Genomic DNA, 62,210 nt, shown 5'->3' with positions numbered 1-62,210 from the left:
ACAATGTGTGTACACCTTCTGATATTATTCATAATATCCTGGGAGGATGTTACTGCTAATGTCATAAGGGTGTACACCCTGTCTTATGATTAGCAATATTCCTGGGGGATTTTAATTTTCAAATCACATGGGGTGTCAACCCTGTGATCTCATTCATAATATCCAAGGAAGATGTTACTCCTAATGTCACATGGGGTCTACACCCTGGGATATTATTTGCAATATCCTAAAGGGATGTCATCTTAATGTCATAGGGTGTGTACACCTATTGATACTATTTGTAATATCCTAAGGAGATATTACTTTAAAAATCATGGTGGGTGTACATCATGTGTGTACACCCTGTGATATGATTCACAATATCCCAGGGAGGTATAACTTTAATACCACAGCAGGTGTTCTCTATGTGTGTACACCCTGTGATACTATTCATAATATTTTAGGAAAAATGACTCTTAATATCACAGTGGGTGTACACACTGTGATATTATTCGTCATATCCTAGAAGTATATTACTCCTATTGGCACAGGGGTTTAACATCCTGTGACATTATTCATAGTAATCCAGGGGGATGATACTCCTAAAGTCGCAGGGTGTGTACACCCTGTGATATTATTCGTAATATTCTAGGGGAATGTTAATCCTAACGTCGCAAATGTGTACACCCTGTGATATTATTCACAACATACTAGCTGGATATTGTTACTAATGTCACAATGCACGTAAACCTTGTGATATTATTTGTAATATCCTAAAGGGATGTTACTCCTATTGTCACAGGGGGTGTTCTTTCTGTGCTATGATTGGTAGTATCCCAGGGGGGTGTTACTCCTACCATACAAATTGTGTACACTTTGTGATATTATGCGTTATATCCTAGAATGATGTTACTCCTCATGTCAAGGGGGTGTACATCCTGTGATGTTATTCTTCACATTCTAGGAAGATGTTGACTCCTCATATCACAGAGGGTGTACAATCTGTGAAGTTATTCGTAATAGTTTCAGGGGATGTTACTCCTAATGTCACACGTGGTGTAGAAAGAGTGATATTAGTTGTAAGGTTTTTTGGATGTGTTACTCCTAATATCACAGGGGCTGTACACTGTGTCATATTATTCGTGATATCCTAAAGAAATGTTACCACTAATGTCACAGGCGGTGTATACCGTGTGGTACTATTCCCAATATTGTAGCGTGATGTTACTCCTAATGTCACAGAAGGTGTTCACACTCTGATAATATTCGTAATATCCTAAAGGGATGTTACTACTGATGTCACAATGCGTGTACACAATCTGATATTATTTCTTATATCCTCGGGCGATGTTACTTCTTATGTCACAGGGGGCGTACTCCCTGTGATATTATTCATAACATCCTAGGTGGATGTTACTTCTAATGTCACAGGGGGTGTACCTTTTGCGATATTATTCGTAATATTTTAGAAAGATGTTACTCCTGACGTCACAGAGGGTGTACACCCTGTGAAGTTATTCCTAATAGTTTTGGGGGCTGTTACTCCTAATGTCACCCGTGGTGTACACACAGTGATATTATTGGTAATATTTTATGGAAATGTTACTCCTAATATCACAGGGGCTGTACATCTTGTAATATTATTCATAATATCCTAAAGAAATGTTACCTCTAATGTCACACGTAATGTACACCGTGTGATATTGTTCCCAATATTGTAGGGGGACGTTACTCCTAATATCACAGGGGGTGTTCACAATGTGATAATTTTCATAATACCCTAAATGGATGTTACTGCTAATGTCACAATACATGTACATCCTCTGTATTTGTTCCTTATATCCTTGGGGGAGGTTACTCCTACTGTCACACGGGGTAAACTTCCTGTGATATTATTCATAATATCCTAGGTGGATGTTACTCCTAATGTCACAGGGGCTGTACATTTTGTGATATTATTTGCATTATCCAAGAAAGATGTTACTCCTCAGGTCACAGGGGATGTGCACCCTGTGATATTATTCGTATTATCCAGGGGACATTACTCCAAATGTCACAGAAGATGTGGACTCTCTGATATTACTCGTAATGTGTCAGGGAAATGTACTCCTAACGTCACAGGGCATGTATGTTATGTATGCACACCCCCTGTGAAGTTATTTGTAATATTTTTGAGGCATGTTAATCCTGATATTACATATGCCGTTATCCATGTGTGAACAACTTTGTGGTATTATTCCTAACATACTAGAAGGATGTAACTCCTAACATCACATGGGGTATAAGCCATGTGTGTACACATACTGTGATACTATTGATAATATCTTAGGGAGATGCTACTCCTAATTTTACAATGTATGTACATTATGTGCGTACACCCCCTCTGATATTATTTGTAATATTCTAGGGGAATGTTGCTGCTAATGTCACAGGGGGAGTACACCATGTGTATTACATGTATATCACATTTTTACACTACTTTCCAGGAGTCAATCAATTTTGTCAATCAATTCACTATTCTTGTTGCCCAAAAGGGTAGAGATAATCACAGATCACAGATCTGTCTAGCATTAGCTAAGGACGTTTTGTTACAGAGACGGATGCATGTGTGTGCCTGCGCATGTGTGTGTGTGTGATTCAATCCTAAATCGAAGGTTTAAACGTTGTGTGGGTGGAAGATAATTCATTCTGACTCCTGGCTTCAGAGTCCCATGTTTATTGGGAGAAAAGAGAGTCAAGCTGGGAAGAAGAGTAGTCCTGTGCCCTCCAGAACTGCAGCATGCTTGGGAATTGTGAGGCTTCCTGCTTTCCAGGAGATTTTGGAACTAGGAGGATGTCACCAGTGACTAGCACAGTACCACCTTCCTTACATCTGCCTGTCATCCTTCCTCAGGGCATCCAAACGTGGCCCTCTCCTTAACTCCTTCCTCTGCTTCTCTTCTCACAACCCTGGGATCTGAGCACTCTCTTTACCTGTGCACAGTATCTACTTAGGGAAGCCCCAGCACCTGCTGCAGTCAGGGCTGCAGCCCTGAGCTGAGCCTAGTAGACATTTTGTGAACTAAAGATAGAGCAAGAAATGTAAATTAGTGCACCCACTATGGAAAACATTCTGTAGATTTCTCAAAGAACTTAACACGGAGCTACCTTTTGATACAATTATCTCATTCCTGAGTACATACTCAAAAGAAAATACATCGTTCTACCAAAAAGACACATACTCTCCTATGTTCATGGCTGCACTATTCAAAATAGCAAAGGCATAATCAACCCAGGAGTCCATCAATGGTAGACTGTATAAATAAAATATGGTACATATACACCATGGAATACTATACAGCCATAAAAAGAGTGAAATCACGTCCTTTACAACAATGTGGGTGGAGCTGGAGGCCTTAATCCTAAGCAAATTCTTGCAGGATAGAAAGCCAAATGCTGTATGTTCTCACTTACATGGGGGAGCTAAATACTGAACACACATAGACATCAATATGGGAAAAACAGACTCTGTGGACTACTTGAGGGTGGCGGGAGAGGGATGGGTTGAAAAATTGCCGACCGGGGGCGGTCTCTAAAGCCTGCCTTGCCTGTCTCTCTCTGGGATCCATCCTCCTCCTGCTCCTCTCCTGCTCCTGTTGGGCTTTGTGACCACCTGGTTACCTGTAGGTAGGCCTCCATTTAGAGTAGCATTGCCACAGGGATGGGTCCTGTCCCTCCGCACCCCACCCCCAACCCAGCTACCCTCCCCTGAGCCCTGGTTCCCGGTCGAGGCCACACAGCGCAAGACCTGGGACCTCGCGGCCCGCTCGCCCTACCCAGCGCCTCTGCCCTGGCGTGCAAGGCACTACACCCTCCTCTGCCCTGTGCCGGGCCTGAAGGGGCCCCTTCAGATCACAGCCACCACAGCAGCCGCTGCCTCACGCCGGAGGGCATGACACAGGGGTGGCTTTCCCAGCTGGCTGCCACATAGGAGCTCTAGATGCTTAGCCCGCCCCGTGGAGAGACCTAAAATCAAGGCATGACTTAACAGCTTATTTTGTAAGAGAAAAGCTCAACCCAAAGGCAGATTGTTAGTTTGGACTTTATTGCAAGGACAACTGCTATGATGTGCTTTTAGCACTGAAGTGAGTTCCAGGCTAAGAACAGAAAGTGGCTTCTCTGCTTTCCCTCCCAAGCACAAGTGTATTCACCTTGCAGACTTGAATCACTGAAGGTGTAAGCCAGCTGTTACTCTCATTTTGGGAGACACCCTGTGGACAGCATGAAGACTGTCCCTGATCAAAGTCTTTAGTAAGCAGGAAGGAGTCAAGGTTAAAGAATGTGTTTGCTTACCCTGGACTACAGTATTTTGGAAAATGAACCAAGGCTTAGGTTTTGCTCTGGAAGCCTGTCCTGCCTGCTTCTGTAATCTGGCCCTCTGCATCCAGATCTTGGACCTTTATGGACACCACCGTCTGTTACTCTTACGATTCTCTGCTCTGTTGGGAGTTCAGACGTGGCACCTTATTTCACTTCTGAGCTACCCTCTGCTGTCCAGAAACTTAGTGGACCTGTAGAATTATATTGTTGTGCTAAACCTGCGACCACTCACATCTCAAGGTCGCATAATGGAAAAAATAGAATAGAAACATGGAATATATTAAGATTCATTAGGGGACTTTGACAATTTTTTTCTCTTAACTCCTTCCTTTTGGGTTACTACCAATGCATTTTCAACAACAGGTCAATGTTGTTGTAAGTGGTCCTGTAACAGTATCCACAGCAGTTCTTGGTGATTTTGATTCATCCACAAAGCATTTTATTACAGCAAAATAATAAAGGTGCTTACTTCATTGGCTGCAGGGTACCAGAGAGTAACCCCAAAGCTGAGGTGTGCGCTAAAATCCAGGGACAGTGGATGAAGCCTTCCACGAAGAATTACTTAATCCCTCCATGAGAACATCTTTAGATTTTGAATGTACCCTTAGAGGATGAGGGATCACACAAATGTGCAGCTTATAATCCGGCCACACATGAATTAAAAGTTGAACCCATTGGCCAAAAACTCCTTGTGAGTCACCTTTCTTCAGATGATTTTGGCATTCTTCCCCTGCTCGTTCACAGGTATTAGCTGTTCATTCACATAGCCCTGTACCTTTGGAGTGTATGTTTAGTGGGGTCCTGGCTCCTCAAGTGTGTTGGCTAAAGAACAGGCAGGATATTGCCCCGGGAAGCAACTGGAGAAGGTTGTATTCTCATCTTGCCATAGATAGCATTGACCCAGTGGACTCTGGAAATGATTCCTGCATGGTGGGAAACAACTCTGGAGATGTAAAACGTGGCATACATGATTAATGTACTTGAACAGGCTCCTACTCTAAGGGACTACAGGATCAGATAGTGTCTCTATTTTCCACAGTATACTTTATCTCTGATGTTTGTAGGAACCCAGCTGCCAACCATAACTGGTTTCATAATGCACAGCCTAATCATCCTTCCTCAAGACATCGAACTGCAGGAAACTAACTGAAATTCAGTGGGGTTATTATGCAAGATACTAGGCTACATCAGTGTTTAGCAGATAATGAGGCTGGATGTATGCAGTCTACTGGAAGACTTGAAATAGAAAAAGGCCATGGATTCAAGCCAGTTATAATTTTGGCACCAGCAAGCATAAAAGTGGTAGATGGAGACTTTGTTTACTCTGTCCTGCAATGCTACCAGGCTGCTGGGTCCGGTCATTTGTTGGTATGACATCCACGGATTGATAACCAGCCATCTGTCTTAAGTCTTTAGATCTAAATCCCAAAAGTCACACTTCTCAAGACCTGGAATCTTGGACCTAGAGCCTGTCTATTTCATCATGTCCCAAGCTGGCTTGAGCTCTCTCCATACTCAGGCTGTGATGCAGGAGCATGTGGAGAAATACATCTGTGAAGCTACAAATGAACATGGTACCAGCCAGGCAGAACCACCTCTCATGGTTGTTCCTTTTGAAACAAACAAAAGCAGAAACAGTTGCACTTTTTGATGTTACTCAGAATAATGAAAAAAATAAAAGATGGTTCAGAAAGTGGATTCTTCAGCTCATTTCCAGAGAAAGTACATCCCAGTGCAGTGGAATCACCATCAGAGAAAAATGCTGGTGGCATCTCTGTTCCTGAGGTCCCCATCAAATTGAAACCCTACAGACCCCCATAGCAGATACATACAACCTGGTGTGGAGGGCAGGCAAGGAAAGTGGACTGCCCATCAATGCCTACTTTGTGAAGTATCAAAATCTGGAGTATGAAGTTGGTGTGGTGGGAAGTTGGCACAGGGTTTGGATCCCAGGAGGTGAAAGAGAGCTTCATTTAGCTGAAATGGAGCCATCTAGTCCTTATGAACTCTCGATGGTAGTAAGAAGTGCTGCAAGTGAAAACCCACCTGCCATGCTTACCTTCTGAACCAGCAAAGAAAAAACAGCATCATCCAAAAACACCCAGGCATCCTCTCAACCCACAGGCACCCCCGAGTATCGTGTTGTTTCAGAAGCTTCAAACAACAATTTTGGAGTGGTGCTTACAGATTCATCTAGGCACAGTGGCGCTCCAGAGGCACCAGATCACCTGATTATCTCCACTGCATCAGAGAGGTTGGTCTGTGTCACTTGAATTCCTTGGGCAAATGGGAATTCTTCAATCGCTGTCTTCAAGGTCAAATATAAATGGATGAGGACCAGTGACTGGCTGGTGGCAGCTGAAGATGTCCTTCCTTCCAAGATTTCTGTGGAAGTTTGTAGTATAGAACCAGGTTCAACATACAAATTTAGGGTCATGGCTATCAACCATTATGAAGAGAGTTTTCAGAGTTCAGCGTCTCATCCGTATCAGGTGACTGGGTTCCCCAAACTTTGTTCCAACTGTCCAATAATGGACCTCACATTGTATACACAGAGGCCGTCAGCGTTACTCAGATTGTGCTAAAGTGGACATACATTCCGTGAAATAACAATAACACTTCCGTTCTTTTATATCTATTACCGACCCACAGATAACAACAATGACAATGTTTATAAGAGGGATGTTACAGAAGGTTCGAAGGAGTGGGACATGATTGGCCATCTGCTGTCAGAAACTTCCTATGGCATTAGAATGCAGTGCTTCAGTGAAGGAGAAGAAAGTGAGTTTAGCAGTGTGATGATCTGCGAGGCTAAAGTCAAATGTGTTTCTGGAGCTTCTGAGTATCCGAAAGGCTTGAGTACCCTTCTGAATTCCTCAGGAAGTGAAGGAAATGCGAGGCCAGCAACCAGCCCTGACAGAAGCAGTGACCTGTTATATTTGATCCTTGGCTGGATGCTGGGTGTCTTGGGCCTCATTCTTATTGTTTTCATTGAAATGTGCCTGTGGAAGAATCGCCAGAAGAATATCATACAAAAATATGACCCTCCAGGATACCTCTATCAAGGATCAGATATTAATGGGCAGATGATGTAATACACCACTCTCTCAGGAGCAAATGAGATAAATGGAAGTGTTCATGGAGGCTTACTGAGCCATGGCGGTCTCAGCAGTGGCTGTTCCCACCTTCACCATAAGGTTCTCAATGGAGTCAGTGTAATTGTGAAAGGGAGCTTAAATGGAGGACTTTCCTCTGGGCACACCAACTCTCTTACAGCAATGGGAATGGAGCTGGAGGTTGCAATCCTAAGCAAATTAACGCAGGATCAGAAAATTAAATGCTGTTACGTTCTCACTTATTATTGGGAGCTAAGCATTGAACACACAGAGACATCAGTATGGGCAAAATAGACTCTGTGGTCTACTTGTGAGTGGAGGGAGAGGGATGGGTTTAAAAAACTACTTATTGGAGGCGGCCTCTACAGCCGGCCTCGCTTGTCTCTCACAGGATCCCTCCTCTTACTCCCGGCATGCTCCGGGCAGCCCTGAACCCGCCCGGTTACATGTCCACTCCCCTCCGCCTGGAGGAGCGCCGCCGCGGGGGCGCGCCCCAGGTCCCCTACCCTGAGTCGTGATGCCAGGCTCCAGAGTCAAGGTGCCAGAAGAACCAGGACCCAGCGGCCGCCTGACCTACCCAGCGCCTGCGTCCTGGCCTGCAAGACACCGCGTCCTCCTCTGCCCTGCGTGGTGCGTGGAGGGGCCCCTTGGGATCGCAGCCGCTGCCACCATAGCCACCTCCATAGTAGCCGCCGTGGCGTCGGAGGGAAGGACCTGAGGGTGGCTTTCCCAGCCGGCTGCCCCACAGGAACTCTGGATGCTTAGCCTGCCCGGCCGAGAGATCTAAAATCAAGGCATGACTTAACAGCTTATCTTGTAGGAGAACAGCTCAACCCAAAGGCAGATTGCTAGTCTGGACTTTATTACAAGCAGGCCTGCGGTGATGTTTATAGCACTGAAGTGAACTCCGTTGTAAGTACAGAAAGTGGCTTCTCTGCTTTCCCCCCGAAGCACAATCATATACACCTTGCAGACTTGAATCACTGAGGATGTAAGCCAACTGTTACTCTGAGTTTTGGAGACTCCCTGTGGACAGCATGAAGACTGATCAAAGTCTTTAGTAAGCAGGAAGGAGTCAAGGTTAAGGAATGCATCTGATTACCCTGAATTGTAGTACCTTGGAAAGTGAACCACGGCCTGGGTTTTGCTCTGGAAGCCTGCCTTGCCTGCTTCTGTAATCTGGCGCTCTGCAGGTGCATCTTGGACCCATATGAACACTGCTGTACGTTACCGTCGTGATTCTCTGCTCTTCCATGAGTTCAGACTTGGCACCTTATTTTACTTCTGAGCCACTCTCTACCATCCAGAAACGTGGTGGACCTGTAGAACTACATTGTTCTGCCAAACCTGTGACCACTCATAGCTCATGGTTGCATAATGGAAAAGAGTAGAATAGAAACATGGAACATATAAAGATTCATCAGGGGACTTTGACAAATCTTTCTCTTAACTCCTCTCTTTTTGGTTTCTATCAATCCCTTGCCGACAATAGCGTTGGTATTATTTTGAGTGGCCCCCTAACAGTATCCGCGGCAGTTTTTGGTAATTTTGGTTCATCTGCAAAGTGTGTTATTACAGAGGAGGAAAAAAGTGCTGTCAGGTTAATAGAAACGATGTCAGCTGTTATCGCACAGAAAATCCAGAAGAGTTCAGCAGAGGAGACAGCTGTGTCTATTCAGAAACAGACGGCAACAATTTACGTTGGAATCCTCTTATTTTGCCACCTATCTCAGAGGACGGTGCTGAAAAGACAACATGGCCTCCGCCTGGTGTTCCTTTGGACGGCCCCTCAGTGGTCCTCCAGCAGCCCCAGGAAACCAGAGGATGTGCAAACAACCAGTCATCTTCTGACTTCAAGCCTGTAACCAACCGCACAAAACAGGTCTGGGAGTGAACGGTGTGAAGGATCTTAATTCAAATCAGAGAAAATCATTCTTTATTTTTTTTGCAGTATAATGTCATGTGAATGTGTCTTAAAAATGTGTGCCCTTTTGTATAATATATGCCTTCAAAGTTTTCTTACCCATTGCTTCCTTGCTCTCAGTAAGAAACAACCTTGTTTTGCATAGCTTTCAATCACCTGGAGGGCAGAGAGATCATTCCATATTTTCTAACAACTGTAGTGGCAGTAAGAACTCCTCATGCAAACGATTCCATCTCTTGGATGCTTCAGCTTAGAGGAAATGCAGGGGCCAATTGAAGGTTGCCACCAGTCAGGTTTTCAGATGGAAAACCGTCTTTTAATAGTGTATTATCAGACTTTCTGAGAACATTTTGAAGTCAACCACGGTTTTGACCCAGTGTTTATAATAGCAGACCTGGCTGATGAATTTTAAAAGAGCGCCTTCCACTAAAGTGGTAGTGTGACCAGACAACATTCTCCCTATCTGCACGCGGGCACAAGTGATGTTCAGTCTTCTAGTCACCAGTCATAAGCAGTGTCGTGGACATGGTAGAGTGTAAGATGTAGTTGAATGATTGCAGTATGCGGAAAAGGAACCAAGGCCAGAGAGACAAATAATGCTTTACTGTCCCTCTGCTTTAAAATTACCTTGATTCATCAAATGGCCGGTATGGGGCGCTTTTTGACTGTTTCTAAGAGTAGGAACAAAATAAGACTTTAAGTCCTGGCTTGCAAAGAAAGATACACATTTTCAGCAGAAAAAAGGGGAGGGCTGCGGGGAGCCTGTCTTGGAGGGAGCTCTTCCGTCTGCTCCATTAGCCTAGGAGCATGCTCCTGGTGTCAACACTGCCAGAAACTAGTCATTCTCTCACTTCCAACAGGGGCAACAGCCTGAAGGTGTGAGTGTCAGAAAATACTTATTTTGGAAGAAAAGGTGTTAGTTGTTGTTGTTGTTGTTGTTTATTTTATGAAGTTTCCTGACTTTTTTTTCCAGAATGTCTTCCTTTTAAACAGGCACCAAAAGCATTGGTCAGCAGAGCTCCTGACCACTGCTGCCTCTGTGTGACAAGGACATTGGAGCTGTCTTTGGAAGGATCTTCTCCACGTTAATAAATGATCATGATATTTTTTAAAAACTACCTATTGGGTACTATGCTGACTACCAAGCTGACAGGATCCATATGCCAATGACAAGGGTAGTGGAATCATAACAATTCTATAGTCATTTATATTTTAATGGCATTATAGTCTTTTAACCATCCTCATCTTGTATATAATCTCATTGTATATTAGAATACAGCTATTAGAGCAATAAGGAAGAATGGATAAATACAGTCAGCTTTTTCTTTTTGTTTTGTTTAGTTTTGTTTTTGAGACAGGCACTCACTGTGTCGCCCAGGTTGGAGTGCAATGGTAAGATCCCGCCTCACTGCAGGGTCGACCTCCCCAGATCAAGCAGTCCTCCAACCTCAGCCTCCCAAATAGCTGGATACAGGCTGAACTGTCATGCCTGAGTAATTCTGTTGTTGCTGTTGTTGGAGAAACAGGGTCTCACCCTGTTGCCCAGGCTTCTCTCCAACTCCAGGCTCAAGTGATCCTCCCACCTCAGCCTCGAAAAGTGCTGGGACTATATATATACATGAAAAATAGTGCTTGGAAAATTAGCTTACTAATTGAAAAATATACATATGAGTGACTGCTTTATTATATATATATTATATATATGCACACACATATATATGTATATATTTATATATGCAACCTTCATCTGAGAGTAGGTATGCTTTTGGCTTCTGAGATGAGCATATTCATGATGATAAATGTTTACTATGAATTCAGCTAAACATGAAACTCAACAATCTTCTTATCTATTTATCTGTATTTCTACCTAAGTCTGTATTTCGAAAGTTGTGGCTAAGCCTTCCTAGTTAGTTAGATTTTTATCCTTTACCATTCAATGTGTGTGTGGCTCGGAGACTGTTTTCACAGATCAGGAAGTTGACAATTATGTCCCACATTCAGTGGACTAACAGCTCAGAGTTCCTTTCTCTGGTTACTGCGACGACAGTGCATGGTCAGTCTTCCAGATCACCGGAGATGATTGCGATTTTATTTTTAAGTCTAGCTTCTAGGAATCACTCCCTGGAACAGAATAATTTTTTGTTCATCCAGTGTTCACTCAGAATTTGTGTTTTAGCTCTTCAGCCAGTAGGGCTAAAGGCTCTTTATTGATGAATCAGTGGTTAGCTTGGGGAGTGCTTACAAATTTGTCCACATTCCACCTTGATTGCTCTTGAGCCGGTGCAGGCTAGCACAGATACACAGCCTTCCAGATCTCCAGAAATTAGAGATCCTAAGACACTTTTTCTTGGCTTTCTCTTTGCGTGGGTTTCTCTGGTAAACTTCTGGCTGGCTGTCAGAAGTTTATCTGTTGCTACAAAGCATGCTAAAGATTCCAAGCTCCTCTTTAATGTTCCTAACCAAGGTCTCCATTGTTTTTGACAATGCTCTTGGGAGTGTACCTTTTCATGACTGATTCAAAATCTGTCATTACTGTGAGGCATTGAGCAAAGCTCTCAGTTTTTCTGGCCTGTCAGTCCTCCTAGATGAATCTCTGCATCACTGTAAAGGAGTTGACAGTGGCTTCTCTAGCACTCACACACGCTCTAGAAGTCTGTGCTGGGGTAGGTAGGGGGATGGTGTCCCCCGGTGTTTTGCCTTATCCCTTGAGGGACGGAAGATACAGCCAGTGGGAAACTTGGGCATAGCAACCCTAGACCTGCTGTTCCGGGGTGGAGATTCTACCCTATCAGTGGAGGCTGTATGTGCATTATCTCATCCAGTCCTCACAATTATAAGAGAAGCATATTTCTCTCATAAACTTAGAAGAACAGCCAAGTAAACTGAAGTTTAACTTATTGGCCATATTTATGCCAGGCATGGTGGCTCATGCCTATAATTCCCAGTACTTTGAGAGGCTGAGGTGGGAGGCTCACGTTCTCTTGTAACTGTAGGACAGAATAAGATAATTCACTTAAAATTTGATTACCCACTGCCTGTATCTAGTATTCCTTCTATTAATTCTAGTCATTTTTTATGAAGGAATTTTCATATTTTTGTGAATTATTCTTAAACATTAAGAACTATTCTTATGAAGGGGCAATCACAAAGTAATTCATGTTCAAGAACACATTTTAAGACACAGATTATTCTTATAATGAAAGAGAGTGGAACACAAATAATTTAAACCTCAGTGGAATTGGCTCTATTTAGGCCTGGCATAGTGGCTTATGCCTATAGTCCCAGCACTGTTAGAGGCTGAGGTGGGAGGATGACTTGAGCTAGAAGCTTGAGAGAAGCCTGGGCAACAGGGTGAGACCCTCTCTCTCCAACAACAGCAACAACAAAATTACTCAGGCATGACAGTTCAGCCTGCAGTCTAGCTATTTGGTAGGCTGAGGTTGGAGGATTGCTTGATCTGGGGAGGTCGAGGCTGCAGTGAGCTGTCGTCTCACCAGTGCACTCTAACCTGGGTGACAGAGTGAGAGCCTGTCTCAAAAACAAAACAAAACAAAAGCAAAAAGCTGACCGTATTTATCCATTTTTCTTTATTGCTCTAGTAGTAGTATTCTAATATACAATGAGATTATATACACGATGAGGATGGTTAAAACAGTGTAATGCTATTAAAATATAAATGACTACAGAGTTGTATGTTTGCATTACCCCTATCATTGAAATAACCCATTATGCAAGCCATCTGTCATTAAACTTTTGGATCAGAGTTACTCCTTATAAACAGAGTCACCCTTTCTAAGACGTTGTTCTCAGCAATCCTGATTAAAGGAGGCTTTCCTGGATTGCTTTAAATAAGTTCAAAAAACACATATCAGAAACTTTTGATATGTTTGTTGTGTGCCATGTTGCCAGTAATTAAATTAAATACTAGAAAATACACCATTAAATATGATATTTGATATACAGTTGGACCTCCATATGAATGGGTTCTGCACCCATGGACTCAACTCATCATGGATTAAAAAATTTCCGGAAAAAAATGGAATGATTACCATTTCACTGAACAGGTGCAAACTTTTTTGCTCATCATTATTCCCTAAATAATACAGTGTAACAACTACTTACATAGCATTTACATTGCATTAAGTATTTTAAGTAATCTAGAGATAATTAAAGTACATTGGAGGATGTGCTTAGGTTACATGCAAATACTTCCCCATCTTATGTAAAGACATCTGAGGATTATTAGCATGTAAGGATTTTGGTATCTATGGGGAGTCCTGGAACCAATTTCCAGTCGATACTTAAGGAAAGCCTTCATACAAAATTAACATGATCAAAATATAGATATTTCTGATAATAAGGATATTTTACTGCACATGTATTTTAAAAACTTCAAAGACCTAAATAAATTTGGAGTTTGATTAAAACGTAATGAGGCTTCTGAGTATTCTGTATTTTCTGAAGCAAAAAGTGAGTCTTACTTTCTATTCTGGTAATGACATGTACCCAGGTAACTGTCTTTAGGATGCCATCAGTGAAATTAGTAAAATCTTACAGGTTTTCAGTCCTTTTATCTGTATCATTGTCACTCTCTTAAGATCTGTGTCCATCGATAGTTTATTCCTGAGCTAAAGAAAATTGACTGAGCCTATTAATTTGATAAGCATTCCAATTTATAACTTTATTAAATAATATTTCTCAGTATCCCTGTTGATTTTGGTTACATTCAGTAGCCAAAATAAATAGGAATACAGGGGTAAATTTGCTAGCCTTTTAAACAGTTGTATCATATGTTTTTATCAATTATTTTGTGCATTTATTCTTTTATTCAAACGGACAATTAATGAATATCAGTCATATTTTAAGCATTGTGTACTTTCTCGGAATATACCTGTGTGTAGTACAAACACAATCCTTTTCTTGTAATTTGAGAAGCAGAAAAGATGCCTGCTATTACACTGTGAGTTTTACAAAGAAAAGTATAAGGTTTTCTGAGTCTTTAAAACAAATAGCCTAATCTAGTCCTGGAGCTAAAGAAAGAATTCTCTGAAGAAATGTTGGAATTTACACTTGATGAAATGGGACTTAGCAGATGTGGAACAGAGCAAAGAAAATTCCAGTTCAGGGGGAAGAAACCTGTGCTCTTGCATTAACCCATCAGTTTGGATAAACACACTCAGGTATTCATTTACCTGGGCTGGCTTGGAAATCAAGGGGAAGAAAAGATATAGCATAAAAGAAAAGACATGCGCAGTATTCTAAGAGAGAGTAGTTTAATGAAAATCAAAACAAATGTATACCTCCCCACTTTTAAAAATGGTACAAAGTTTCATAGAAAAAGATAAAGAATATCAAGTAGTCTGTAGGTTAGCATTCTCAGAAGTTGGTGTTTCTAATACCTTTAGTCATGTTACTGACCTATCTCTGATTCTGTGAGTGCAAAGCAAAGCAAAGCAAAGCAAAGTTGTAAGAGGGTAAGGGAAAGAACCAGAGAGGCTACAGATGAGAAAAGTTTTGGCCACATTAACAAAGCTTACCATGCCACATTCATAATCTAGAAACACCTGCATCTGGCCTAGAGGCCTTTCTGTATACTGAGGTAATAGTGGGGAAGAGGTCTTGAGATGACACCAGTAGCCTTCTTGACACAAAAAAGTAGAAAAATTTTCTTGGAGTTAACCAGCATGTCATTTCTCATTGTCCAAGAATCACTGCAAAATCCAATAGCCCAATTCCAACACTGCCCAATATCCACCTCCCAGTAATATCTTCCAAAAGTGAATGGCAGGGCTCGCCATGAAGAAAACACTTAGATTTTGTTGGAGTTGGGGCAATGTTGAGATCATCAGAACCAAAGAGTAGCTGTCTCAGAACTTCAAACAAGGGGAATGTACCAAGTGGTTCTTTTATTATCCCAGGAAATACGCACTGCAGGAACAAGAAAACAGTCACATGAAAACATAGTGTTATAAACTTCTAATGGATGTAGGCTTTACATAGTGTCTATGTATGCCAGGTTATCCCTGGAAATATGGGTCAGGACAGCAGGCACATAAAATAAGAAATATGTCCTTAGATTTAACCATTGTGCTATTCTTCCTTATCGAGGAGTCCTTACAGACTCCCAGAGCCCAGTCCCGAGAGTTGTCCACATCCAGCTCCCAGTAGTGTTTGCCAGAGGAGAAGACCCAGGCTCCCCATGCAGCAAAATAGTCAAATCTGTGAGAATGCAAAGATTCAGGTCTAAACATCAAACTTCTCACATCCTCAAACAGCCTGATATTGTAATTGGTTACTTCCCAAGTGAAGGAAATTTCCACTGTAGAAAAAAGAGAATGTTCCAGTGAAAAGCAGTTTATAAATTCTTATGTTCAGATAAGAAAGAGATTCTCACTAGAAAACACAGGTCAAGATTAGAAACAAACTTCTGTTTGGAAAAAATGTTGGAATCAAAGGGTGTTAGGATATCTGCACAAGTAAATGGCTAAACTTCAATGATCACAATTTCTATAAATTCAAAAAGTATAAAGGGGAGGAAGGTCATGTCTCTGTCTAGTTAGCGACCCTTCATAACAACTGAAAAACTGGAAGCTCTTGCCCTGCAGCCAAGTCCACAGCAATAAAATTAACCTTCATTGTCTCTTCTCTGTCAGGCCAGAGCAGGAGGCTTGGGACAGGAGATGAGGTGGGGAGCCATCCTTAGACCCAAATAAAAACGCACATGTACCCTAAAATCTAAAGTATAATCATAAAAAAAGTTATCACTTTGCCAGAAATATTATAATCTGCCACTTAAACTAGTCAATTCATACTTAAAGAGAAAATCTGAATCTGCCTTCTGAAAAGTGCAGCTTCCTTGCAAGAATTATCTGACTTTCGTGCCAGATTCAGGCACAGACATCTTTTATCTGCTGGATTTATCATGATCTATCCTGGAGTTCTATCTAAGGCCTCATCAACGAACAAATCACGTTCCTACTGTTCACAGATTCTCAGTTTTTGCATTGTTATATAAGTTACTCGTGTATGCTTTAGTTGATTAAAATGCACATGATTAAAATTATAAATGCTATGAAATTTCACCTGAAATGTATTCAAAAAAACACTGTCACTCAAATCAGTCATTAACTGCACGGAATTTGAAATTGAAATGTCCTGAAATAATTGAGTTCTGTATACTTCATGTAATAATTGTATACATGAAATTGTATCACGGTTGAACCATACATGAATGGTTCTACATCTTAAAGAGCCCTTCTGCATGTTTTGCTTTTCTAAGAAATTTGTTATATGGCTGATTCCACCATCTTTTATTGAGTTTTGTCTGTTTGATGATAGTGAAACTATAAATATAAATACCTATTCACAGACTAATTTCTTCTAGATGAAAGATCATTACACTGGGAAAGCTGCCCATAGAAAACCAGAATTGAAGGCATTGCATGTGGATCCCACCAAGAGGGTGACACTAACCTAGAAAGTGGTTGGACCTATCCACCAGTCCAGTGATGCGCCCTGTAGTGAGCTCTGGAGTCACAGGCTGTGGCATGTGCTGCAGCACGGACTCACTCCTGCAAAGGAAGTAGGTTGAGTTGGTTAAGTTTCTGACGTCTGTGTTTAAGAAATAGATTCCAACAGAAAATGCTTCATTCAAACTCACTTCTGATATTGTAATGTACTTCCACAATCCTAGGATGGGTTTGTGGCTCTTTTTTTTTTTTATTTTCATCTAATTTGTTTTAAAATTTATTCTCTACTCACAAGAAGCATAAATAAAGGTTTCACTCTTATATAAAGACCTGACAATACATACAATGGTCCTCTGCTGATTTGGAAGCAAAGACAGTTTTCTACGACACTCTGTTCTTTATAACGTATAACTGTTGTGGGAAAAAAGAAAATCCATTTCTTAGTGTAATTATTTTTCTTATTTGAGGTTTCTTTTCCATGATGACCCAACCACAAGTTTGGGAACTTTGCTTCTGAGGCCCATTCTCTGATGAGAAAGTTCAGTCCCAACTGGGGAAAGTACCTGAGTCCCAGCCTTTTCAGCCTAACATTATACTTAATATCTGGAGTGAGAAATCAGGCTGAGCGCGGTGGTGCACACCTGCAATCCCAGCCACTCGGGGGGCTGAGGCAGGAGAATCGCCTGAACCCGGGTGGGAGAGACTGCGGTGAACAGAGATCACGGATCACTCCAGCCTGGGCAACAGAGAGAGACCCCGCCCCCCCCAAAAAATAAATAAATAAATAAAAATCTAACATCCAAGTATCCACCTTGGGTTGCAGGAAGAGTTAATCTTATACGTTTACAAAAAAATGTAACTATATAATGTGAAACACCATAAAGTCAGATGGCACTGCATGAGGCATTTTTGCTTCTTTTTCTCAAGGAAAAGAGTTACATGGAAAATTCTCTCATCCTCCCCACTCTGCCCCCAACTCCTCTATGTCCAAAGTTTTTTTATTTTTTATTTTTCTGAGAGGGAGTCTCACTCTGTCGCCCAGGCTGGAGTGCAGTGGTGCAATCTCGGTTCACTGCAACCTCTGCCCCCCGGGTTCAAGCAATTCTCCTGCCTCAGCCTCCCGAGTAGCCAGGATTACAGGCATGCACCACCATGCCCGGCTAATTTTCTATTTTTAGTAGAAATGGGGTTTCTCCATGTTGGTCAGGCTGGTCTCAAACTCCCAACCTCAGGTGATTCGCCTGCCTTGGCCTCCCAAAGTGCTGGGACTACAGGCGTGAACCACAGCACCCGGCCTAGGTTTTTGTTTAAAATTGGGCCTTTGTTCCTATTCAGTATATCTATGTCACAGGATGAGCCGGGATTTAAATATACAAATATAAATTTTTAGTATCTTTCACGTCAGATTAGAAAACATATTTGGAATTTACTGCTGCAGTCTCAACTGTGCTTACCATGGTAGTGGCTGAAACTGGAAGACATTTTTTTTAAACCCTGAAGTCATCCATACTTGCTACTTCTTTAGTCTTCTTGCTTGGAATGAAAAGTATTCACAAATACCACCACCTAAGCATCTGTTTCAAATGAAACTCAGCCTTCAGCTTGCAAAATGATGTCTCTATAATTAAGCAAACAACAGAAGACCCATGTGAGTTGCTTCTTTCTTCCTGGAGATGTTAGCAGGATAACCAGAATCCTAGGAGCTCCTCTGTGTTGAATTTGAGAGGCAGAACAAAAAGAAAAGTGGACTTTTCCATTCCAAATCATGGAGGTAATGTGTAGAGAAGTGACAGCCACATTTCAAGAATAGGGAAAGTAACTGGGTAAAAGAAGCAGGACTACCCGCTCTAGGAGACAACATAGAGACACTTGCCAAGTCCTGAGTTCAGAATTTTGTTTTTGAGGTGAATATAAAAGCACCTAAAGGTCAAGGAAAATTTTCTTCCTGTGATAAGGAACACAAAGCCTGTTTGGTGGTCTCTTCGCACAGACGCACGTGACACTTTGCTTTAGTATAGATGACCACTCCCCTCTGTAAGGTAAGGAGGAAGAATGTTCGGTTAGTTCCTTTCCTCTGGCCGATCTCTTTTTTTTCTTCTCCTCGCACGGTCCAACAGATGCACTCGGCTTCCCGGGGGCTGCCCGCCCCCGGCCCAGAGGCCAGTTTACAGCGGCACGCCTTACTCCGCCATCTTCGCAGCTTCGGGTCTGTGGCTCTTAGGGAATATTTCTAACTCTTCACTCCGTTTCTAACCTACTGCCACTGAAAGATAAATGCCTCTCTCCCTATCTGCCACCAAATAGTTGATCTCTAATTATGATTCTGAATCCTAAAAAGAGGCAATTGTATTCTAGCAACTTCTGCATTGAACTCTTCAAAACATAACCCCCTGAGTCACTTGGAAAAGTAAGAAAAGGTTAATGTCTGGTAGAAGGCATAGGTAACATTCAACATACAACACAAACACATGAGTACACACACAATCACACTGACACATTATGGTGTTAGTAAATTATGTTTTCACTTCGTTGGAAGCAGCTTGATGTTTTTCATAGCATGCCTTGTGCTCCAGCTTGCATTGATGGCCAGTAACATACCTTGCCACCGTGTCTCCCAAATCCTGTAGAGAGAGAGAGAGAGAGAGGAAAAATGACTTCTTTAGAAAGTTGTTATTCTTGTTGGGTGAGGTGGCTCACACCTGTAATCCCAGCACTTTGGGAGGCCAAGGTGGGTGGATCACCTGAGGTCAGGAGTTCCAGACTAGCCTGGACAACATGGCAAAAACCCATCTCTACTAAAACTCTACTAAAACTACAAAAAAATTAGCTGTGTGTGGTGGTGCATACCTTTATTCCCAGATACTAGGGAGGCTGAGGTAGGAGAATTGCTTCAACCAGGGAGATACAAGTTGCAGTGAGCTGAGATTGGGCCACTGGACTTCTGCCTGGATGACAGAAGAAGACTCCGTCTCAAAACAAACAAACAAACAAACAAAGTTGCTATTCTACCAATCTGCTCTTTAGGTTTTGAAAACTTTAGAATTACCAAATACTATCACTGCAACAGTTTTAAAATGTATTCTCATCTCTAACACTTACACCTGTAAGACCTATTGACATAATCTATTTGTGATAAATTCAGGACCCTAAATTTGGGTGAGAGAGAAAGGTGTGAGTAGTGACTGTGCATTGCGGCAGCTGTCTACAACGTGGTCTTTTTCATGCCTAGTCCCCAAAGGGTAATGTGGCTCAAATCAAGAGCATTTCAAACCTAGGACTTCCCAAAAGGAGGAAGAAGGAAATGTTAGTTTTTCCCTAATTTCTGTGTTTTATCCAATGGAAACAAAAATAGAATTTTCACATGAATTTTTTTCTTCCAGGGTTTGAATGAAATGTGCTGGAGGAGGAAGCTTGTGGTAGAAAATGTTCTATGGAATCTAGTTGCACAATTCCATAAAGATTTCTCTCCATGATTAGGTTAGGAGTTATAGTTTATCTCTATAGCCTGTGGGAATGACTCTCACCATCAATGCAGGAGATGAAGAAATAATATCTTTGATACCCAATGGAAGGCAAAGATGTAAAGGTCAGCTAATACAGTGTCTCAAGGGACACCCTCAGTTCTCACCTGGAGCAGCTCCACATCTGGTTTATGATACATGTCTTAGTCCCTGATACATGTCTTTCAAGTGTTTACCCTTTTGATCCATGTTGATCCAACTTCTGTGGAGTTGCTGAAAAATCTCTTGGTATTCCTTGTTCAGTCTCTCTAAATGTTGTTTTTCTTCTTTCTGGAAAACTGGATGCAGCTTCCTATACTCATTCCTGATCATCTGTGCCCGTAAAACCACATCACTCTGTAGGGACATGGATTTTGTAGGCTAAATACTCACGTCTACTTCCACGTGACAGAACCCACAAATTCATCCTCCTCTTTCCTTCTTTTATTTTCCATCCTTTACAAACAGGATGATGAGTTAAGCAAGACCTTCCTTCAAAATTTATGTAATTCATCAATTCCCGAACACCTGCAAAAAAGCCCTTTAGATTTAAATGTTTAAATATATGTCCTCTTAAATCTGAGATACCATTAGAAAACAACTAAAATTTATGATTGATTGTTAAATTGTCATCAATAATATATATAATCTTTGTTCCTCAATTAGTTTGTAGTCTCAAACATTTGTACTTCACAGCCTAAACAATCACTCTAAGTAGGGACGTTGTTAGTATATTATAATGAGGATCAGAAGCCACCACACAAAAAGGATCTTAGTAAAAAATTTAACCCCCATCTCTCAAACCGACTACCTCTTTTCTGTCTCCTATCTTTCTTCCCTCAAAAGCCACAGGCTCTGTATTGCCCTGCCATTCTAAGAACATGAATCTCCATTCCATTGTGTTTCTCCTCTCAATATTGACATATTTATTCTCTCACTCCCCCAGTCATTTGTTATCCCTTCTCCTCAGCTTTTCATGGTGTTACATTTTCTCCTACTTGAGCTGGCATCATCTGCGTCCTTTGCTATCAGATTTCACCGGCACAGGCACATTTCTTAAATTATTGTTTCCACCTGCATTTTTGCCCCTGGACAACATCATATTCACCATTAAATGCCTTTATTTCTCAATTATATACTATTTAATCAATATTACATAATTCATTTATACAGAAATCTCTGCCTGAAATACTTATTAATTTTAAGCACACACTTGTCCTTCAGAATTTAGATTTATTTTTTACTTATCTGAAAAGCATTTACAGAAAACCTGAACAATCATTATATTGAACAGTCTGGTTGTTTTCCAGCCTATGAATAAACACATGACAAAATCTGGCATATGAGAATTTCAACTCAAGTTGCTAATATAAATGTTGTCAGCATGCCTGTCTCAAGCTGGTCGTGAGGACCCACGGTCTCATACTTACCCTCCAGAGGAAGGCTGTTCTTCTCTCCTCATTTAGATTTCTCTGATTTTCTTGAATCGTTTTCCACAAAATCCTCATTTGCTTTAAGAGCTTCTCCTGCAAAAGAATTACGAGGTTGAACAACAGAAAGTCAAACACCATAGATTCCACACTCTGAGTGGTATAAGCAGGCGAGGGATATAATATATAAATACATTAGACAGGGGAAAAAAACACAATTTTTTTTTATGATGCTCTCTTGTGCATTTCTTTTTTATTTATTTATTTATTATTATTATACTTTAGGTTTTAGGGTACATGTGTGCAATGTGCAGGTTAGTTACGTATGTATACATGTGCCATGCTGGTGCACTGCACCCACTAACTCGTCATCTAGCATTAGGTATATCTCCCAATGCTATCCCTCCCCCCTCCCCCCACCCCACAACAGTCCCCAGAGTGTGATGTTCCCCTTCCTGTGTCCATGTGTTCTCATTGTTCAATTCCCACTTATGAGTGAGAATATGCGGTGTTTGGTTTTTTGTTCTTGCGATAGTTTGCTGAGAATGATGATTTCCAATTTCATCCATGTCCCTACAAAGGACGTGAACTCATCATTTTTTATGGCTGCGTAGTATTCCATGGTGTATATCATGCTGCTATAAAGACACATGCACACATATGTGTATTGCGGCATTATTCACAATAGCAAAGACTTGGAACCAACCCAAATGTCCAACAATGATAGACTGGATTAAGAAACACAAATTTTTGACTGCTCATCCTCAATTGATATTTTTCAGTTTGAGGTTTCAGAATGTAGAACAGTTTAGGGAACTGAAGAGTGAAGATTTCCTATAATCTGGCTAATGTTCAGTGAAACATCCTGCTTCAGAACCCACTATGCTAGCCCCCAGATTTTGTAGTGTGCTATTCCCGTACTCGTTTGTCCAGTAATATTAAATATATTTCCAAAATACGTTTCTTTGCACTTGTAGTTTTGGTGGCTTTTCAATGCCTTTAGCATTGAACAGTGGAGTCAATAATAATGACATTTAGTTAATCACCCTCTGTTTCGGTCCAAGCTCCAGGAAGGAAGGTAGAGTTGCATATTTTATTCAAAATTTCATCATTGGTACCTAGAACAGCAGCTGGCACTCAGTAAAGAATGGAGTAATCACCATGATGATTCTCATTGTCCTTTTAATCTCTTTATCACTGCCTCCCTCCAGCTTTCAGGTGATCGCAGAGCTATCTCTTACCCATTGTTCCCCAGCTGCCTCTTCAATGGGATACTGTTTGTGAGCCCCGTGCTCCTGAGAGTTAGAGCACAGCAAACAGAGCAGACTCTTGTCCATGTCACAGAACATCTTCTTTGTTTCCCTGTGGTCCCACATATTTGTTTCTCAGAGCTCAGGAATTGCCAGAGACTGACTTTTCTCGAGATGGTCACTAAATTCTTTAGAAGAATATTGGTTTTGAAGTCCTTGTTCTGTGATGGTTCCCTGCATTCAGGGCAGTTGGTAGGACTTCGGGCTTCTTCCCAGGAAAGGCAGAGACAGGGCCTACAGAAGCTGTGCCCACAGCAGATGGTGACAGGGTCTACCAGGTAGTTCAGGCAGATGACACAGGTGAGTTCCTTCTGGAAAGCAGGAGTCTGAGAAGTGCTTTCCACTTCTCAGAAGTCAGAAGTGAGAAGTCTGAGTCCATTTTCCTAAGGAAAGAACACCACAAGAATTTAATCTTCTACCTTGGAGAGACAAAGATCCGATCAAAGTTTGAATCAGGTTGTGATTGAATAATCGTTTTTTTCTAGAGAAGAATAGGTTTTAATTTGCAATGACAGAGATAGGAAAAATAGAAAACCAAGGCACTAAGAGATGTCGACCTCTGTAGGAAAATGTGACTGTTCTCCAATCAACACATGGACAGCTTTCCAAACTCTATTTTCTTGCATAGAAGAATGTCGGATTTTTGGAGGGTTTAGTGTCCACCAAATTGCTTGGGCTTCAAGGGTTTCATCAACCTGTAAACTCAAGGGTTGAGTCTTGAATGGTCTGAAAATCAGTAACACTCTTAATTACCAGTGATTGGTTTAGAGAAGGCAAGCTAACTAAGCTCTTCTACTCTCACTTTTTTATTTAACTGTAACAACCATCCATCCTGACTTTTCCAGAAGGACCCTGCTTGAAAATGTTATAGCAGAACTCATACTTAGACCCAAATCAGAAAAAACTAGCCTTACTCTCCAAGGTAAAACAGACAAATCGAGGTAAAGGCACTCCAAGGTAAAACAAACAATCGTTGTTTTTCTAGGCTGCTATGTTAATTCAATCAATAAAAACTTTCTGGCATGTTTACTATTCCTGGACTGTCTGTTAATTTGGGGATATACTGGTTAATATTACAACATCCTTAAAAGACAGGTAATTAAAATTACAAAAAGATTGATAAACTGTAGGGGATTACACAAAGGATAGAAATATTTTCTAAGCTCTTTGGAAGCATTAACATTACTCTTTCACACAGTCAGAAAAATAGTATTATGCAATAATAATAGGCACTATACAATAAGTCAGAGTTTCAAATGTATGATTTGAAAAAAAAAAAAAAAGAAGAAAGAAAACCTAGGCCAGGCAAGGTGGCTCAAGCCTGTAATGCCAGTGTTTTGGGAGGCCAAGTCAGGCAGGGTTTTTTGAGCTCAGGAGTTCTAGACTGGCGACATGGCAAAATGTCTAGGTCGGCTTATCTCTATTAATATATATGTATGTATAATAGCCGAACATCATGGCCCATGCCTGTAGTCCCAGCTACTTTGGGAGATGAGGCTGAAGGATTGCTTGAAGTGGGAAGCAGAGGCAATAGTGAGTCTTATTTCCACCGCTACACTCCAGCCTGGGTGGCCCTGTCTAAAGCAAACAAAAAAACAAAGAAATGAAAAACCTAAATCCTGGTTTCTACACTGTATAAATATATGATCCCTCTATTTCTGATATTTCTGCATGATTGCCAGTGAGATTTTTCTGCAGAAATACTCATTTTTTGCTTTCTTTGACAGACTGAGGTCTGTGAAGAGACTTTTACCATTTTTTAGAAAAAAATGCCCAAATCATTCAAGGCACTCTCTACCTATATATAGCCATACATTGTAACATAGGCACATTACCACTAGTACAGTAGAATGTAACATATTTATACACATAAATTACAATACCCTTAAGCCATTTATAGAATCTACAGAGATTAAAAAATTACTAGATATTTGAAAACTATTGCAAAATGCTTACAATATATACAAATAACTAAGAAATACGTTAAGTAAAAAATTAATCATAACCTTAATTTGAGGAGCATGTAGCAAAACAGATGACAGAAATGTTAATTTGCAAATAGGTTAAGTAAATGGACCTTGTAAACCTATGGATTAAGTTTAGAATAATTTTAAAAAAGAAATGGAGCTGTTTTTAAAACTCAGGAAATGAGATCATTTCATCTCAAAAAAATCCAAGTTTGCAGATAAATTAAAGCCCCCAAATTGTGTTTGTTTTGGTTTGTAACCTAATAGTAGCTCCTACTCTGGAAATTGTGTACTTACCTCAGAAAAATATCTATGTTCTCACCAAAGCCTGCCGTCAAATAAGATGAATTCAGTTCAGGGATGAGAGCCTCACGGTGCAGTGCTGGTAGCTTTTGGAAGTCTCCAAGGCCAGTTGCAAAGCCACTCTGTGGGTTCTGGAGAAGAATGAGCTTGGCTCTTGAAGTGTCCTTATATAAATCTCTGAAGACCAGCCCCTTTCTTTCAATTGACTGCATTTCAGGGGGCATAGGGGGGTGTTAACATAGATGATGATTAAGTCTTTTCAAAACAGAAGTTTTTTTTTTGGAGGGAGTCTTGCTCTATTGACTTGCCTAGGCTGGAGTGTAGTGAGATGATCTCGTCTCACTGCAACCTCTGCCTCCCAGGTTCAAGCAATTCTCCGGCCTCAGCCTCCCAAGTAGCTGGGATTACAGGTGCCCACTGCCATGGCTGGCTAATTTTTTTTTTTTTTTTTTGCGTTTTTAGTAGAGTGTTTAGTAAAGTGCTGGGATTACAGGCATGAGCCATCGTGCCCAGGTGATTCATTTTTATTGTAATGTAAGAATTTAATCTAAGAACACTGTTGGCCTCCACTCCAGAAGGGACATTTCTCCTGCTCCTCATGCTCCAGATGAAGCCTTCCAAGGGCCTCTCAGCAACCACAGGATGTAGGATTCCCTCCTATATTACCTGGCATTGCTCATCCCAGCTCAAGGGGTAAAGGAGGGAAAGCCTAGAAAGCTCCATCTCAGGGACCTCCCTGGGCCAAGGTAGTGTAGGTCATGTTGCTCTCAGGTAAATTGAAATGTATTTCTAGTTGACAAAGTAATGATGGCAGGGCTTCATCTGAATGCATTTATTCTACCACTCATGGAGAGGAGTGTCATGCCATGTTAGACACATGAGAACATTCTCTGCCTAGTTACCAGAGGCTCCAGATCATCATGCAGTTATGGAAAACCATGCTGCAGATTGTGGAGAAGCAGCTCAGACCTCGTGCAGACAAGAATTCTTCAAGAACCACCTTGGCTATGCAAAGACTCTCAGGCCCAGCAACAGTCTGAGCTGGATGAGAGATAGAGCAAAGCTCCCAGGAGCAGCAGAAGCTGTAAGGGAGGGAAAAGGGAAGGAAGAAACCCTAGATTTCAGGATATCCCCGTTATATCTGTGAGAATCTCAGCACCCACAAGGCCACCGTTCCTTTATCCGACTCGTCTTGGATCCAGGAGTTTTCCTGGGTTAAGCCATCAGGGATAGGACAGGAGATGCCATTTGGCTCTAGGAGCAGAGGAGAGAAACTCAGCAGGAAGAGTGTCTCTATGGGAGGAAAATTCAGGTGAGCACGTTTGTAGGGTCACATGGCTGGATATGGGTAGAGTCTAGCATACATGTTTAGAAGCCACAGTTCCCCCAGATCTTCTGATTCTAACAAGTACACAGAGCCAATCAAATGAAGGAGGGGCAGGTCAAGGGAATTCAGGGACAAGGGGAATGAAGGATGATTAGTTGCAGGAGGATGCTGTTGAGGTCAATAGGCAGACATTCTCCTCTCCTCTTATACTGAGAAACAAGTAATGAAGCTTAAAACTGTTGCTTGTGCTCTGTGCCAAAGGCAGCAGAGCACTTGTCTCTGGTTTCCATATACACTTGACATATTTACTTTTAGTATTCCCAGTAAGGTTTTCCTTCATTTCACACGGAATAACACTCACCTACCATGCTTAAATTGCCATACATACTATGAGACTTTACTGATCATAAATAAGTTACTCTCAACCTTGAGGTCTGGCTTCAATTTTCTGTATTCTCATTCCTTCTCCTTTATATCAGAAGCTTCATAATAGACAATGGGGGCAAATATGGTGTGGAGAAATAATCAGTTTAGATTGAGATATTTTTAATGTAGTTATCTCTTCCTAAAAAGCTAGGAAAAAGATGAAATACATGAAATATCCATCTGCCTTAGTTTCTAGCCTCCTTTAGGTATCTGTCCAAATATATTCTATACTATGTCTTTTCTGAGCATGATATTATAAATTCAATTTTGGGCTGGGCACGGTGGCTCACGCCTGTATTCCCAGCACTTTGGAAGGCCGAGTCGGGTGGATCATGAAGTCAGGAGATGGAGACCATCCTGGCTAACACGGTGAAACCCTGTCCCTACTAATAATACAAAAAAAATTAGTCTGGCGTGGTGGCGGCTGCCTGTAGTCCTAGCTACTCAGAAGGCTGAGGCAGGAGAATGGCGTGAACCCAGGAGGTGGAGCTTGCAGTGAGCTGAGATCGCGCCACTGCACTCTAGCCTGGGAGACAGAGCGAGACTCTGTCTCAAAAACAAAAACAAAACAAAACAAAACAAAAATCAATTTTGTCTATGATACTTTCTTCATTTTCCTTTCCTGCTGTATTTTTCTCTAAAGCACTTATCACAATGCGTCACTCTATCAATTTTTTTTTTTTTTCAAAACAGGTTCTTGCTCTGTCATCCAGGCTTAAGCTTGGTGCAATTCCAGCTCACTGCAGCGTTGACTTCCCAGATTCAAGCAATCCTCTCCTCTAAGCCAGTGTCTGAGAATACAGGAACATGCCACAACCCCACCTAATTTTGTTTATCTTTTCTTAGAGATGGGCTCTCACTTTGTTCCTGAGGCTGGTCTTGAACTGCTAAGCACAAGTGATCCTCCTGATTCAGAATCCTGAAGTGCTGGTATTACAGGCCAGAGCCACTGTGCCAGCTTCACTTTTTCAATGTTGTATTTTGACTCGTTGACTTGTGTTTCTCACCCTGCAACCTCATTCGCTCTTTAGGTGCAAGAAAATCTGTCGCATTTGTTCATGTCTGCATTGGCTGAGAATGCTTATTAAGACACAGTAGCCACTTGATATTTTGAAGAAAAAAGTATTGTAACTTATATCTTAAAGGATATCACCTTTAAAGAATCAAGAGGACTTATAATATAAATAATTAAGCTGATGATATCTCTCTCTTTCACACAGAGCCAATTTCTTTCTTAGTGCTTGGGAGTGTCTTTAATATTATTTGTTTTTACTTTTCCATCAGGAAATCTTTACTTCTTTCAGAATGTATATGTAATTTCATTTCATCTCTTCTCTTCATAGGATTCATTTTATGTTTGAATCAGTAAATGATCAATACAGATTCTTCAGCCATGCATCTAGGCCCCATCTTGAACTACCCTATGCTACCTTTTCTGCTACATCTCTAAGCACTGCCTCTCTCATCATATATGTGTTAATCACATATGTGAACTATGTGGAAATCCAATAGTACAATGGTTTATCTAGTATATAGTTTCCAGCTTTCCCCGCCCCAATTTACCTGCCTGAAATTCCAAGAAATTTTCTATTAATTTTTTTATGTAATGTAGTTTAATTTTATTTAGAAAATTAGAGAATATAGTTTTAAAGCTTTTGACCTATATATACTGCTGACCCTTGAATAACAATGGTTGGAGCTATGTGAGTCACTTATAATTGGAGTTTCTTCCGCTTCTGCTACCCCTGAGACAGCAAGAACAACCTCTCCTCTTTCTCCTCCTTCTCTGATTACTCAACATGAAAATGATGAGGATGAAAACCCTTATAATGATCCACTTCCAGTAATTAGATTTAGTATTCCATTAATGAATATTAAATATATTTTTCTTTTGATTTTCTTAATCACATTTTCTTTCCTTTAGATAACTTTAGTGTAAAAATACAGTATACATATAACATATAAAATATGCGTTAATCAACCGTGAATATTATCATTAAGGCCTCTCGTCAACAGTAGGCTATTGATAGCTAAGTTTTGAGGAAGTCAAATGTTATACGCTGATTTCTGACTACATGGGATCTCAGCACCCCAACCACCATGGTGTTCAAGGGTCAACTCTAAGTTTATTAAATATCATTCAAATAATCTGAGAATCTCTTTGTGAACAAAGACTTTATCTTTCTGTGAAACCCTGTTTATCTCATGCAGTAATTATTGCATTTCATAGTGATAGTGTATTTTATCATGCTTATTGGTATTTTATATCATTTCCCAGGAAACAAAATTTTTTTAGCGGAATATTTTGATATTAGCAAGAAATCCTAATAAAAAGTTTGTTCCCATGTTGAAATGATTAGATGGAACCCTTTTGCTATTGTTCTGCTGCTCACAGTAGCATAACAATTGACACCTTGGTTGCGCCCATTGCTCTGTCTGGTACACTGAAGCATATGCTCTCCATGGATTTCTGTTAATATTGTGAATTATATTAATCTTTTTGAAAGTAATAGCTATACATTGCTAAAGTGTCCAAGAACTGTCACAAAGTTCTATATTTTGTCACAGTATTTTCATTTCTTGAATTATTTCTTAAGAAAAAGTCTCAAATTTGGAAAAGAAAGACTGCTTTGAAAAAGACTTGAGTTCTAAAATGATAATAGCAAGTACTTCAAAATAACCTCTTGCCTAAGAGAAGAGAAATTACTAAAGAAGTTGATATTCCCCAATGACAACACCTTATAATCATTAGAATCGATGATTAGAGTCAGGTGCGGTCACTCATGCCTGTAATTCCAGCAATTTGGGTGGGTGAGGCAAAACTCCTGAGGTCAGGAGTTTGAAACCAGTCTGGCTAACATGGTGAAATCCCATTTCTACTAAAAAACAAAAAAAAACCAGACAAACACACAAACAAACAAAAACTAGCCAGGCGTTGTGGCAGGCACCTGTAATCCCAGCTACTCAGGAGACTGAGGCAGGAGAATCGCTTGAGCCCAGGAGGTGGCCAGGCTGGACAACAGAGCAAGATTCGGTCTCAAAAAAAAAAAAAAGATTATTAGAGATACAATATAAGAAGACATTTACAGCAAAATATGAAGTAAGCAGAAAGAATATAAAGTTGTAAATATAATTTGATTAATTTTATTCAACAAATATAGGAAAATCTTAAAGGGAGTTTATCAGTTAGTATAAGCATTGCATTATCTTCAGAGGAATATTGGGAGAATTGTTTCCTTATTGTTAACAATTCTTTCCAATTTTTTTTATGTGGGTAAAAAGTCAACAATGAGAATGAAAATGTAAGCAGATTCCATGAAGCTGATTTTCTATCTTTAAAAGAAAAATGATGTTTTCTCTCCCTGACAAAATGCCTCATCATTTGAATTATGGTTTGTTAAGGACACACAGCTTTTTCTTCCTTGAATATTTCTATATTTGTTTCATTTTCTCCAAATGATAGTAAAGATCCAGTCCGGGCGGCTGGGCAGAGGCGCTCCTCACTTCCCAGACGGGGTGGCTTGGCCTAGGCGCTCCTCACATCCCAGAAGGGGCGGCCGGGCAGAGAAGCTCCTCACATCCCAGAGGATGGGCGGCCAGGCAGAGAGGCTCCTCAATTCCTAGATGGGATGGCGGTCGGGCAGAGGCTGTAATCTTAGCACTTTGGGAGGCCAAGGCAGGCGGCTGGGAGGTGGAGGTTGTAGCCAGCTGAGATAACGTCACTGCACTCCAGCCTGGGCCACATTGAGCATGGAGTGAGCGAGACTCCGTCTGCAATACCAGCACCTCGGGAGGCCAAGGCGGGCAGATCACTTGAGGCCAGGAGCTGGAGACCAGCCCGGTCAACACGGCGAAACCCCGTCTCCACCAAAAATACAAAAACCAGTCAGGCGCGCGCCTGCAATCCCAGGCACCCGGCAGGCCGAGGCAGGAGTATCACAGGAGCCCGAGGCAGGGAGGTTGCAGCGAGCTGAGATCATCACGGCAGTACAGTCCAGCCTCCGCAACAGAGGGAGACCAAAGAAAGTGGAGGGAGACCTAAGAAAGAAGAGGGAGGGAGGGGGGGAGGGGGAGGGGGAGGAGGAGGGGGAGGGAGAGCCCAGTCTTGTGTCTCTATATGATGTTTACAATTCCTGAAACAACTAAGCAGTGAATTCCACGTAATAATAGTAATTTCTCACTAAGTAAATTAAGTTGAATATTGAATTCCTCAACCAAAACTTTGAAATCTAAGGAAGAGATACGTCTTCATCCTGCTTTTCTTGTATGACTTCTTTCCCCTGTATCAAAGGATACAGGGTGTTAACACAGGATACAGAGAAAGAGAAGTGTGTGAGTGTGTGTGTGTGTGTGTGTGTCTTTGTGCATTTACATGTGTGTAGCCACATCAATTTTTGTATTTGTAGCAATGGATTGTGAATTTGATTCAGAAACCCATAGCATTTTATTGAAATTATGTTTTATTTGATTGTCTCATCTGTTTATGAGAGCTGCTAAAGATAGTCTGTGTTTCATTTACTATACACTATTTCAAAATCAGAGTTCATGGTGCTAAATCCATAAATGTTGAATAGAGCTGATATCCAAATTATGGAGGTTGTAGTTATTCCTATTTCTCCTTTGTCAACAGGGTGCAGTTGAAAGAACAATATAGACCTCCCATTTCATTCTAAAACTATCTAGTGTGAGTTTAGGTAAGTTATTTAACTCCTGATTCTTTATTATCTCATCTATGAAGTGGGGCTACTAGCCTGCCCAACTTGCAGAATTGCTCTGAAGATTAAAAATCATGTATTGTATAAACATTCAAAACAGTAATTGGCTCATAGGAGGTGATCAGCCAGTTCTAAATGCCAACTGTTAGTAAAACTAAATTATAAAAATAAGAGCTAAATGAATGAATATAATAATTAATGCTTTCTTAAGGTAATGACGGTTTCTCGTTAGTTAATTACATTGTGACAGAAGCAGTATATTGAATTCGGTGACTCATTGTTCATCTACTCAGAGCTTGTTGATACACTTTCAATTAGATTGAATCATTCTTATTGCAATAGCAACCCCGTCACTCCTTTTGGAATGTAAGTTCTGTGAAAGCAGGGAGTGTTTGATTCATAGCAGGCATCCAGATATTGTAGAAAGACTGAAATAAGCACCATGTTTTGTGTTCCTAATAGGTTTAGCTTTAAAAATTAGAATACTTTTAGTTATCACTTGGTAAATATTTATAATTTGTCAGGCATCTTACTAAACATTACTAGATTATTTTAATTTAATATTAATATTATTTATGTGAGTAGATTACTAGGAGACCTAAGGGGAAGAAAGTCTTGCCTATATTTGTATACCTGGGTTTATCAGTTAGTTATTATCGATGTAAATAAAAATCACTATCATTTTTCCCATTGGCACATGCAGCTGTTTATGTGCTTTCACAAGCTTTAGCAGAATAGTATTTTATAAGATTTAAAAATATGGCAGCTATGTATTTTATTGTTCTTAATTTGCATATTATAGGAATTTAAAATATATATTTCATACTTGAAGAACACTGATTTGAATTGCACAGGTCTACTTAAGCACAATTCTTCAAAAAAATACGGTCAGCCCTTTCTCTCTGCAGATTTCACATCAGCAAGCAAAGATAGGTAGAAAATACAGTGTTATTCACTGTAATCACAAGTACTTAGGAAGCTGAGAAAGGAGAATTGCTTAAGCCCAGGAGTTTGAGTCTGTGGTGAGGTATGATCAAGCCACTGCACTCCACCCTGGCAAAAGAGCGCAATTCCATGTCTTAAGAAAACATAATAAAATACATTACTGAAGGAAAGAACCCCATGTATATAGAGGGCCGACTTTTTATTTTTAAAGATGGTAAACTTTATTTGGCCAAATTATTTTTTTCCAACTTCTCTTTTTAAATATTAGTATTGCATACAGAAAATGATTTTGTTAAAAATATCAGAAAGTAGGAAGGACATAAATCCAGAAAAAAGGTTTTTAAGTGAGTAAATTTATTTCTATGGAACAAACCTCAACAATTATTTTTCCTTTAGCTTTGATATGTTAGAACTTTTTTCACAGAATGATGCTCATTACATGAGCTTGACTCTGAGAACCTCAGATGTGGCCAATAAAGAACAAATGAAAAATGTAAAGTAAGAAAATTATGAATGTTTTTCCAAAAAACAAAACAAAATAAAGCAAAACTGTTACATTCCATTGGGACTCTTAGCCATGTTTTTCAGAAATATTTTGTTTTCTATTATTGCCTACTTCATTGTCTTAACAATATGAAGACCAGGATGTCAAAGGGCATTAAGCATGTGGTGAGTTATATTATGGCCAGTTAACCCAAGGGAGGTCAGATGTGGCTTCAGACTCCACACAGGCAGCTACCTTTCCTCACTGAGGCAGAGCAAGGTAAGCCAGACAGTCTTTTCAGACTCTGAGAATGCTGTACTCATATTATTCAGAAAATCACTTGAAAAGATGAAATATTAAATAATTTATACTAAAATCTGAATTATTATTCTGATAAATCAATTTGATTTGTTTAGTGGTTTTTTTCACATTCAGCTTGTTAATTCCACAGAAGAGGGGTCCTACGTTTCATGTATACATGTCTTTTCTGCAGGACTTGAGTATGCACAAATTTTGATATCTATCAGTGTCCTGGAACCAGTCCCCAGAGCTGACTGGTTAAGTTCAGTTTTGTTCTGAAATTTTTATTTTGTGTATAGAAATACATTTTCATGAAGTTATAACTATATTCATGTTCTTTCTCATTCCAATATTATTGAGAATTATGAATAGTCAACCAATGTTTCTGTAATGAGCATTTATTGATCCTTAGGGTTACCAGATAGACGTTTTTATAGGTAGGAAAAGAAAAAATGATTCCCTGTTATAATATCACTTTTTCCTTTTTTTTTTGTACTGTGGAAAACTATCATAGTTGATTTCTTGCAAGCCAATAGAAAATTTCAAGATATATGTAGTAAATGATAAATATAATATTCTCTCATACGATGTAATATAATTTTTGCATATCTTTATTTTCAGTATCTTTGTTTCTTATTTTAAAATAATGTTCATTTTAGAAACTGTAAAGATCAAGAAAGCCACGGCAGAAAATAAATATCTGCCTAATTCCTTCAGAAAAATATAAAATCATGGTTATATTCTTGTGTGTGTAATTCTAGCCCCTTTCCTATTTTAAATATATTTTTGTTTACATATACACAAAACCCAGTAAATCTCTCTATATGTAAGGTATATAATAAACACATACTTATTTGTTCTTTTTCATATTTTTAATATTTAGAGGTTTTTTTATTCCTAAATCTTGACTATTGCCAAACATTGAGTATCCCCAGGTTGATCTTATATGTATTGAAAGGGTTTAGGTCATTGGACAGCCAGAAATGGCTCCATCTTTCCGTCCAGGGATTATCAAAGTGTCTGGCTTGGGAGTAAGAGCATGTTTTAAACAGTTCGATCGGTTGGCCAATGGCAGTATATTTTTAACTTACCCATTGCCCCAGCTTATTTTGTTGTTATTCTTAAGAGACGGGTTCTCACACTGTCTCCCAAGCTGGAGTTCAGTGTGCAATCTTAGCTCACTGCAGCCTCAAACTCCTGGGCTTGGTCAATCTTTCCACCTCAGCCTCCAAAATCGCTAGGACTACATTCACGTGCCACAATGCCCAGCTAATATTTGTACTTTTATTTGTCGAGACAGGGTGTCCCTACGTTGCCCAGGATGGTCTCAAACTCCTGGCCTCAAGCAATTCTCCCACTTAAGCCTCCCAAATTTATGGAATTACAGTAATGCGCCACCACTCCTGGCCTTATTTATCACTTCAGAATTTGTCCTTCCTTTCTAGGTCTATGACATGAAATGTCTTTGCCCGTTCTATAAAACATTCATCTGTCGTGGTCATATGAAGCATTACAAAATTGTTTTTGATGTTTCTTCATGTTTTATGTTAAGTATTCTAACATGGCAGTGTGGCATTTTAAAATAGAACAAAAAAACACAATAGATGGTTGACTAATCACAAACAGGACTTTAATGATCACAGTTGTGCTATCATTTGTTATGATATATTAAAAAAGCAGCACTTACTTGTAATGTGCCTTGAGACAAATCATTTAGTAACTTGATTTCTCAGACCTCAGTTTCCTCCTCTGGGAAATACTAATATCAACTGTGTGTAGTCTATCTTGAAGAATTAGAAAAATTGTGAGTAAATACTTTATTACCAAGCATGATTGCTGTGGTTACTTTATCGTTGTTACTGTTGTAGTATCGAACCACTTACCACTTTAGGTTATTTGTTGAAAGTCAAATATTATTAATTAATACATATTTCATAAACTAGTCTTTTCCATTTTATTTATTTATTTATTTATTTTTTAAAGGATGGAGCCTTGCTTTGTAGCCCAGCCTGGATTGCAGTGGTGTGGCGCAATCTCAGCTCACTGTGACCTCTGCCTGCCGGGTTCAAGCAATTCTCCTGCCTCAGCCTCCTGAGTACCTGGGACAACAGACACCATGCCACCATGCCCGGCTAATTTTTTGTGTTTTTAGTAGAGACTGCATTTCACCGTGCTTTCCAGGCTAGTCTCGAACTCCTAACCTCGTGATCCGCCAACCTTGGCCTCCCAAAATGCTGGGGTTACAGGCTTGAGCCACCACGCCTGGCCATACTAGTCTTTAGAGTTGATTGAATGTGGAAGTTTAGCTGACAAGTGGCTGGTTCAAATTGTTAAATTAGAAATATTCGATGTTAGAATTGTAGAGTGCCCTTGTGTTTCTCTTCCATATCATTTGGGCAACTAGTAAACAGTATACTGTTTTATCAAGAGGTATGTCATCTATGCTCCAAGCAGCCACAGCAAGTATTCAGGGGAGTCATTTCCAGGAATTTCTAATGCTCTGTTTGATATTGAAAGGAAAGTGGACCCATGCAAGGCTAAGGGAGAAGTGAAGAGAAAGCTTTGTTGCAGCCTTCACTGTCCAGGCAGCTTCAGAGGCTTTGAAACAAGTAGCCTAAGAGGATTCCTTAGAGAACCCATATTGAATTTGTGTGGTATGTCACTCAGAAAGAATGACGTTGGGTATATTGATGTATTTTAAAATTAGTATATTAGAAATAAAGATGGATAGTATAGACAGTTATGTGAGTGTTCATATATTTGTCTGTGTATATATTTTTTCTTTTATTTTCTCGTTGTGGATTAAAAATAAAAAATCAAAATTTATAATTATGCAAGTTTATTCTGAAGTGGAAGAATCAAAGTCAGTGTTAAATCCAAGGGGAATGGACAAATATCGTAAAACTCTCATCTGACATTTTCGGGGAATCAAGTCTAATGTGTTCATGTCGCTTCACACATGGGAAATCATCAGTTTGTCATAGAGCACACTGTGGAATATGCGCAACTGCTCCAAGCCAGAGGTCTCACACCCTGCCTGGCCTCCCAAGGCTGAGAGGATCACTATCTCAGCGCACTAGTTGGGACACTGATTAAATTACACTGTTAGTATATGTAATCACTCTATAGCATAAGAAATCATTATTATTTTTTTTTCTGTTGTAGCCTGACATTTATTGTGGAATCATCATTTTTTATTAAAATATTTTATTTATATAAAAGACTATAATATAACACACAAGTATAGAGAAAAATAGTAATGAAATGAACATTTGTGAACCTACTAGCCATATTAAGAAAATAACATTTCCAATATCTTTGGGTTCCCCATGCACTAGTGACAGTTGTGCTTTTTCACTTTCTTGAATTTTGTGTTTATCTTTATTTCCTCTGTTATTCTGTATAACTTTATCACACATGGCTATATTATTTACATGTTTTGTGGTTTGGCTTTAGGTAGTTTTGAACTTTTTTAAATAAAATCATACCATGTATAGTTTTAGGGTACTTGATTTTTTTCCACTGGTCTTTAAGTGTTCAGATAGATAGATAGGTAAGTAGATAGATAGATAGATGGATAGCATTTATTCAAATGAAAGGAAGATTCAGGGTCCGTCAAGACAGAGAAAACATATAATAATGTGAATAGGGAAAGTTAATATAAAGAATGATTAATTATGACAGCATTTGAGCAAGGAAATATTGCCTAGTAGAATGTAAGGAGAAGTCTAAATAATACGTGATGAGCACATATAAGGAATTGCCATTGTTTCCAGGGTGAAGTTGGAGTAGCCAATGAAGAGTCCCCTCACCCCTTGGCCTCACTGAATGTTAAGAAGTCGCTGTGCTGTTGCGCTTGAAAAACTTGCTTTAAATCCACACTTCAGAGCTCCCCGGAAACTTGGCTTCTGGGCCACTTGTAAAGCTGTTTACGAAGAAATGTCATGCCAGACAGGCTCCACTGCAAATTTGGCAAAGGGTAGTATCAGGAGAAGCTCGTGGCTGCTGAGTTCTCCTGGCCACCATGAACTTCATGAAGTGGGTGCTGCAGCAGCTGCCTGAACTACACAATCTGGGCATTGGTGTATCCCTGTATGCCCTCTGGGCCAGACACTGGAGGTGTCATTTCCAAAGCAGATTGGAAGCGCTTTTTTGGAATTTCTCTCCAATTCTTTCTCCTCACAAAGATTGACATCTTAACACGTGGCAAAGAGAAAAATATTTAAAGGGTCCAGATCTATTTATGTAAACAATCAAGAGTGAGTTTGTAGTGGAAAACCCAAAGTTGGATACATGGTGCATAATAAAATATATTTGTTCGTTTTCTGCAGTTGTACATTTGGAATGATTTTTGTATTTTGATTTTGTGAATCAAACACCACATGTTCTCACTCATAAGTGGGAGCTGGACAATGAGAACACATGTACACAAGGAGGGGAACATCACACACTGGGGCCTGTCGAGGGTAGGGGGCCAGGGGAGGGATATCACTGGGATAACTACCTAATGTAGATGACGGGTTGATGGGTGCATCAAACCACCATGGCACGTGTATACCTATGTAACAAACCTGAACATTCTGCACATGTACCCCAGAACTTAAAGTATAATAATAAAAAAAGTTTTATGTCTTAATGTTGATGTTAAATTATCATAAATTAAATTATATATATATGCATTTGAAAAATTAGGCAAAACATCAAATTCATTTATTTCAAACTTCTTATTTTATACGTTAAAGTATTTTATATATATATATATATATAAAATTCTCTTCTGCATGGAAAATGCTTATAGTTTCTCTCCTTGATTTCAATGCTTCCTGTATCTTATCCTGGTTAATTTTTAAGTTTCCTAACCATTACCTTCAAAACAGTATTCTATATTCTAACTTCTAGTATCAATTAATGGAATTCACAATTTATCTAAATAAAACACTGTAATATAACATTTGTGTGTTTCAATTCTTTTCTTAAACTTCTCTTTGAGATTCATTAATTTGTTGCATTTTGGTTTTATCTCTGCTTTGTAAAATTCTTTTGTACGATGAGATCACAATTTATTTAGCAATTCTACTGTTGATGAATATTTATTTTGTCTCCAATTTGGAGCTACTATAAAAATTGTTGCAATGATCAACAGTGTGTTTATCTTGAAATACACATAGGCAGTCTGTGGAATATATTTTAGAATCAGAATATCTAGCCCATAAGGAATGCTTGTAGTCAGTTTGCCAAAAACTATTTCAGTTTACATCCCTCCAGGCATGAATAACTTTCATTGATTCTTTATCTTTCACAACACACAATATTATGTGTCTTTAAATTTTGCTAATTTTTATGGAGGCCTGTAGTTCAACTTATGGATTAATTTTTATTATTCTGAGGACTAATAAAAGTAATTGCTTTTTCATATTTGCCCAGATATTTATGCCTCCAATTTTATGAAGTGCTTGTTCAAATATTTTCCCAATTTTATATTGGGTTCATTTTCTTTTATTTATTACATTCATTAATCAGATGTATTGTATTTTATTGCATATATGTTGGGATAAATATTTTTCTCCACTCTTGGTTTGGATTTGGATTCTCGGATGGTATATTTTGAAACACAGAAGTCATCATTTTTGATATAAACTAACTAAATTTTTCTTCTTAATTCTTACTTTTTTGTCCTGGTTAGGAAATCTTTCTGTGTGAGAATATTTTATTGTGTTCCCTTCACCTTCAGAACATGAATCCATGTGGAAATGCACTGTGTATGGTTTGAGGTAAGGGTCAGTATTCAGTTATGTCCATTTGAATATTTAATTGATCCAGCATTGTCCTGATCCCCTTGTAAATTTCACTGTAGAACAGCACTCTAATAATGCACGAGCATTTGTATATAAGATGAGATTTACAAAGATAAGCACAGCATAGGAGGTCAAATAAGATTACCTGAAAGTATAGGTTCATAAATAAAACACATGGATAAGTACAATATTGTTAGATGAAGAGAAAGAAAATATTTCCAGGTTACCACTGAGTCTTTTTACTCCAAGTTTTTTCATGAAGCCCAAGATCTCTACTTTCTTCCATTGATTCTGACTTCATTTAGACAACTCTGTCATCTATTATTTCACTTTGTGACATTCAGAAATAACTAAAAACCAGAGAATATATTCTATGCCATACATCATGGGTAATGATTTTCCAAAAATGATTTAAAAAGGAAACAATACACATGGTTTTAGTGTTTTCACCATATTTAATAGAAACACTATAAATGAGTTTTGATGACATTAGAATGCAACTAAAGACATTAAGTATAACTTATTTGTCCTGTTTGATGAGGTGCAAAAAAGAGGGCTTTCTGGGATAAGTAGGTTCCCAGAGCATATAGACACATTTCTGACTTTTCTCTCGTCAGAAGTGACTACAGCAAAAGATAGGCCTAAGAGGAGGTGAGAAGGAGCAATTAGGGATGGTGTATATCAGGGAACTTTGATCAACATCAACAAAGCTCATGGTTCTACCTTCACAATCCAGGAATAATCCTACTGTGCTGGTAGGTCTTGGAACATATTGTACCACAAGTGGGGAGGTGGTAAAGAGACTGCAGTGAGTGTCCTCCTTAACACATCCAAGAAGAAAGAGTCCCTCCTCTCCATCTATCTTGTCATTCTGTCTCTTCTCTTTCCAATAATTGTTACAGACACCAAAAGCCCAATTCCAAGAGTCCCCCACGCGAACCTCCCAATAATATTTGCCAGACGTGAAAGCCTGAGCTCCCCATACAAGAAAACATTCAGATTTTGCAGTGATATGGGGATCATCTTGAGGGTCACATCCAACATTCATGCTTCTCAAATCTCCATACAGGAAGATATGACTATTGGCTCTTTCAGGCTGCAGAGTAAAATCAACTGCAAAAATAATTTTTAAAAAATATAGATACATGTAGTTAATAGAAATTAGAATTCTTGAGGGAAAAGTTGTTCTACCAAGAATTTACTTTACCGAGAAATGTGAAGTTACAAGGACAGGAGAATTGTGACTACAACATTTAATAAAGTATAAGGATGATTAATATTCTCTATACGAAGAACAAAACCCTAAAAAAAGACATTGAAAATTTATTGAAAACTTAAAAATTAGAGAGTCAAATATAAGACCAGCCTATTTTAATCCAGTCTCCAATGTAAGAGTGAAATATTTTATGCCCTGAATGCCCTTTAGCTATCAAGGTGATTATTATTAAAATATTTCTTGTTCTTAAATACTAGTGATATAATTTGGCAAGAATGGGAAGATTTTAGCTTACTCAAGCACTGCTCTAGATAACTGGATAAAAGTCCGTAAGTTCAAATTATAAGTGGTAACTTAAGGCAGATTTTTGCAAAATCTTTTACCAGTCACTATGCAGACATCCCTGCTAGCTCTAGACTGAAACCGAATTTTAGATTTTACATGTAGCTCTTCATGTTGTAACTAAACTGAAATTATCATTTCTAATTTTACTTCCTGTTTACATAATAATTTCTACTTTCTTTTTACATGTTCAGTCAAAATTTTACATTATATTAATAATATATATTTATTGTAAGAAAATACAAATACTCCAACAAACCGCAGTGAACTCTATTCCCCAACGAAATGTGTTTAACAATTCAAATGAAATACAGTAAAGAAATGTAAAATTTTTATGTAACCTTGGATTATTAAGCTTCCTTCTGAGCATTGTTCCATTTATTCAATTTTTTATTTCTTATGTCATTCCATTTACCCAATATATAACTCTAAACATGTGAGCCCAGAACATATTTGTTTTTCACTATGTTTTACTCTTCATGTTATAAATTGGACTATAAATAGAAACACAGATATAAAAGGGTTGCATAGTCATATGGTTCACTTCCTGCTGAAATGAAATAAAGATTTGATGAAGGGTCAAATATTACCCCCATGATTCTAACAAGAAGTAATACACTGTGGGAATTCTGCCAATGGGCTGACACTTACCTCTGAATCCATTGAGCCTGTCCAGCAGTCCAGTGATGGGCCCTGCACTGAGCTCTGGATTCGCAGGCTCAGACACTTGCAGCAGCAGGGACTCATACCTGCAAGGAGAAAGATACAGTTACCACATCTACAGCCAAAAACATACATAAAAATCACCACTTTTATTTAAAAGACATTTCATGAGAATCCCTTTAACCCACACATTTGCTAATTCCAAAATTATCATTTTCTTTTTCAAATTCATTCTTATTCACAGTTCCTGATTTTCAAGCATGATGGAAAAGTCTATCTGAGTGAGAACTCATTTGGATCTTTCTTCGTATTGCTCCAAATTAGTAAGGATCATTAGTCTTAAGACTAGGATAATATTCAAAAATGAAATTCTGGGTTCCAGACCTCACCAGAAATTCCTGAAACCACTGTCTGGAAAAGTGGGGTTATTTTTAAGTCTGCTGCATCTGTTGCTTCTTTCTCAAGGCCAGGGTGTTTAAACTTCCACCAGGCAGGGAGATCTGCCTTTTATAGTTGAGGTTCTCTGGAGGCCTATACGGTTCAAACATTCCAAATAGTTTGTTTCATCCATTTTTCAGAATGATATATTTAAATATAAACTAGAAATCATCAACACTTTTCACTGCTAAAATACTTTCCCCTTTTCTCTCTGGCTTCCCCTGGTTGACTTTGTAGCCATGTAGTAAATGTAATATTTTCTCTTTCAAATATGAAGGCTTTTGAGCAATAAAAAGGAAATTAGGAATAGAGATGCTCACTTCCTTTATTTTTCTTTCATTTATTTATTTTTTGTTTTCTTTCTTATTTATTTACTTATTTATTTTTGGTTTTGCAGAACTTTCATTGAACTGCTTAATAAAATCACTGAGTATGGCACCAAAATAGATGACTACATGGGGTGGGGGATGGAGAAAGTACAACCAGCACAAGGCAGTATCACTATCTGAATCAATTATACCTTCAATATCAAAGTTCCTGCTTGATATTTGTGGAAACTGAAAGCATCTTCTAAAATCTTGGTATGTACTCACCTGTGTAATATGTTTCCAAAAGCCTGTAAAAAAAAATATATAAAGGCTTAGTGCTTTCCACAAGATGCATCTTCCACTAAGTTCAGTGTGAGATTTTGAGGCAGTTTCTGAAGATATTATTTTCCTACAGTGTTCCCTCCTGGAAAGCATTTTCTGTTTATTTTGTCATGAAAATCCCAGTCTATCATATGTCATGGATTAATGTCCTGATAAAGTCTAAGTCTTGAAGACATTCTCTTTACAAGTGAAGGGAGAAGAGGCCCACAGTGTCTATGCTCTGCGGTAACCATAAAGAAGCTACTGAGTCATCTTCCCTAAGCCCTGTTACCAAAATGAATAGACCCCAAAATAATACTAGTGTGATCCTAGATTCCCAAACTTCTCCATCATGCCATGTCTCCAAATTAGCCTAAATGCCAATGAATCACTTCTCATTTTATCCACTTTCAAAAATCCTAAATAAATCACCGACTTTTGATGGGAAATATTTCTTGGAGCTGTCTGTTACCTTGGCCATTCTACAAAATTTTGTTGCTGGTGGATAAAGTAGGAGGGACCTTAGGTCTAGTAGAATCACTAGGAGAGGCTATACCCTCCCAACCAAGTAGCATTAGTTATTGAATCGTGTTTTTGGAAACAAATCGTGGAAGGGAATGGGGAGACAGATTTCAGGAGAGAGGAAAAACACCCATGCATGTGAATGTTCAACATCATGATACCCCGTGGTCAGTCTGTACCTGGAGTAGCTCCACATCTGCTTTATGGCACATTTGCTTCAGATCCTCATACATTCCTCTTAAAAGCTCCCTCAAATGTTCCATTCTGGCTTTGCTTTCATTGAGTTGCTGAAAAATGTCCTCGCCCTCCTTTCGCAGCCTCTGCAAATGTTGTTGCTCTTCTTCATGGAGAAATGCAGGCATCTTCTGATATTCAGCTCTGATTGCTTCTATCCTTAAACTCACATAATGCTGCAGTGACAATTAGTCAAAATAGAAATGTTTTATTCATCTTTTGAATTTCACTGATTTCTCTTAGCATTCTGAACACCCAATATTTTAATCCTCAATCTTGTCAATTCTCAGATACAAAATTTTATTCCTTTCCTTTTTTTTCTGTACTAATATCAACATAGTTGTTTCTGCCCAGTTACATTTGCTTGATTAATGATAAAATGTTTTCTAAGATAGTTATATAAAAATGGATTTCTCTCTTCCACACCATGTTTATAGAAAGAAAACACAGTTCTTGCTTAAGAATCAAACTATCGAGTTATATTGACTAGGTAAGAAACCATTATTTCTATTTTGGAGAATTGGAGCAAGTTATGTAAAACCATTATATGAGAAATGATGACATGACCACAGACTAGCATTGTCAACTCAATGCATTTCACCCAGCATAACGTATTCTAATAAGGTTTCATTTATTCTCTTCCAAACTCACTGTAATCAGCAACATGGACTTCTTTGTGGTTCCTCAAACCCCCAAATAAATGCAAATTAAATATTACTACACATGCTGTTTTCTATACCTAGAATTATTTTCATATATATATATACACACATATTTCTCATATATGTACTCATATACATATTTCTCAAATATAGGTATATATGGATATATGAGGAATATATATGTGTATCTGTGTGTGTGTATATATATATTCCTCATGTATATCCATATATATATACCAACACCCAGATACACATATATATTTATATATTTATGAGGAAGAGGAAGGCAAACAGGAGGATATATATATATTTCCTCCTGATCAAGATTTTGTTTCAGTGTGAATTTTTCCATGAGCCTTTTTTTTGACCACCCTATTTAAAACTCAAACCCTCATCTCCAGTCCCTGGCCTCTGTTCTCCTTTTCTACTTTCCTGCTTGATTATTCTCCAAAGACACTACTACACTCTAACACATCATGTACTTCACATATCTGCATGGTGATCATTTGCTTTTCTCATTTCCATTGCAAGATTTGTGTGTTCTTTCTCCTTTTTTCCTTAATTTTCTAAGTTGATATTTGACATAGACTAGCTACTCATAAAATATCTTTCAATGAATTAATATTAGAATAAATTAATGAATTAATATTAGATATCATACCCTCAATATAAACATCCACAAAGAGAAAATCATTTCTAGAATTCTTCTCAAGTCCTTAGAGTTCTCCTTATATTAAATACTAGTTCCCATATTTCTCACATATTTATGTCTTCATCAAGACACAAGTCTACATTTCTCACCACTTTTCCCATTATGTATTATGACTTATTCAATATTAATTAGTTCTGATACTTAATTTCATGCTTTCCCTAAGTTTGTGCTCTTGCTCCTTCTGCCTGAAATTTAGCTCACATTTCAATATGCTTGCCCACCAGGATTCAAATTCATACTGACTCAGCCTTAGAAGGGTCACCTGAAATTTCCATGACTGACAAATAACTCTTGTGTCCAGAATTTATCCGGGCAGCCCATTGGGAACTGTGAAATGGCCCAGTTTCTTGTATTTGTTGGGGTATTGCTATAGATTTGTATGGAAACAGATGAGCATGCTTGGGTAACATCTGTGGTCTGATTAGAAATCCTTCCAAAGAGTCACACTAACATATATAAAAAATTAGGGTGTTTTTTTCTCAAGTGTTTTTTCCTTGTTTATTGAATTCCAGAAACATTATGGGTTGAAATCAAGTTCCTATTTTAAAAGTCACCCATTTGTTCACTATAAGTTCCTGGAGAAGGTAGAGTAATATGGTACTAACCTTCCAGCATCTGGTTCTGGTGGTTTCCATGTTCAGGTTTCTGTGATTTTCACAAGATTTTTCCCATAAAGACTGCATTTTTTTTAGGAGCTCCTCCTGCAAAAGAGCCATTAATTGAAGCATAAGTGAAGACAATAAAGTATCATTCACACTCTGATATACGAAGGACCCAAAATGAGAGAAGAATTAGCCCACAGAAAATAGAGTTTGCTTTGTTTCTCCTCATGTTTGTCAAATTTGAGAGGTGTGAAGTCAAGGAACCTCATAACAGACATGCTTAAAGGGACACAGAGATGGCATCATCCAATCTCCAAGGAAATAGACTTACAAGAATTTCATGTGTCCTGTATAGCAATAGATCTTCAGAGGCATCACTTACCCGATGTTCCTCAGCAGCCCACTCAATGGGACAGTGTCTGTGATTCCGGTGCTCCTGAGAGTTGGAGCACAGCAGACAGAGCAGGCTCTTGTCCACTTCACAGAACATCTTATTTGTCTCTCTGTGCATCCCACATATTTGCTCCTCAGAGCTAAGGAATTGCCGGAGGCTGGCTTTTCTGGCAATGGAAGCCATGTTCTTTAAACAGATGTTAGTTTTGAGGTTTCTCTGTCGTGTTGTCTTCTTGCATGTAGAGCACTGAGCAAGAACTGCCATGTCTTGCCAGTTGAGGTAGAAACAGGGCCGGCAAAAGCTGTGCCCACAGTCTATGGTGACTGGGTCTATGAAGTAGTTCATGCAGATGGCACAGGTGAGTTCCCTCTGGAAGACTTGCAAGATTCCAGAATTCATGTTTCTGAAGAAGAAAGAGCAGCATGTCATTTTGGGGTCTGGGTTGGTGAAAACCTGTGAACATGTGGTGATATGTGATAGCTATATTTTCTTCTTGACAGTGCTCATTAAAGTGGAACAAACTATTTCCTCTGTAACAAAAATGAAAAATTCATACACAAAGAGAGACTTTGGGCTTTATAGCAGACACTACTGACTAGATGACTCACAACCTCTTCTACTCCTAGTTCCTGCCCATAACATAATGCAAATCTGTTCAAAAACCTATTCCCTGGATGTCGATATGAAACTCGGGTTTTAATCTTAAGTGGTCTAGAATAAAACATGGTTGTCCCTATTTCTCTTTCAAATAACTACTGAATGACTATGGGAGAGGAGTAGAAAATCTACATTGGGTAACAAAACATGAGAAGATGGTCAGAGGGCGCTATGACATATTTTTAGAGAGAGGGACCCAGAGGCTGGCTCTTTAATACAAAAACAACCCCAAAACAAACCAACTGACCAGATAAACAAAAAGACAGCAATTAAACCAGTCTAGGATCACTAGGAGATAAAATAAATAGTGAAAAATATTGGGTTTATTTTTCTTATGGCTTAAATTAACTTCTTCTTTGGGCTCCTCAAATTATGAACTGCCATATAGTCAGTTTTTTAAAAACTGAAATATATAATTATATTAATATGGTATTATGGTTAATTTTAGGTGTTGACTTGACTGGATTAAATAATACATGGAGAATTGGTAAAGCATTATTTCTGGGTGAGTCTGTGAAGGTGTTTCCAGAGAGACATGTAAGTTGGTGAGCTGAGTGGGGAACAGCAGCCCTCAATGTGGGTGGACACTATCCAATCAGGTGGTAGGTCAGACTGAAGATAAAGGGCAGAGAGAAGGCAGTTTCCTCTCTCTCTCCTGAAGCTGATTCTAACTCAGCCAGGATATTGATATCTCCAGGACAGTAGCTTAACGGCAGCCTATGTTCAACTTCTCAGACTCCATAATCAAGGGAACAAATTCCCCTAGTGGACTTCCTCTCCCGTACAGTGTCACGTGTAGAGTGAGGACAGATATATGATCTGAGGGACACATTAGACAGTTTCGTTATTGTTTGAACATCATAGGGTATACTTACACAAACCTAGATGGTCTAGCCTACTACACACCTATGGTATACAGTATAGCATATTGTTCCTAGGCTACATGCCTGTATGGTATATGATAGGCAATTGTACCACAATTCTAAGTATTTTTGTATATATATATATATATAGTTATGTACATATCCTATGGTTCTTTCTCTCTGGAGAACCCTGACCAATAAAAACTGTAATCTTTGCTTTGGCAGTTTGAAGTCCTTTACCTTACTCTCTTTTACTAAACACGGCTGAATTTAAGCACCAAAAGTGAAAACTTAAGAATTGCAAGTATTTTTCAGAGGTCATCTGAGCCATTTCAAGGAATTTTTCATAGTTTCATCTGAGGTAAGCCTCAATTAAAATGACAACTAGTATCAAGTATCAAATCATTCCTTATACAGTTATCTGCTAAACAATTGTGTTTTGATTTCTAAGCTAGGGTATTTTGGAGAGCATTCTTATTTCCTTTAGTATCACCATTTTTAATTCATTATTGCCTCAGTAACTTAAAATCATGTCCAAGAACTTAAGGTTATGAAAGCACAACATTTACAGTATTCAATAATTATCCTTTTTTACTTAATTAAGTGTACCAATATTAGTACATGCAGTACATATATATGTTTTAATGTGAATTCCATATATTCATGATGCATACAAATCTATTGCAACAAACACTAGATATCTAAAATTTTTCAAAAATATATTAAACACTTTTGGAACACACAAAATGACAACAATTAATAACCTCATGTCATAAAATGAATAGCAATAATATGAGTTACAAATAAGATCATTAAGTAAGTTTAGACAGTTAGATATTTTTATCACTGTAATTCACTATTTTAAAGGAAGAGAGAAATAATTTTCTCCATATAAGTTACACTCACCCCAAGGTTCTATGAATGTTTCCTGCAGTAATTCTTCCAAGAAAAAATTCTTTTAAGTACTCCCCAAGATCAGGAGCTCAGAGTTGCTGCAGAGTTGACTTTCAGAGGTCACCTGAATGCAGTTAACTCTAAGTGCTGTCCTCCTCTGGAGAAATATGAGCTTGTCTCTTCTACATCCTTTTATGTGAATTTTTGAAGACCACACCCACCTCTTTAGTGATATTTAGGGTATTAAGAAAGGTGGAGACAGAGACGATTAGGTTTATGCAATATTTAGTACACACCTTTTCATCACTGATTAAATTAGCATCACACTATCATTGTAAAAACCACTGCCTGAATGAGGCATATCAATCATCAATCTTATCAGAGTAAACATATGCTAGAAATTAACTAAAATTGATTAATACTGCTTCTTGACTTTCTTCCAAGGCACAAGCATTCTTCTAAGTGCACATTTATTTATTTATTTATACCAAAGAAAGTTTCCCCCTCTGGAGTGCAGTGGTACAATCTTAGCTTACCACAGCCTTGAATTCCAGGGCTCAAGTAATCCTCCCACTTCAGCTTTCAAAGTAAAAAAGACTAGAGGTTTATGCCATTGCACCAGCTAATTTTTCATTTATTCATCAAAAATATTTTTAGAATTCTTAGGTGATTACATGTGTTACAGTGACCAGCTGGATTAGAATTAGATTGGGTTTAACAGGATGAAAGAATCCGGGAGAGGGGGCAGAGTGTAGGTTGTTAATTAGCACATGGATCAAAGGAGAGCACTGATGTGTTTAGAAGCCACAACATTGACAGAATAAAAGCCAGAACTAACAATCCAATTGTAAATCTCTTTACTGTGGTATTTTCTGCCATTTCTGCTCCATAAGACACACTTTAACCACTTTGTCGTGTATCTGCAGTATTCTATTTTAGTCTAAATAGCATTTTCTCTCAAATGCATTCTGTTTCTCTCTCCTTCATCTTCCCTCCCTTCTTCCTTCCAGCTGTATTTTTTCACTAGAGAACGCTAGTAGAATGTTCTCCCAAATTTCAGATTTCAGATATGCATCTGTAAAATAACGTTATGGAGATACATTTGAGTTGCTACTGAATACTTGGTTGTTTTCATAAGTTCCCAGCATTACTACTGTCCTCCAAAAAACGGTTTCCCATTTCCACAGCTAATCTCATCATTGACTCTGCCATCCAAGTTTATTCTATGCCACTCTGGAAGAATCTGGAAAAATACTTAAAATACATTTTAAGTATTCATCATGCACATGTATTGTATTGTATTTTATATATGTTCGGGTGAATATCTTTCTCCACTAATTGTTTGCATTTCAATTCTTGTATCATGTTTTTTGAAACACAGAAGTCATCATTAATATAAACCAACTAATTTTTTAATTGTTAATTTTTGTCCTGGTTAAGACATCCTTATGAGAATATTGTATCATGTTCTCCTTACCTTCAGGACTTGAATCTATTTGGAAATGACTGTGTGTGTTTTGAGGTAGCAGTCAATATTTAGTTACTTTTTTAAACAAAATTCAATTAATTCAGCATTGTTCTGATCACCTTGTGTATTTCAATGTAGAAGAGCACACTAATAATGCAGGATTATTTATATATGTGGTGAGAATTCCAAAATGAAACCCAGCATGGAAGGTCAAATGATATTAACTCAAAGGATAGATTAGTAAAATGAAATGTGATGGATAAGTGCAATATAGTTAGATAAAGAGAAAGAAAAACAACATTTCCCAGTTATCATTAAGACTGCACTCCAAGCTTTTGCATGAAGCAAAAGATCCCGACTCTCTTTCATTGATTTTAACTCCATTCAGACATGTCTGTCATCTATTATTGCACTCAGTGGCAGTGAGAAATAAAGAAAAAAAAACAATATATTCTATGCCATGATCATGAATAATGATTTTTCAAAAATTAATAAAGAACCAACACATATACTTTTAGTGTTTTTACCATTTTTAATAGTAACACAATAAATATTAATAACATTAGGGGGCAATTCAAATCATAAAATAGAACCTATCTGTCCTGTTTGATAAGGCACAAGGAAAAGGCTTCCTGGAATAAAGGGGTTCTCACAGCAGATGAACACATTTCTGATTTATCTCTGGTCAGAGGTGAATACAGCAAAAGATAGGCCTGAGAGGAGGTGAGAAGGAGCAATTAGGGATGGTGTATATAAGGCAGCTTTGATTAACATCAACGAAGCTCACAGTTCTAGCTTCACAATCCAGGAATAATCCTATGCAGCTGGTAGGTCTTGGGATATAATGCAGTGTAAGTGGGGAGGTGGTAAAGAGACTGCACTGAATGTCATTCTTGACACATCGAAGACTCTAGAGTCCCTCCTCTCCATATATACTGTCATTCTGATTCTTCCCTTTCCAATACTTATTACAGACACCAAAAGCCCAATTCCAAGAGTCCCCCACATGGACCTCCCAGTAATATTTGCCGGAGGTGAAAGTCTGAGCACCACATGCAAGAAAACTTGTAGGTGTTGCAGTGATATGGGGCGCATTTTGACGGTCACATCCAATACACATGCTTCTCAAATCTCCACATCAAAAGACATGACTGTTGGCTCATCATGATGCGAAGTAATATCCACTGCAAAAATAAATAAATAAATAAAAGACAAAGAAACAAAACATGCATGGACATGTGTCAATAAGCAAAAACTGTTCTATTAAGAAGTTAATTTACCAGGAAATGTAAAGTCACAAGGACAATTTTGCTTGTAACTTCTAATAAAGCATAGAGATGATTAATTTTATCTACAAGACAAACAAAACACTAACCACAAGTATTAAAAATGTTTTGAAAACTTACATATTCAGAGTCAAATGTAAGACCAATTTCTTTCAATCCAATTTTCAAAGCAAAATTTGCACATTATATGCCCTAAATACTATGTTGTTATCAAGATCATTATTTAGAAATGTTTCTTATTCTTAAAAACTAGTGCTATCATTTTGGAAAGAATGTGAAGATTTTCAGTTACTCCAGTACTGCTCTTGATGACTGGATAAAAATCCATAAGTCCATGTCATAAGTGACAATTTAAAGCAGATTTCTGCAAAATCTTTTACCAGTCTCTCTGTGGTCCTCCATGCTAGCTCGCGGTTATAGCTGGATTTTAAACTTAACCTGTAGCTTTTCATATTGCAGTTAAACTGAACTTCTTTTTGTTTGTAATTTTACTTGTATTCACAAAATGATTTCTTCTTTTTGTTTGTAATTTTACTTGTATTCACAAAATGATTTCTTCTTTTTATGTTTACCCATTAACTTTTTTTTTTGGCAATACATGATACATATCCATTTAGAAAATTTAAAACCCCCAGCAATCCTCAGTAAACCATAATCCCCAAAAGAACAGTTCTTAGCTGTTCAAATGAATACACTAAGGAAATGTAAAATTTTGTTTTTAACATTAAATAACTCACCTTCATTCTGAGCATTGTTCCATTTGCTCCTTTTTTAAATTTGCTACACTACTCCTTTTTCCCATTACATTACTCAGTACATATGAGGTTATAATGTATTTGTTTTTCACTATCTTTCAAACTTAATGCTGTAAATCTGACTATACAGACACAGATACAAAAGTGTTGCATGATTATATTGTTCACTTATGTCTATAAAGTAGTAAAATATTTGATAAAGGGTGAAATATTACCTATGTGATCCTAACAATAATAATATTTAGATAGTGGGAGTGCTGCCTGTGGGTGGAGACTTACCTCAGAATTGGCTGATCCTGTCCCTCAGTCCAGTGACGGGCCCTGCCCTGAGCTCCAGATTCAGAGGCTGGGGCATGTGCAGCAGCACGGAGTCACTCCTGCAAGGAAAAACCTGCAGTTACAACATCTACAGCCATAAAATAAATAAAAATCACTGCTTGTATTTAAAAGATATTTCGTGAGAATCCTTTGAACCCACAAATTTGAAAATTCAAAAATTATTCCTTCCTTTTTGAAATTAAATTCTATTTACAGTTTCTGAATTTTAAAGCATAGTGCGAGAGTCTGAGTCAGAATTCAGTCTGATCTTTCTTATTTTTTGCCCCAAATGGGTAAGGTTCCTTAGCCTTATGGCCTTGAGAATATTTAGAAAGGAAATTCTGCGTTCCACTTCTTGGCAGACTCCCCTGACATCTTTGTCTGAAATAGCGGGGTTCTGGGGAGACTGCTGCATCTGCTGCTTCCTTTTCAAGATAAAGAATGTGAAACTTGTTCTAGGCAGCTAGACCTGCCTTCTAGAAACAAGCTTCCCTAGAGACTTATACAGTTCTAACACTCCACAGTTTTTTCAATCTATTTTTCAGAACTGTTAACTGATACGTATATAGGTATGAACAACAAATCATCAACTTTTTCACTGCTAAAATACTTCCCCCACTTCTCTCCTGCTTCCTCTGGTGACTTTCTCACCATCCTCAAAACAAAACTTAATCTTTCACCTGTGCAGGCTTTTAATCAATAAAACAAAATCAGGAATAAACTTTTTTTTTATTTCACTATTTATTTATTTATTTATTTATTTATTTATTTATTTAGTGCTCTTGTCTTTTCTGGTGTGAGAGTGAAAGCAGATGCAAAAAAAAAAGGTAGTATCAATATCTTAATCATTTATGCCATGACTTTGGTACAGACTGCTTTGGTATTGGTGGAAACTGAAAGAATACATGCTAAAATCTAGGTAAACACTCACCTCTGTAATATGTCTCCAAAACCCTGTAAAAAAAAAAAAGAAGAAATATGTAGGCATTTCACAAGATGCATCTTTCACTAAGTTCTGTGTGAAATTTGGAGTCATTTTCTAAAGATATTATTTCCCTACCATCTGGAAAGCATTTTCTATTTCTTCTGTAATGAAAAACCCAGTTAGCCGTTTTGTCATTAATTAATGTCCTGGTAAAGTCTGAGTCTTGAAGACATTCTCTACAGAAGTGAATGGAGAAGAGGCCTAGAGAGTCTATGCTCTGCGGTAACTTCGAATAACCTACTCAATCATCTTTCCCAGAATCTATTACCCAAATGAGTGGACCTCAAAATAATATTAATGTGAGTCTAGATACCCAAAACTTCTGATCTTGCCATGTCCTCAAATTAACCTAAATGTAAATGAATCACTCACTATTTTACACATGTTTGACAACCCAAAATGTATTATCGACTTAGTTGGGGAATAGTTATTGGGGCTGTTACCTCGACCATTCCACAAAGTTTTGTGGCTGGTGGATAAAGTAGGAGGGACCTCTGCCCTGGTAGAATCCCTTGGCGGGGCTATACTCTCCCAATAAAGTAGCATTAGTTATGCGAATATGTTTTTGGAAACACATCATGGAAATAAAGGTAGGGAGATGGATTTCAGCCATGAGGAATATACTTATACATGTGAATAGTCAAAAACCTGAAACCACATTGTGAGTTTGTACCTGAAGTAGCTCCACATCTGGTTTATGGCACATTTCCTTCAGCTCCTCATACATTCCTCTTAAAATCTCCCTCCTGTGAGCCATTTCGGCTTTACTTAAATGAAGTTGATGAAAAATATCTTTCCCCTTCTTTTTCAGCGTCTCCAAATTATGTTTTTCTTCTTCATGGTGAAATGCAGGCGTCTTCTCATACTCAGCTCTAATTGCTTCTAGCATTAGATTCACATAATCCTGCAGTGATAATGGGTTAGTCAAAAGAGAAATGTATTTATTCATCTCCTATTAAATCTCACTGATTCTTTTTGTCTCCCGAACATCCAATAATTTAAACCTCAGTCTTGCTAGTTCTTAGAATCCACAAAATTTTGTTCCTTTCCTTTCTTTCTGTATAAAAATCAACATAAATGTATCTGACCAATTATATTAAATTTATTTAAGATAACGTGTTTTCTAAGGCAGATGGAAATAAAAAAACACAATTTGAATTTCACTATTCCAGCCAATATTTATGGAAAAGTAAGAACAGTTCATGCTTAAGAGTTGGAGTATAGAGCTATAGTTACTAGAAAGGAAATAATTATTTCTATTTCTTTTTTTTGTCTTTTCTTTTTGTTATTATTATTATTATTATACTTTAGGCTCTATGGTACATGTGCGCAACATGCAGGTAAGTTACGTATGTATACAAGTGCCATACTGGTGCGCTGCACCCACTAACTGGTCATCTAGCATTAGGTATATCTCTCAATGCTATCCCTCCCCCCTCCTCCCACCCCACAACAGTCCCCGAAGTGTGATGTTCCCCTTCCTGTGTCCATGTATCCTCATTGTTCAATTCCCACCTATGAGTGAGAATATGCGGTGTTTGGTTTTTTGTTCTTGCGATAGTTTGCTGAGAATGATGATTTCCAATTTCATCCATGTCCCTACAAAGGACACAAACTCATCATTTTTTATGGCTGCGTAGTATTCCATGGTGTATATGTGCCACATTTTCTTAATCCAGTCTATCATTGTTGGCCATTTGGGTTGGTTCCAAGTCTTTGCTATTGTGAATAATGCTGCAATAAACATACGTGTGCATGTGTCTTTATAGCAGCATGATTTATAGTCCTTCGGGTATATATCCAGTAATGGGATGGCTGGGTCAAATGGAATTTCTAGTTCTAGATCCCTGAGGAATCACCACACTGACTTCCACAAGGGTTGAACTAGTTTACAGTCCCACCAACAGTGTAAAAGTGTTCCTATTTCTCCACATCCTCTCCAGCACCTGTTGTTTCCTGACTTTTTAATGATTGCCATTCTAACTGGTGTGAGATGGTATCTCATTGTGGTTTTGATTTGCATTTCTCTGATGGCCAGTGATGGTGAGCATTTTTTCACTTCAAACTATACTACAAGGCTACAGTAACCAAAACAGCATGGTACTGGTACCAAAACAGAGATATAGATCAATGGAACAGAACAGAGCCATCAGAAATAATGCCACATATCTACAACTATCTGATCTTTGACAAACCTGACAAAAACAAGAAATGGGGAAAGGATTCCCTATTTAATAAATGGTGGTGGGAAAACTGGCTAGCCATATGTAGAAAGCTGAAACTGGATCCCTTCCTTACACCTTATACAAAAATCAATTCAAGATGGATTAAAGACTTAAATGTTAGACCTAAAACCATAAAAACCCTAGAAGAAAACCTAGGCATTACCATTCAGGACATAGGCATGGGCAAGGGCTTCATGTCTAAAACACCAAAAGCAATGGCAACAAAAGCCAAAATTGACAAATGGGATCTCATTAAACTAAAGAGATTCTGCACAGCAAAGGAAACTACCATCAGAGTGAACAGGCAACCTACAAAATGGGAGAAAATTTTTGCAACCTACTCATCTGACAAAGGGCTAATATCCAGACTCTACAATGAACTCCAACAAATTTACAAGGAAAAAACAAACAACCCCATCAAAAAGTGGGCAAAGGACATGAACAGACACTTCTCAAAAGAAGACTTTTATGCAGCCAAAAAACACATGAAAAAATTATTTCTATTTCTGAGATACGCAACAAGTTGCTTAAACTCACTATATGTGAAATGACCTTAGACTAGCACGTCCAGCTTAATGCGTTTCACCCAGCAAAACCTATCTTAATAAGGCTGCACTTATGATTTGGCCATCTTTGTCTCTCTGAATTCATTTCCTTCCATTCTTTTTCTAAGTTATCCCATTCTGAAACATAGACTTCTCTGTGGTTCCTTGGGCCTCCAAATATACACAAACTCAAAATTACTGCATATGCTGGTCTCTCCAACTAGAATATTACACACACACACACACACACACATACATATATACATATTCATGGTCCACATATATATATATATATACATACACACATTCGTGTTCCCTCTCCTCTTCAAAATTTCGGTAAAATTGAATTTTTCAGTGCGGCTTTTTTCTAACCACATTATTTAAAAATCAGACACTAATCTCCAGTTTCTGGCCTCTATTGTCCTTTTCTACTTCCCTGCTTGATTATTCTCCAAAAAAGAACCTACCACACCCAAACACATTGTGTATTGCACGTATTTGCATGTTGACCATTTTTCCTCTCTCATTTGGATTATACGATTTGTTAGGGCAAAGATGCATTCTTTCTTCTATACTAGCAAATTTTCTAATTTAATATTCAAGACTAGGTTCTTATGAAATACTTTTCAAAACACTAATATTAGCTATCATACCCTCAAAGTATACATCCACAAAAAGAAAATCATTTTTAATATTTCTCTGAAGTCCTTAGAGTTCTCCTTATATTTAGATACTAGTTCCCATATTTCGAGCATGTTTACCTGTCTCCCTCAAGACACAAATCCATATTTCTCACCAATTTTCTCATCATATGTTATGTATTATTCAGTATTAATTAGTTGAGATTCTTAATGTCATGGTTGCTCTAGATTTCCCCTGTCACTCTTTCTGCCTCAAATTTTCCATACGATTCCAAATACTACTTGTCCACCAGCATTCAGATGAATGCTGACCCAGGCTCAGAAGGTTCACTTGAGCTTTCCACGACTGCCAGATGAATCTTGTGCCCAGCATTTATCCAGCCAGCACATATAGAATGCTGTGAGATGGCCCAGTTTCTTGTATCTGTTGGTGTATAGGTACAGGTTTGTATGAAAACAAGCCAGCATGCTTTGGGTGACTTCAGTAGTTTTCTTAGAAATCGTATCTAAAAGTCATATTATTCTACATAAGAAATGAGGTCACTTTTTCTCAATGTTTTCTTTTTTTTTATTGACTCCCAGAAACATTAGAGTTTGATAACAAGTTCCTATTTTAAGAGACACCCATTTTCCCACCATAAGTTCCTGGAGAATGTAGAAGTAGAGTAGTACAGGACTAACCTTCCAGTGGCTGATTCTGGTGGTTTCCATGTTAAGGTTTCTCTGATTTTCACAAGCTTTTTCCCATAAAGACTGCATTTTCTTTAAAAGCTTCTCCTGCAAACGAGCCATAAATGGAAGCACCAGTGAAAACAACAAAGTAATATGCAGACCGTTTCATAGGTTGGGGGCCCAGAATGAGAGACATATAAATCCCTAGGAAATGGCATTTCTTCTATTTCCCTTCTTCTTCCTCAAATCTCAGAGGTTTGAAGCTAAGAAAGCCCAAAAGTGAGCTGCTTAAAGGGACTCAGGTTTGGCTTTACCCAATCTCCAAGAAAATAGACCCACAGGAATTTCATCTGTCCTTTATAGAAATAGATCTCCAGAGGCATCACTTACCCGGTGTTCCTCAGCAGCCCACTCAACGGGACGGTGTCTGTGATACCGGTGCTCCTGAGAGCTGGAGCACAGCAAACAGAGCAGGCTCTTGTCCACTTCACAGAACATCTTCTTTGTCTTCTTGTGAGTGCCACACATTTGCTCCTCAGAGCTCAGGAATAGCCAGAGACTGGCTTTTCTGGCAAGGGAAGCCATCTTCTTCAATCGAATGTTAGTTTTGAGGTTTCTCTGCCATGTTGTCTTCATGCATTCAAAGCACTGAGTAAGAACTGGGATGTCTTGCCAGTTGAAGTAGAAACAGGGCCTGCAAAAGCTGTGCCCACAGTCTATGGTGACCGGGTCTACGAAGTAGTTCATGCAGATGGGGCAGGTAAGTTCCCTCTGGAAGTCTTGCAAGATTCCAGAATTCATGTTTCTGAGGAAGAAAGAGCAACATGTCATTTTGGGGTCTGGGTTGATGAAAAGCTTCTGAACATATGGAGATACCTGGTAGCCCTATTTTCTTCTCTTGACAGTATTCATTAAAGCACAGCACACTATTTATTCTGTAACAAAAATAAAAATCTCACACAGAGTCTTTCAGCTTTATAGTAGATGTTACTGACTAGATGACTCACAACCGTTTATACTCTTTATTTCCTGTATGTAACATAATACCAATCTGTTCAATTTCCCGTTTTCTGAATGTTGATCTGGAAATTGGGTTTGATTCTAAGTGACCTAGAATAAATTGTAGTTGCTCCTATTCTTCTTTCAGGTAACTGCTGAGTATGAAAGACTGGGAAAAACTACCTTGGCCAAGGAAATATGAGAAGATGGCTAGAGGGTTCTATGACATATTTTGAAAGACACAACAGTGGGGCAGCAAACCACCATGGCACATGTTTACCTATGTAACAAGCCTGCACGTCCTGCACATTTATCTTAGGAGTTAAAATAATATAAAATTAAAGTAAAATAAAAAACCAAACCAAAACAAAATAGAAAAACCAATCAACCAACCAAATAAACAAAAAAACAGCAATTAAACCAATTTTGGTTTAATAGAAGAGAAAAACATAATTAAAGATATTGGGCCTTTTTATTTTCTCATGTATTAAATTAACTTCTCCTAGGAATACCCAAACTCTGAACTAACATATAGTAGGATTTTTGTTAAACTCAGAGAGGTGTAATTACATTTCTATGGTGTGATGTTGAATTTTAGATAGCAGTCTGACTGGATTAACCAATATCTAGGGAACTGGTGCAGCATTTTTTCTGGGTGAGTCTGTGAAGGTGTTTCTAGAGGAGAGAGACATGTGAGTTGCTGAGCTGAGTGGGACCATCATCCCTCAATGTGAGTGGGCACCATTCAATCATCTGGTAGCGCAGATAAAAGGAAGAAGCCAGAGAAAAGGCAATTTCCACTTTCTCTCTCCTGAAGCTGGTTCTGAGGCTTTCAGCCTTGAGCTCAGTCAAGATACCGGTATCCTCAGGACATCAGCTTAAAGACAGCCTATATTAGAACTGCTCAGACTCCATAATCAAGCAAACGAATTTTCCTGATGAATTCCCTCTCAGGTAGAGTCATGTGTAGCTTGATGACAGATATATGTTCTGAGAAATGTGTAAGGAGGTTTTATTTATTTACTTTTTGAGATGGAGACTCACTCTATCACCCAGGCTGGAGTGCAGTGGTGCAATCTCGGCTCACTGCAACCTCTGCCTCCAGGGTCAAAGCAAGTCTCCTGCCTTAGCCTCCTGAGTACCTGGGATTACCGGAACACCTCACTACACCTGGTAAATGTTTTCTTTTTTGTTCTTTTTTTAGTAGAGATGAGGTTTCGCCATATTGGCCAGGCTGGACTTGAACACCTGGCCTCAAGTGATCTGCCTGCCACGGCCTCCCAAAGTGCTGGGATTACAGGCGTGAGCCACTGCGCCCAGCCGGGCGGGTTTATTGTTTTGACATTATAGACTATACTTACACAAACCTAGATGGTATGGCCTGCTACACCATATGTGTACTGTGTACCTATGGTATACAGTACAGCCTGTTGCTCTTAGGCTACAAAACTGTACAGCATGTTCTGTACTGTATACTGTAGGCAATTGTAACACAGTGGTAATTATTTAGTATGTAACCATATTTAAATACAGAAAAGGTACAGTAAACATACTCATATTATAATCTTATGTGACCACCATGTGTGGTTTGTGGTTGACTGAAATGGCTCATGAATGTATCTCTACATATATACATACACATCCTAACATTCTGTCTGTCTGGAGAGCCCTGAGTAATATATAAACTATGGTCTTTGGCAATTTTAAGTCCTTTACTTTGCTCTCCCGTATTTGATAACATTGCTGAATTTTAGTGAAAGAAATGAAAAATCTTAGAATTGTAAATAGTCTCCAGAGGTCATCTAATTCATTTTAAGGAATTTTTCATAGTTTAATAAGATTAAGACTCAAGTGAGATGGCAACCACCATCACGTATCAAATTATACCTTATAAATTTATTTGGTCAAAAAATTGTGTTTTGATTTCCAAACTAGGATGTTTTGGCGAGCTTTCTCATTTTTTTTCAGTTTCACTGTTTTGCATCTCTCATCATTACCTTACTAATTTAAACTTATGTCTAAATGATGAATGAATGAATTAACATTCATTAATGTCTTCTCAATTCAATTGTTTAATATTAATGCTCTCATTACACATATATTTACACACACTTATGTGTACATATATGTATTAATATCAACTTCATATATTCATTATGCATACATATCTGTTGCAGCAAACACTAGATATTTCAATTTTTTCCAAACAATATTGAAGAATGATAGAAAACACAAAATAACAACAATTAGTATCCTCATAATTCATAAAATCTATAGTAAGAATATGAACTACGAATGGTATCATTGTGTAGATTTAAAATAATGAGATATTTTTAACACTCTAATTTATTATTTTATAAAGGAAAGAAGATATAATTTTATCAATATAAGTTTCACTCACCGCTGGGTTCTTTGAATGGTTCCCACAATGATTCTTCCAGAAATAGTTCTGTGAAGTACTCCTCAAGGTCAGGAGCTCATTCACCGCAGTACTGACTTTTAGAGGTCACCAAAATACAGCTCCTTCTAAGTGCACTCCTTCTCCTTTGGAGAAAACTGAGCTTGTCTCTTCTATGTTCTTCTATAAGAATCTGTGAAGACCACACCCACCTCTTTAAGTGGGTGGAGTATTGAGAAAGGTAGAGAATAAGATGATTAGGTTTATGCAGTATTTAGAACACACCTTTGCACTGCTGATTAAATTATCACCTCTCCTTCATTCCAAAAAACCGTGACTGAAGTGAATCATATGTAACATAAATCCTATGAGATTAGACATACACTAGAAATTAACTAAGATGCATTTTAAACTGTTTATTGAGTTTCATCCAAGATGTAGGCATTCCTCTAAGGGCACATTTATTTATTCCAGAGAAACTGTCTCCTTGTGGAGTGCAGTGATACAATCACAGCTCACTGCAGCCTTGAATTCCAAGGCTCAAGGGATCCTCCTGCTTCACCCTCCCAAGTAGCTAGGACTACAGGCTCACACCATCCCACCTGGCTAATGTTTTTTAAAACTTTTCATAGAGTCAAGGTATGGCTCTGTAGCCCAGGCTGTTCTCCAACTCCTGTTTTCAAATGATCCTCTGGTCTTGGACTTCCAAAATGCTTGGGAGTACAGGCATAAACCACCTCTTCCAGCCCTAAATGCTGCTTTAGTACATTTATAGGCTATTCCCAGGGAAGTCCAACAGGAAGATAAAACTTTTTTTATTTTCTGCCACTCTAAGAGAAATCACTGATTAACCAAATAATCCAATTAATTTGAGGTGCCTCATTGAATTTACAAAACTTTGCCAATCTTACGGGTGAAATATAAGTTATTATTTTAATGCTTTTCTCCACATAGTGCATGATGTTCCATGGTGACTAGAAATGCAATGTAATAATTTGGGGATTTTAAACAAGTTTTAGGACATAGGCTAATTCACAAATACAGAATCCAAATGATAGGGATGGATTATATTTTTCTTTCTATAACAAATATTTTTGTTGTCATGTAACAATTAAAAAAAGAAGAGATTTCAGAAGTGGCTACTCAAACATTTTCTGACAGAGGAATTCCTTGCCAATAGCCCCCACAAGACTTACAGTCAAGAGTGCTTATGTATTTTCTCAGCTTATTTTATGTTTAACCACATACAAATCATGGAGAAAATGTATCTATAGTTATGTGTAATAGTCCCCCTTATCCACAGTTTTTCTTTTTTCTTTTATATATATAAAAAATATATATATATATTATTATACTTAAAGTTCTAGGGTCCATGTGCAATGAGAACACAGTCTTTCTTTCTGAGGTTTGAGTTACCAGGGATCAAAACTTGGCCAAAAAATATTAAATTAAAAAAACCTACAAATAAAGAGTTTCTAAGTTTTAAGTTCCCTGCTCTTCTGAATAGCATGATGAAATCTTTTTCAGTCTTACTTTGTCCCACCTAGGACTTGATTTATACCAGCCCAATCATCAGTAACCTCTCAGATATCAATTTATTCAACTGCCATGGTATTGCAGTACTTGTGTTGAAGTAATTCATTTCTTACCCAATAATGTCCCCAAATCACACAAGCAGTGATGCTGGTCGTTCAAATATGCTAAAGAAAAGCCATAATAAAATGCTTCTTTTAAATGAAAA

General features: G+C 38.4%; 1 protein-coding gene and 3 pseudogenes across 1 annotated transcript; 1 reads left to right on the top strand and 3 right to left on the bottom strand.

Annotated features, from left to right (window-relative positions):
- Positions 1-4,399: 4,399 nt before the first annotated feature.
- Positions 4,400-9,348, top strand: LOC129008721 (cell adhesion molecule-related/down-regulated by oncogenes-like; annotated as a pseudogene).
- Positions 9,349-14,783: 5,435 nt separating this feature from the next.
- LOC129008720 (tripartite motif-containing protein 43B-like) lies at positions 14,784-25,581 on the bottom strand (annotated as a pseudogene).
- A 14,203-nt stretch (positions 25,582-39,784) lies between these two features.
- LOC129007778 (tripartite motif-containing protein 51) lies at positions 39,785-48,338 on the bottom strand. The gene is made up of 7 exons (XM_054439041.2): positions 48,190-48,338; positions 45,752-46,166; positions 45,373-45,468; positions 43,339-43,569; positions 42,602-42,624; positions 41,559-41,656; positions 39,785-40,462 (listed from the first exon to the last, which is right to left on the bottom strand). The coding sequence occupies exons 2-7, from the start codon at positions 46,160-46,162 to the stop codon at positions 39,963-39,965; spliced, it is 1,359 nt and encodes a 452-aa protein (XP_054295016.2). The 5' UTR covers positions 46,163-46,166; positions 48,190-48,338; the 3' UTR covers positions 39,785-39,962.
- A 1,992-nt stretch (positions 48,339-50,330) lies between these two features.
- On the bottom strand, positions 50,331-57,873 carry LOC129007779 (tripartite motif-containing protein 49D-like; annotated as a pseudogene).
- Positions 57,874-62,210: the final 4,337 nt, after the last annotated feature.

The sequence above is a fragment of the Pongo pygmaeus genome, chromosome 9 (assembly GCF_028885625.2).
Source record: "Pongo pygmaeus isolate AG05252 chromosome 9, NHGRI_mPonPyg2-v2.0_pri, whole genome shotgun sequence".
NCBI classification, from domain to species: Eukaryota; Metazoa; Chordata; class Mammalia; order Primates; family Hominidae; genus Pongo; species Pongo pygmaeus.
Note: the sequence above shows the minus strand (reverse complement) of the source record. Positions and strands in the feature narration are given on the sequence as shown.

What these genes read in the sequence shown, in the direction of transcription:
- LOC129007778 (XM_054439041.2), bottom strand. Translation starts at nt 46,162, where the DNA reads ATGAATTCTGGAATCTTGCAAGTCTTCCAGAGGGAACTCACCTGTGCC. An exon ending in CCAGAACCAGATGCTGGAAG is followed by an intron (nt 43,570 to 45,372) that starts GTTAGTACCATA and finishes TTGTCACTGCAG; the next exon opens with CATTATGTGAGTTTAAGGAT. An exon ending in TTTGGAAACATATTACACAG is followed by an intron (nt 41,657 to 42,601) that starts GTGAGTACATAC and finishes TTCTCCTTGCAG; the next exon opens with GTATGAGTCCCTGCTGCTGC.